General features: G+C 47.7%; 2 protein-coding genes and 1 pseudogene across 2 annotated transcripts; all 3 read left to right on the top strand.

Moving 5' to 3' along the window:
- The first annotated feature begins 16,612 nt into the window (after positions 1–16,612).
- LOC148161993 (uncharacterized) lies at positions 16,613–26,683 on the top strand. The gene is given in 10 exon segments (XM_088020439.1): positions 16,613–16,670; positions 16,991–17,150; positions 17,467–17,714; positions 18,112–18,248; positions 20,822–22,645; positions 22,706–23,111; positions 23,114–24,681; positions 24,943–25,868; positions 25,904–26,408; positions 26,627–26,683. Coding segments are annotated over 10 exon segments (5,889 nt in total).
- Positions 26,684–27,077: 394 nt separating this feature from the next.
- LOC148161992 (uncharacterized) lies at positions 27,078–28,464 on the top strand (annotated as a pseudogene).
- Positions 27,782–42,933, top strand: LOC148161991 (serine protease 53-like). Its single transcript, XM_088020468.1, has 9 exons — positions 27,782–29,429; positions 29,949–30,117; positions 30,995–31,254; positions 31,422–31,555; positions 31,666–31,966; positions 40,604–40,739; positions 41,157–41,404; positions 41,988–42,121; positions 42,664–42,933. The coding sequence occupies exons 1-9, from the start codon at positions 29,015–29,017 to the stop codon at positions 42,931–42,933; spliced, it is 2,067 nt and encodes a 688-aa protein (XP_087876594.1). The 5' UTR covers positions 27,782–29,014.
- Positions 42,934–71,868: the final 28,935 nt, after the last annotated feature.

The raw sequence follows: 71,868 nt of genomic DNA, 5'->3' as shown, positions 1-71,868 counted from the left end.
TGCTTTGTGTAGTATAGTCATTTTAACAATATTTGTTCATCCAGTCCATGAGTATGGAATATTTTCCCATTTCTTTGTGTCTTCCTCAATTTCTTTCATCAGTATTTTATAATTTTCAGAGTACAGATTGTTTATCTCTTTGGTGAGGTTTATCTCTAGGCATTTTCTGGTTTTTGGTCCAATTGTAAATGGAATTGACTGATTTCTCTTTATGCTGCTTCATTTTTGGTGTAGAGCAATGCAGCAGATTTATGTACATTGAATTTGTATCCTGTGACTTTGCTGAATTTGTGTGTCAACTCTAACAATTTTTGGTGGAGTCTTCCAGGTTTTCTTTTTTTTTTTTCTTTCAGGTTTTCTATATTTGGTGTCATGTCATCTGCAAAAGTGAAAGTTTGACTTCTTCCTTGCTGATTTCAATGTGTTTTATTTCTTTTTGTTGTCTGATTGTTGAGGCTAGGACCTCCAGTACTGCGTTGAACAACAGGGGTGAGGGTGGTATCCCTATCATGTTCCTGACCTTAGGGGAAAGGTTTTCAGTCTTCCATGTTGAGGATAATATTCACTCTAGGTTTTTCATAGATGGCCTTTAATATTGAGGTATGTTTCCTCTAAACCTACATTTTTGAGGTTTTTATCATGAATGGATATTGACTTTGTCAAATGCTTTTTCTGTGTCTCTTGAAGTGATATGGTTCTTACCCTTTCTTTTCGATGTATCATGTTGATTGATTTGCAAATATTGAACCACTTTGCAACCCAGGGATAATATTGGACCAAAAGTTATATTCAACCAAATTCAATTACCTTTGGCAAATGATTTTTTTTTTTTTTTTTTAGAAAGAGAGTGTATGAGCATGAGTAGGTGAGGGGTAGATGGAGAGAGAGAATCTTAAGTAGGGTCCATACCCAACACAGAGCCTGATGCAGGTCTTGATCTCACGATGCTGAGATCATGACATGAACCAAAATCAAGAGTTGGATGTTTAACCAGCCGAGCCACCCTAACATCCTGTGAATGATATATATATATATATATATACATATATATATATATGTTGGAGAAAGTTTGATGATATTTTATTGAAGACTTTTGTGCCAGTATTCGTCAGAGATTTTGGCCTATAGTTTTGTTTTGTTTGTTTTATAATGTCTATCTGGCTTGGGTATCAGGATAATGCTGGCCTTATACAATGAATTTGTATGCTTACCTCTCTTTCCTATTTTTTTTTGGAATAGTGTGAGCAGAATAGGTATTATCTCATCCTTAAATGTTTGTAAAATTCACATCTGAAGCCCTCTGGTCCTGAAATTTGTTTTTGGGGAAGTTTTGTGACTACTGCTTACTGCTAGCAATTCGTCTGTTCAGATTTTCTATTTCTTCTTGATTCAGTTTTGGAAGATTTTGTGTTTCTAGGATTTATCCATTTCTTCTTGGTTGATCAATTTTTTGGCATGTAGTTTTTCATAATATTCTCTTATAATGCCTTGAATTTCTCTGCTATCATTTGTCATTTCTTCTTCATTTTTGTTTCCATTTATTTGAGTCCTCTTTCATTTTTTTTTCCTTGATGAGTCTGGCTAAAGGTTTATCAATTTTATCTTTTCAAAGAACCAGCTCCAGTTTCATTAACCTGTGTTTTAGTCTCTGTTTCATTTATTTCTTCTCAAGTCTTTTTAATTCCTTCCTTATAATGGCTTTTGGCTTTGTTCCTTTTCTAGCTCCTCTAGGTATAATGTTTCCTACTTTCTGATATAGTTTTATATTGCTATAGTCTTCCCTGTGAGAACAGATTTTCCTGAGTCCTAAAGATTTGGGGCCATTGTTTGTTCATTTTGATTTTTCTTCATTTTTTTTTTAATTTGCTGTTTGATTTCTTGGTTGACCCATTTAATGTAGTTAAGCCTCCAGGTATTTTGGTTTACACTTTTTCCAAGTTTTTATTTAAATTCCAGTTAGTTCATAGGAGCAATGTCCACAATAGCCAAACTGTGGAAAGAGCCGAGATGTCCTTCAACAGATGAATGGATAAAGAAGATATTGTCCATATATACAATGGAATATTACTCAGCCATCAGAAAAGATGAATATCCAACTTTTGCATCAACATGGATGGAACTGGAGGAGATTAGTCTAAGTGAATAAGTCAAGTAGAGAAAGTCAATTATCATATGGTTTCACTTATTTGTGGAACATAAGGAACAGCATGGAGGACATTAGGAGAAGAAAGGGAAAATGAAGCGGGGGAATTGGAGGGGGAGATGAACCATGAGAGACTATGGACTCTGAGAAACAAACTGAGGGTTTTAGAGGGGAGGTGGGTGGGGAATGGGCTACCCAGTGTTGGGTATTAAGGAGGGCATATATTGCATGGAGCACTGGGTGTTACATGCAAACAATAAATCATGGAACACTACATCAAAAGCTAGTGATGTACTGTATGGTGACTAACATAACATAATAAAAAATAAATTAATAAAAATAAATTCTAGTTAGTTAACAGTGTAATGTCAGTTTCAACTGTACAATTTAGTGATTCAACAATTCCATATACACCACCCCAATGTTCATCACAAGTACACTCCTTAATTCCCATCAACTATTTCACACATCCTCCCACTCACTTCCCCTCTGGTAACCATCAATTTTTCTTTATGTTTAAGAGTCTATTTCTTATTTTCATTTCTTTCTCACCCCAATATTCATTTGTTTTCTTTCTTAAATTTCTCATACAAGTGAAGTCATATAGCATTTGTCTTTCTCTGACTCACTTATTTCACTTAACATAATACAGTCTAGCTCCATCCATGTTGTTGCAAAGGGCAAGATTTCATTCTATTTCTTGACTGAGTATATTCTATTGTATACATATATACCACTTTTTCTTTGTTCCTTCATCAGTTGATGGTCATTTGGGCTCTTTCCATAATTTGGCTCTTGATAATTCTGCTGTAAACATCTGCATGTATTTCTTCAAATTAGTGTTTTTGTATACTGCAGGTAAAAACCTATAGTGCAATGACTGTCTTGTAGGTTAGTTCTGGTTTAACATTTTGAAGAAACTTTGTACTGTTTTCCAGAGTGGCTGTACCAGTTTGCATTCCCAACAACAGTGTAAGAGGGTTGCCCTTTCTCTGCATCCTTGCTAACATCCGCTATTTCTTTCATTGTTGATTTTAGCCACTCTGGCTGGTCTTAAGAGATACCGCCCTGTGTTTTTGATTTGCATTTCCCTGATGATGGTGATAATGAGCATCTTTTCATGTGTCTGTTGATCATCTGTATATCTTCTTTGGAAAAATGTCTATTCATGTATTCTGCACACTTTTAACTGGATTATTTGTTTTTAGGGTACTCAGTTTATAAATTCTTTATATTTTTGGATACCAACACTTTGTCAGATATGTCATTTGCAAATATCTTCCATTCTGTATGTTTTCAGTTTTGTTGATTGCTTCTTTCACTGTCCAGAAGATTTTCATTTTCATGTAATCCTGATAGTTTATTTTTGCTTATGTTTCTTGCCTAAGGAGACATGTCTAGTAAGAAGTTGCTAAAGCCAGTGTCAAAGAGCTTTACTGCCTGTAAACTCCTCTGGCATTTTGAATGATTTCAGGTCTCACATTTACATCTTTAACACATTTTGAATTTATTTGGTTCATAGTGTAACAAAGTGATTCAGTTTCATTCTTTTGCCTGTTACTGTCTATTTTCCCAACATCATTTGTTGAACACACTGTCTTTTTTTCATTGGATATTCTTTCCTACTTTGTCAAATATTAATTAACCATACAGTTGTGGGTTTATTTCTGCATTTTCAATTCTGCTCCACTGATCTGTGTGCAAGTACAGTATTGTCTAATTTTTTTAAGATTTTATTTATTTGACAGAGAGAGACACAGCAAGAGAGGGAACACAAGCAGGGGGAGTGGGAGAGGGAGAAGCAGGCTCCTGGGAGCCTGATGCGGGGCTCCATCCCAGGACCCTGGGATCATGACCTGAGCTGAAGGCAGATGCTTAATGACTGAGCTATCCAGGCACCCCAGTGTTGTCTTGATCAATAGAGATTGCACTATAACTTGAGTCCAGAATTGTGAGTCCTCCAGCTTTGTTTTTCTTTGTCAAGATTGCTTTGGCTATTCAGGGTCTTTTGCGGTTCCATAAAAGGTTACGATCGTTTGTTCTACCTCTGTGAAAAATGCTGGTGGTATTTTGATAGGCATTGCACTAAATATGTACATTGCTTGGGTGATACAGACACTAAAAATTTTGCTTCCAGTGCATGAACATGGAATGTCTTTCCATTTTTTGTGTCATCTTCACTTTCTTTCATCAGTGTATCTTTTACCTCTTTGATTAGGTTTATTCTTAGGTAGCTTATGGTTTGGGTGTGATTCTAAATGGGATTGATTCCTTGATTTTTCTTCCTGCTGCTTCATTGTTCGTATATGGAAATGCAAGATTTCTGTGTTGATTTTGTATCCTATGACTACTGAATTCATGTATCAGGTCTAGCAATGTTTAAGTGCTTTTGAGTTTTCTATAGTATCACATCATCTGTGAGGAGGGAAAGTTTAACTTTTTCCTTGCTGGTTTGGATGCCCTTTATTTTTCTGTCTGATTGTTGTGGGTAGGACTTCCAATACTGTATTAAATAACAGTGGTGACTGTGAACATCCCTGTCTTGATTCTACCCATAGAATAAAAACTGTGAGCTTTTCATATGTGACCTCCTCCATGTTGAAGTATATTCCTTCTAAACCTACACCGTTGATGGCTTTTATCATAACTTTGTCAAACAATGTTATGCATCTATTGAAAGGATCATATTATTCTTATCCATTCTTTTATTAATGTGGTGTATCACGTGGATTGATTTGTAAATATTACCACCCTTGCAAGTGGAATAAATCCCACTTGAACATGATGAATGATTTTTTTTAATGTACTGTTGTCTTTGATTTACTAGTATTCTATTGAGAATTTTTACATCCATCTTCATCATGGCTATTGGACTTGATGAGTCTCTTCTTTAGTGGAGTCTTGGTCTGGTTTTGGTATCAAGGTAATGCTAACCTTATAGAATTAATTTGGAAGTTTTCCCTCCTTTTCTATGTTTTGGATTAGTTTGAGAAGAATAGGTGTGAGCTCTTCTTTAAATGTTTGGTAGAAGCCGTCTAGTTCTGGACTTCTGTTTATTGCTAGAGTTTTGATTACTGACTCATTTCTTTGCTGGCTATCAGTCTGTTCAAGTTTTCAATTTCTTCCTGTTTCAGCTTTGGTAGTTTATACGTTTCTAGAAATGCACCCATTTCTTCCAGGTTGTCCAATTTGTTGGCATATATTTCTCTATGTATTTTTTTATCTTTAATTTCCTGGTTGACCCGTTAATCCTGAAGTAGCATGTTCTTTAACCTTCGTGTATTTGTGGTCCTTCCAGGTTCTTTCTTGTGGTTGACTTCAACTTTCATAGTGTTGTGGTCAGGAAATACACACGGTATGTTCTCAGTCATTTTAAGTTGTTGAGACCTGTTCTGTGAACCAGTATATGAACTGTTCTGGAGAATGTCCCATGTGTACTCAAAAAGAATGTGTATTCTGCTGCTTGAGGATGAAATGTTCTGAATATATCTGTTAAGTCCATCTGGTCCAGTGTGTCATTCAGAGTCCTTGTTTCCTTGGTGATCTTCTGCTTAGGTGGTCTGTCTATTGCTTTAAATGGAATGTTAAAATCCCCTACTACTATTACATTATTATCAGTGAGTTTCTTAATGTTTGTTATTAATTGTTTTATATATTTGGGTGCTCCCATGGTGGTTGCATAAATATTTAAAATTGTTACATCTTCTTGTTGGATAGTCCCCTTTATTATGATATAGTTCACTTCATCTCTTTTTAAAAGTCTTTGGTTTAAAATATAGTTTGTTTGACATAAATATTGCTGTTACAGATTTCTTTTGATATCCATTTGTGTGGTAAATGTTTCTGTATCCCCTTACTTTCAATCTGCAGGTATTTTTAGATCTAAAATGGGTCACTTATAGGCAGCAAATAGATAGGTCTTATTTGTTTATCCATTCTGAATCCTATGTCTTTTGATTAGAGCATTTAGTCCAATTATATTCAGAATAATTATTGGTAGATTCGTATTTAGTGCCATTTTATTACTTGTTTTGTCATTTCTGGAGATTTCTGTGATCGTTTCTTGACTTTGTCACTTTGGGTCTTTCCTTTCCCTCAAACAATCTCCCTTAATATTTCTTTTTTTTTTTTAAGATTTATTTATTTATTTTGAGAGAGTGAGAATGAGAGAGAGAGAGTACATGAGAGGGGGGAGGGTTAGAGGGAGAAGCAGGCTCCTCGTTGAGCAGAGAACCTGATGCAGGACTCAGTCCTGGGACTCCAGCATCATGACCTGAGCTGAAGGCAGTCGCTTAACCAACTGAGCCACCCAGGCACCCTCCCTTAATATTTCTTGAAGGGCTGGTTTAGTGATCACAAACTCAATTAGTTTTTGTCTGGGAAATTCTTTATTCTCTCCTTCTATTCTGAATGATGACCTTCCTGGTTTGAGTATTGTTGGTTGCCAAATTTTCCTACTCAGCACGTTGACTATATTATATCATTCCCTGTGGCTTGCCAAGTTTCTGTGGAGAGATCTTCAGCTAGCATTATGGGCCTTCCCTTTCAGTTAGGGACTTCTTTTGTCTTGCTGTTTTTAGGAATTTTTCCTTATCACTATATTTTGCAAATGTGATTTACAATTGTCTTGGTGTTGTCCCGCTTTTGTTGATTTTGATATAAGTTCTTTGTGTTTCCTAAATCTCGATGTCTATTTCCCACATTAGGGAAGCTATGATTTCCTCAAATAAATTTTCTTCTACCTTTTCTCTCTTCTTATGGCACTCCTTTGACAAAAATATTATTATGTTTGATGGAGTCACTGAGTTTCTTAAGTCTATTCTCCTGTTCCATATCTTCTTTCTCTCTTTTGCTCAGCTTCATTAATTTCCATAACATTGTCTTTTATATAATTTGTTAATTCTTCTGCTTCCTCCATCCTTGTGTTCATTGCATCCTGCCTGTTCCAATCTGTTATTGCATATTTTATTACTGACTGTTTTTTAACTCTTTTATCACTGCTGAAGGGACTCCCTTATGTCTCCCATGCTTTTCTGAAGCCCAGCTTGTATCCTTATGGTTGTTGCTTTAAAGTCTCCATCAGGAAGGTCACTTATGTCTGTTTCAGTTAGATCTCTGGCTGTGACTTTATCTTGCTGTTTCACATGGGATAAATTCCTCTATCTTGGCATTTTGGCTAAGCCTCTATCTTCTTTTCTGTGTTAGAAAAGTCTGTTATGTTTCCTGCTCCTGAAAGTAGTGTCCTTTATAGAAGAGGTCATGTATTGTCCAAGGCCTGTCACTTCAGGGAGTGTCCCTGCTGTGTGCTGCATGCACTCTGCTGTTGTGTCTTGGCTGCTGTATCCTTCAGACTGGTTGACGGCCAAGGCTCTCCTTGCCTTCAGTGGGCAATGTTTGGTCCCTGGCATGAATGTGGTGAGTTGTAACTGTGTGTGTTCTGACCTGCTTGTGAAAATGAGACATGACACCACCTCCATGAGAACTGAAGCCCTAGAGACCTGTGTGGTTGGGAGACATGATGTGGGCAGGGGTTTGTGCTGCGCTTCTGGTGAAGGGGCCCACCACACGGGGAGTGAGAGAAGCTTGACCAAGAAGGGCAGCCCTTCACAATCCTAGGGTTGTGGGACCTGCTGTAAGTTAGGTAGCCTGCCAGTGTCATTGCTGTACTATTTATTGCAGGTGGCTCTGTGTTTATCTTAGGGAAACGGCAGGGAAATGGTAACCAGCCAGCTCTTGTCCTTGGCTTGCTACTCCCAGGGAATCACTCTAAGAACAGTGAATAATCGTCCTCCTGTGTGTCCCAAGTGTTTTTCAAATCACACTTTCCACACTGCTTCTGGGTTGTTTGTCTGCCTTCTCTTCAGGAGCAGGGCACTTTGGGCTCTATCCCAGCCCAGCCTGCTGACATTTAAAACTCCAGGCCTTGGGGATATTCTATGTCAGGGGTTTGCACTGGTCTTCTGGAGGAGGGGCTAGACATCCTGGGACTGAGGGAGGTCTGACCGAGATGAGCAGCTGTGCCAGAGGTCAGGTACATGGACCTGGAGCAAGCATGCTAGCAGCCAATATTAGGGCCGACCTATCCTTGACAGGTGGCTCTGCATTCATGCTGAGGGGCAGAGAGGGAAATGGCACCTGCTATTCCATTTGTTCCCAGAGAGTCTCTGTGAAGAGTACCTTTCACAGACTATTGCTAAGAAGAGCAAAGAATCCACCCTCTGTGTGCATCCAGCTTTCCTCAGTTCACTGTTTCCATGCTATGTGTCCCTGAGTTGTTCAGCTGCCTTCTCTCCAGGAGTAGGGCAGCACCTCAGGACTCTATCCTGGTCAAGCCTGCTGACATTTTAAAGTCCAGTCTTCAAGCCCTGCTGGCTGCAAGAATTTACAAAAATCAGGCCCTCTCCTTTTCCCAGTCAGGGCTTTGGGGGAATGTTCTTCTGCATTCCCCTGTGTGCTCCTCTCTCTCTCATTTTTCTGCCACAGCTCCCTACCCTCCACAGCACAACAGTCTGTTCTTCCCTTAAATCACATCTTTGCACGTCTACCTTCCTTGGTGTGGCCTCTTCTCTCCCTCTAGTGATGCAGTTCTGTCAGTCCTCAGTTTGATTTCTTGGGTTTTCAGAATGATTTGATAGTTCTCTAGTTGCGTTGGAGGGACAAGACAAGCCTAGGGTCCTTTTACTATACCATCATCCTAGCTCCCTCACAAAGACTTGTACCTTTTTTTAAAGATTTTTTTTTTATTTGTTAATGAGAGACAGAGAGAGAGAGGCAGAGGGAGAAGCAGACTCCCAAGGACCAGGGAGCCCGATGCGGGACTCGATCCCACGGCCCCGGGATCACGACCTGAGCCGAAAGCAGACGCTTAACCATCTGAGCCACCCAGGTGCCCAAAGACTTGTATCTTAAACTATTCTTTCCCTTTTACTCCTTGTCATTGATTTCTCATTTCACACTATTTGATCAGAAAAGATGCATATAATTTTATAATTTCAATCTTATTGAAATTATTGAAACTTGTCTTGTGGTTTCACATGTCATGTGTTCTGGGAACTGTTCCATGTGCGCTTGAAAAGAATGTGTATTCTGTTGTTTTGTGATGGATGTTCTGAATATATACATTAGATCTATCTGGTCCAATGTGTCATTCAACGACACTGTTTTATTGGATGATCTATTGATATAAGTGGGCTACTATGTCCTCTAGCTTTATTGTGGTAATATTAATTCTTCCTTTATGTCTGTTAATATTTACTTAAGTATTTAGGTGCACCCATCTTCTTTGTCTCTTCCAAGCTTTGCTTTAAAGTCTGTTTTGTTTGATATAATATTGCTATTCCAGATTTCTTTTTGCTTTCATTTACATTGTGAATGTTTTTCTATCCCTTCACTTTTGATCTGCATGTGTCTTTAGGTCTGAAGTGAGTCTCCTGTAGGCAGCATATAGATGGGTCTTATTTTTTTATCCAGTCAGTCTCTGTATATCTTTTTATTGAAGGGTTTAATCAGTTTACAATCAAAGTAATAATGGATAGGTATGTATATTTTCCCATTTTTTAAACTTGTGTTTGCAGTTCTTCTCTGTTCCTTTCTTCTCCTGGTCTCTTCCATTGTGGTTTGATGGCTTTCTTTGGTGTTATATTTGGATTTCCTCTCTCTTTATTCTTTGCATATCTATCATTGGTTCTTGATTTGTGGTTACCATTAGGTTTGTATACAATGTCTTCTGCATATAGCAGAGAACTTGATTATTTACGTGTGAACCCATTCTAGAAGCACTAAAATTTTACTGCCCACCATGTTTTATATATATATATTTTATATATATAATATATATGTATATGATGTCATACGTTACATCCTTTTATTCTGTGAATCCCCCTGACTGATTTTTATAGATATACTTGATTTTACTGCTTTTGTGTTTTAACCCCCTTGGTGATTTTGTATGTGATTAATCTACTACTTTTACTATGTTTGCCTTTTCTTTCCATTCAAGGAGTTCACTCTAAAATAAGGTTGGTTTAGTGGTGATGAAGTGATTTAACTGTTGTTTGGGACACTCTTTGTCTGTCCTTCTATTCAGCTCTGCTGGATAAACTATTCTTTGTTGCACATTCCCCTCCCCCACCTCAGCACTTTGAATATATCATGCCACTCACTTATGCCCTGCAAATTTTCTGATGAAAAATCAGCTCATAGCCTTATAGAGTTTCATTTTTATGTAACCATTTGCTTTTTCTGCTTTAAAATTCCTTTTTAAAAGAAGACATACAAATGGCTAACAGACCCATGAAAAAATGTTCATCATCATTAGCCATCAGGGAAATTCAAATCAAGACCACATTGAGATACCATCTTACACCAGTTAGAATGGAAAAAGTTGACAAGGCAAGAAACAACAAATGTTGGAGAAGTTGTGGTGAAAGGGAAACCGTCTTACACTGTTGGTGGGAATGCAAGTTGGTACAGCCACTTTGGAAGACAGTGTGGAGGTTCCTCAAAAATTTAAAAATAGAGCTACCCTATGACCCAGCTATTGCACTCCTGGTTATTTACCCCAAAGACATATATGTAGTGAAAAGAATGGCCATATGCACCCCAATGTTCATAGCAGCAATGTCCACAATAGCCAAACTGTGGAAAGAGCCGAGATGCCCTTCAACAGACGAGTGGATAAAGATGTAGTCCGTATATACAATGGAATATTACTCAGTCATCAGAAAGGATGAATACCCAAATTTTACATCAACATGGATGGGAGTGGAAGAGATTATGCTAAGGGAAATAAGTCAGGCAGAGAAAGCCAATTATATGGTTTCACTTACTTGTGGAACATAAGGAATGGCATGGAGGATATTAGGAGGAGGAAGGGAAAATGAAGGGGGGGGGAATTGGAGGAGGAGACGTACCATGAGAGACTATGGACTCTGAGAAACAAACTGAAGGTTTTAGAGGGAAGGGGGCTGGGGGAATGGGATGGCTTAGTTCAGTGATGGGTATTAAGGAGGGCATGTACTGCATGGAGCACTGGATGTTGTATGCAAACAATAAATCATGGAACACTACATCAAAAAACTAATGCTGCATTGTATGATGACTAACATAATGTAAAAAAATAAAATTAAAATTAAAAAAAAATAAATTCTTTTTTTATTTTTAAAGATTTTATTTATTTATTTGACAGAGCACAAGTAGGCAGAGTGGCAGATAGAGGAAGAGGGAGAAGCAGACTCCCTGCTGAGCAGGGAGCCCAATGTTGACTTGATCGCAAACCCTGGGATCATGACCTGATCCGATAGCACATGCTTAACCAATTGAGCCACTCAGGTACTCACTTTTGCTGCTTTTAATATTCTCTCTTGATCACTACTTTTTGCCATTTTAATTACCATGTATCTTGTTGTGGACCCCCTTGGGTTGATTTTGATGGAAGCTGTCTGTGCCTCCTGGATCTGGATGTCAGTTCCTTCCCCAGGTTTAGGAATTTTTCAGCTGTTACTTCTTCAAATAAATTTTCTCCCCTCGGGCGCCTGTGTGGCTCTGTTGGTTAAGCGACTGCTTTCGGCTCAGGTCATGATCCCGGAGTCCTGGGATGGAGTACCACGTCGGGCTTCTGGCTCGGCGGGGAGCCCGCTTCTCCCTCCCTTCTCATGCTGTTTCTCTCTCTCCCTCTCAAATAAATAAATAAAATCTTTAAAAAAAATAAGAAAAATTTTCTGCCCTCTTTCTTCACTTCCTGGGATCCTTATAATATAAATTTATTCTTCTTGATGATGTAACAGAGATCCCTTAAGCTATTCACATTTATATTTTTCTTTTTTCATTTGTGGTGTTCAGCTTGATTACTTTCTGTAATGTCTTCCAGCTCACTGTTCTGATTTATTATTGAGTTCTTCATCTGCAACTGCTTCTTTTTTATATTTTCTATCTTTGTGTTAAGATTTTCACTGAAGTGTCCACTCTTTTCTCAGTCCAGTGAATACATTTATGATCATTACTTTAAATTTTTTATTAGGCATATTGCTTATCTCCATTTCATTTAGCTCTTTTGCTGTGCTTTTTGCATCATTCTTTCATTTGTGATGTTATATCTGTCTCCTCATGTTGTCTAACATTTGTGTTTATTTCTATGTATTAGGGAGGTCAGCTACATATCCTGGTTTTTAAAGTAGTAGTCTTTTTATTTTTTGCTAATTTTTTTATTATATTATGTTAATCACCATGCAAGAAATCATAGTTTTTGATATAGTGATGTAGTTTTTGATATAGTGATCCAACAAACACTGTGTGTTTGTTTATAACACCCAGTGCCCCATTCAGTACGTACCCTCTTTAATACCCATCACCGGGCTAACACATCCCCCTACCCCCCTCCCCTCTAGACCTTCAGTTTGTTTCTCAGAGTCCATAGTCTCTTGTGGTTTGTCTCCCCCTCCAATTTACCCCCCTTCATTTTTCCCTTCCTGCTACTTTCTTTTTTTATTTTTTAACATGTAATGTATTATTTGTTTCAGAGGTATAGGTCTGAGATTCAACAGTTTCACACAATTCACAGCGCTACCAATAGCACATACCCTCCCCAATATCTATCACTCAGCCACCCCATCCCTCCCAGCCCCCACCATTCCAGTAAGAAGAAATCTTGTATTGCCCTATAGTGCAGTGTCCAATGGGTACTCAAGTATCTCCTATTTGTTCCTGCATTTGTGCTATATTTTGGTTGAGGCTTATTTACCTTTACTTCAGTTGGCTGCAGTATTCCTCCCCATGTCTGCTGTGGATGCATTGGGCAGAGTTTGGTCCCTGTGCTGTTAAGGAGTGGTCTGGAGCTGGCGATGACTTGTATTTGGGTCACACAAGATGCCTGACCTCAGCGCATTTGCTGAACTGCATTCAAACAAGATTGTATGTTGTCACACAACTACTAAGTGTGGTTATGTTCCCATTACCATATGGTAGGATTCACTTTGGAGTGGTACCAATCCCTGCTGGTTGGTACTCAGCTCAGGCTCCTTGCAAGAGTGTGTTGGGGCAAGAGCTAATTTAGATGGATGATTGTGGAAAGTCTGATCTGCTAGTCTTTGAGTACTTTTCTAAGTTGGGTGCACTGATGAAGTTGTTATCTTGGTATGTCTATGGGATGAAGTGAGCTTCAAGTCTTCCTACTCCACTATCTTTTCTAGTTAACTTTTAGAATAATTAAAAACACAGCATAAAAACCTCTGATGCCTGTTATGGGTAGAGGGACATTATAGATTTGTTAATATTGGGTAAATATCTTCCTCTGTAGCTTTATGTTGCTTCCACTCTCATTTTTACTTATTTACACTGGATTTTGTTAAATGTCTTGGACACTGCATGTTTTATTTCCTCATTTAGGCATCTAAACAAACAGTAGGCACTCTATTCCTTGTCCTATTTTGTTTGCTTAATTGTATTCATCACGCAGATTTCAACGTAAGCATTAGTTTAATAGCATTTTAAAATCAATTTATCCATTATTCATTATTATAACATTGTGCTCTCATTTTTACTAATTGTTAATATAAAAATTATCTTTAAAACATTTTGAGAGCTATCATAAAGCTTAAATTATTACAGTAGTGCCTTTCACAGAATAGTGAAAGAGGGAAGGAAAAAACAAACAGTGGGGTTGCTGTGGAAATACAGGAAAAGATGACTTATTGAGTTTCATCTGCTGGAAGACATTAGTTTTTTTTAAGTTTTTATTTAAATTCTAGTTATTTAACATACAGTGTAATATTGGTTTCAGGAAGTGATTCATCCCTTACATATAACACCCAGTGTTGATCACAAGTCCCTTCTTAATATTCATCACCCATTTAGCTCATCCTCAGCCCACCTCCCCTCCAACAACCCTAGTTTGTTCTCTATAGTTTAACTACTATGTTTGCCTCCCTCTCTTTTTTCCCTTCCCCTGTGTTCATCTGTTTTGTTTCTTAATTCCACATATGACTGACTTATTTTGCTTAGCATAATACCCTCGAGTTCCATTTATATCATTGCAAACGGCAAGATTCATTATTTTTGATGGCAGATAATATTCCATTGTATGTATACCACATCTTCCTTGTCCATTCATTACTCAGTGGACATTAGGGCTCTTTCCATAGTTAGGCTTTTGAATTTAATGCTGCTATAAACATTGGGGTGGATGTGCCTCTGTTAATTGGTATTTTTATATCTTTCGGATAAGTACCTAGAGGTGCAATTGCTGAGTCATAAGGTAGCTCTATTTTTAACCTTTTAAGGAAACTCCGTACTGTTTTCCAGAGTGGCTGTACCAGTTTGCATTCCCACAAAGAGTGTAAGAGGGTTCCCCTTTCTCTGCATCATCACCAACACCTGTTTCTTGTGTTAGCCATTCTGAGAGGTGTAAGGTGATATCTCAGTGTAGTTTTCATTTGTATTTCCCTGATGATGAGGTTCTTTTCGTGTGTCTGTTGGCCGTCTGGATGTCTTCTTTGGAAAAATATCTGTTCATGTCTTCTGCCCATTTCTTAACTGGATTTCTTATTTTCTGGGTGTTGAGTTTGATCATTTCTTTATAGACTTTGGATACTAACCCTTTATCAGATATGTCATTTGTAAATATCCTCTCCCATTCCATTGGTTACCTTTTTGGCTTGTTGACTGTTTCCTTCATTGTGCAGAAACTTTGTATCTTGATGAAGACCCAAGAGTTCATTTTGGTTTTGTTTCCCTTGCCCCCAGAAATGTGTCTAGTAAGAAGGTGATATGACCAAGGTTCAAGAGGTTGCTGCTTGTGTTCTTCTCTAGAGTACTAAGGAGGGCAGGTATGATGAGCACTTGGTGTTATATGCAACTAAGGAATCATTGAACACTACATCAGAAACTAATGAGCACTATATGTTGGCTAACTGAACATAATAAAAAAGTAAATTTAAAAAAAGAAATTGATCCCATTTACAATTACACCAAAAAACATAAGATACCTACGAATAAACCTAATCAAAGAGGAAAAAGATCTGTACTCTGCAAAAGTTGAACACTTCTGAAAAAAAACTGAAAGGGACACAAATAAATGGAAAAATGTTCCATGCTCATGGATAGGAATAAAAACCATTGTTAAAAGGCCCATAGTTCCCAAAGCAACATACACATTTAATGCAGTCCCTATCAAAATACCACCAGCACTCTTCACAGAGCTAGAACAAACTAACCTAAAATTTGTATGGAACCAGAAAATGCTCCCAAGTAGCCAAAGCGATCTTGAAAAAGAAAAGCAAAGCTGGCGGCATCACAATTCCGGACTTCAAGCTCTATTACAAAGCTGTCACCAAGACAGTATGCTATTGGCACAAAAACAGACACATAGATCAATGGAACAGGACAGAGAGCCCAGAAATGGACCCTCACCTCTGTTGTCAACGAATCTTCGACAAAACAGGAAAGAATATTCAATAGAAAAAAGACAGTCTCTTCACTAAATGGTGTTGGGGAATTGGGCAGCCACATGCAGAAGAATGAAACTGGACCATTTCCTTATACCATACACAAAAACAGACTCAAGATGGAATAAAGACTTAAATGGAAGACATTAGATTTTGCCTTTGCCCTCTTTTCTCTGTTTTTAATTGGTGTTTTGAACAAGGACATGTTAGAGATAAAGCATTTTTTAGGCATTGTCAGAATGGAATTCAAATAATAAAATTGCTGACCAGAAAGATAGAAAGAATTCAGATAAATTCATGAAGCTGACTTCACAGGTATCTTACGACTCCTATCATATGAAATATATATTTATTCTTATATAATTGATTTATATTTTCTGTCCAGTCCAGCAGAAACTAACCTTAACTAATATATTACTCCACTGAATTAAAAAACTTAGGAAGGCCAAGGCTTCTTGTCCTCAGATTTATGTGTTCAACTTATGGCACACTCCATATGAGAGTAGGTAAATATTTTATTGAATTGTTGCTCTTTGCCCAATCTTGTCATCAGAGAGAAGTGTTTGTAGCTCTTGAGTTAATTTTCTACAATTGTAGTTTCTATCATTTTCAAGCTGATTTGTAAGTTATTTTAAACTATCATTGTTTAGTATTTCATCAACTTCTGTGTTAGATCATGTGGAACTAATTCTTTTAATTAGTATGTATATGTGGCAGGTATGTAAAGCTACATGGTAAAGCCAGATAGATTATATTCTTTACAAAGTGTGGGAATGGAGTATTTCATTGTCTCACTCCGAAAATGAAAGTCAATATTGAACTAAATAAAAGTTTGTTTCAATTTTTAAGTTACATTTAACTTGAGTAAATATGGGTAACATTTCTTGTTGGGTGATCATAATAGAAGAAGGCACTTATCTCATAAGTAGGTATTATGATGTCAGACGTTCTATATGCTATAATTTCAATCCCAACCCTGGCAACTACTCGACTAGAACCCTATCTTGCATTCACATCCGCTTGAGCCAACATGAGATCTCCACTTTGCTTCTATCAGTTTTGGGGACTGTTTTTTCACTGCTCTGGTGGTAAGTTACAGATAATTGGGATTTTTTTTCTCCTCTGTTTGTGTTATTACTGGGGAAATATTTTTTATTTTCCTTAACTTTTTAAAATATCTTCTGTTTTTCTCCTTGATGTTTATTTCATTTCCTACTTCTTATCATGTTTGTCTTTCATCTAATCTTACATTTTGCCACTTTTATTTATGTTTCTCATTCTTCTCTATATTCTCTTATTTCACATCTTCAAAAAATGAAAGTTAGGATGACAAATCTCAATAATCATTCAGCAAGATGTTGTTTTTCATGTTATATTTACCTCCTCTTCTCCCTATCTGGCCTTTTAGTACCCAATTCTCAAAAGCAGTGGTTAAGCTCATTGACCCCAACGGTTGCCCCATTGACAGCATCCAGCAACATCCCATGGCTAGTGTCCCTGGCTGAAAACTGCCAGGGCATTATTCTGAGTGAGTGGTGGATCCTCTCACACAGCTGTCTGAATAAACTGTAAGTACATCTAGAATCGCGATAAAGGGATCATAGTTACATATATACTTTATATTTGTTTTGTCAAAATTAATTTTATTTGCATTGGATAGTGACGCATTCGAGGGACTTTGTTTTTGGAAAATAACATATTAAAAATGAAGCTTGGAGTTCTAAAAGTCAAATTCTATTCAGTGTGCAATGTAGAGCATCATTTTACAGGGATGTAAATAGAAATTTGTTGGATTACATTAACATTTCAGGTTAAATGAAGCTAATGAAATGTTTTTCTCAGTCTAATTTCATTATGCTCTTCTGCACTTTTCTATTCCTTTAGGAAACATTTGGACTCTGACATTTCAGCAGTCATTGACCAAGAAGATATCTTACTTGGCCATACAATATGCCTGCACCCCAGTTTTGGTCCACAAGTTGGAATGGATCCAGTCAAAGGAGACATAGGAGTCATCCTGCTACAGTACCCTATCAGGGTGGGGGGAATACCACTTTATCACACTTATAACATCTTCTGGAAGAGCTGTTATAACTGCCAGTACAGACACTGCAGGGTATACCAATATCAGAGTAAGCTCAAGAGTCATGTTCTGTCATATCATAAATGTAGCTCATATAATGATATAGAAAAAACAAAGCAAAACAGTGCAAAAATAAAATAGGATGTTAAAAAATAATTAAATAATTAAGGCCATATTACTCCACTTCACATGGAGTAAAGAAGGAAAAGTGACAATATCATGGGTTATAATATTCGGTGTTCTATTAAGAGGGATTTAGGAACAGCTAAAAATTACAAGAAAGTATGAAATAAGTATGTATGAGATTAGATGGAAGGAAAGGAGAAGTCAGAGTTATCTCAGTAATTTTGTGTGATTAAAAGATTGAAAGTTGTACCAACCTAGTAGTAAATCATAGTAATATAATAACCCATATCTCATAGTCCTTTCTATCTCTATTCCCTCAGACCACAATAACTTTGGAACCAGTATCAAAAAGCTGTCAGTTAAGCTGCTGGACCTCTCATTCTGCCACCATCAATATATCCACCTAACTAAAAGTAACAACTTATGCATCTGGAGTCAGCCACAAGGAGACTGCTGGGTACTTACTGTATAAGGGCAGAGTTACCATTGGGGGGAGATGTAAAAATATATGTCAAATGTAAAATGGATACAAGTTCATTTATGCAAGATGAATAAGTGCTGGAGATCTGCTGAACAACCTAGTGTATATAGTTAACAATCTTACACTCTACACTTAAAAATTTAAGAGCGTTCGATAACATGTTGACTCTTACTCCCTTAATAAAAAAGAAAGTTTCTTTACTTTCACATGCAATCCACAGGTGTAATGTTTATGTGATTATATAATCATACATACATTATGTCAAAAAATATTCAAAGATATATTTATTCTTAAGGTCACAAATAAAGCAGGAATATTTTCATCAATGAAATTTCAGAATTAGAAAATTTGCTAAAATATATTCGAGGCAATGGGAATAACAGGTTATCCTTGGATTGGTTTGTTAGAATACAAATAGAACTCAGTTTTACAAATACAAACTGAGTACTTAAAAGTCTTCAGTTATGAGGTGTAATTATTATCTCACCATCCTGAAGCTACAAAAATATTGTAACTGAATTAGTGATGAGGAGTACCTGCTACCAATATATATTTTTAAAGAGTATCATGACCTTTTTTCCCAAAGCTCAACCTAGAAGATATGTAGTAATATTTGTGTTATATACTACATGTAGTAATACTTAGTTTGTAACAGATAAAATTTAAGAAGTCACAAATGGCTACAAAGAAATTTAAGGCAAAAAAAGTGAGAGGCAAAAATAAAAAAGTTTGAAATTTACAAATAAGGAAGATGTTAAAATTTGTGGTGGAAAAGGGATATGGGTGATATCAAATTCTTCTTAATAAACATATTGCCAAAACTTTGTCAAGCCCAAAAGACCAAAGCGTTGAAACCAATATTTGAGAAATTTGAAATTAAGAAAGACAAGGTAACCACCGCGTGGTAGATTACAAATTGATAGGGTACATAGAGGAAATAGGCCTGGTCCCAGTTCTTAGAAAATCCTGATTTTCTGGGCCCGGTCACCAGAGTTTATGATTTGATAGGAGAGAGTAGTGCAGTAATTTAGTAAAAATATAATTTTGTTAATGTTCTTATAGAAATCTTTATTGTGAACAGTGGAGATAACAATTATATCTACATTTGGATAGATGAAGGGCATACTTAAAATTTTGAGAGGAAAGTAGCTCTTCAAAATAGAAATAAGATGTGCAAAAATGTAATGACCATTTAATGCATAGAAAATATTTGAGTGGTAAAATTTGTAAGGGGCACATGATGGTAAGAAAAATATTTAAAAAAAGAGAAAAGAAAATTGCTTTGGACCAATTATGAAATAATGGTGCCTGGACTCAGTTGTTGAAGTCCTTGGAGTCACAGAAGGATTTTAATGCAAAAAAAATGTATTTTAGAAGAATCAAATATTTCCTGTTCTGGAAGGTGGAATGAAAGATGGCTTTTAAAATTAAATTGAAGTCAGGCTTATTTAGAAATCTAACCAACAAAGTCTATTAAAGTACCTTTGTACTCTTCACATTTATTCCCTCAAAATGGTCTGGCATGAACTGCAAAAACAATAAGGAATCATTCATTCATCAAATATTGATTGCCTAAACATGATTTGGTGCTATGCTAAGATGCAGCAGTTTAAAAACGCATATAATTATCCTTATCCACATGAAGCTTCCTCAAAAGCTAACAATTGTTTCCCAAGAAAATAATGAAGATGTGCTGTTAAAATAGGAGAAGTGCAGAAGATCTTTAAAAATGTTCTATTTGACCAAAAACTTAAAGCCCTTGAGAAATCAACCCAAGTAAATCCCATGAGGGAAGCCAATTCCAGGCAAAGGATACTACTGTGGAAAAATTTCCGTGAAGAATGAAACAAATATGATGGTAGCAAAATGAACAAAGGAAAAATGTTGAGCTGAGATCAGAAACTAATTAATAAAACCTTTGGATTTTACTCTGAATATCATCCTGCCTGACAGGAGGAACAAAGCATGGAATAAGTTTGGGTATGAGAGAATAGCAGAAATGACGATGGTTTGAAAATAAATGAGGACAACTTGAACCAGAGTAATGACGTGGAGTGATAAGGATAAACACAGTCATTACATATGATTGTGTAAGATGTGCCCTGCCTAGAAATACTCAGCAAAGGGAATAAGTGATATCCAGATAAAGAATGTTGAATATGTAATTGCTATTTAGAACGTGGGAGTTTTCTCTAAATATCCTTTATAATTTGGTTTTTCTCCTTTAAATGGAGTTACAATTATGTGTGTGTAAGTTATTCTGGAGCTTTATGAAGTATGTACCAGGTAACATTTATTATTTTTCACCATGTCATATGGATATATGGTAGAAAAATATATAAATCTTATGTATTTCAATGTATTTATAGATAATATGTATATAATATACAAATATTATTTATGACAAATGTGTAGCCATATATTTTATAATTTATATGTTATATATTTACATATAAATTATGTTACATATATTTAATATATTCTTACGATTTATGTTTGTCTGCCCGTTTGTCCCATATAAATACGGCTTATCTTTTTTCCTCATTCAGGTACAGCAGGGTAGTCCTGTTCTCTGCCTCTGTGGCAACCACTGGGAACTGGTAGGCCTGGTCAGTGAATCCTCAATGGCCTGTTATGACCCTGTTCTTGTCATCAAGACAGCCCCATATTTATCTTGGGTGAAATGGCTTATCAAGACATCTCAGAAGCCATTGGATCCTATTTTTTCCCTACCCTGCAATTTTACTCCTGGGATAGAACATTGTCCACAAGACAGGCTTAGCCTGAACAGGGGTACTGCCATTTTGACCTCCCACAGACTCTCTGTACAGTCACAGAAGAGAAGATTAGGCACTTTCCCACTGAACAGACAGCACCGGAATCCTCCTCCAGTATTTTTTCGTTTAAATAATAGAGACTCTTTTCCTGGCAGTAGACGGATACACCTTCAAGCTAGTCAGCTCTCCTCAACTAGCAAATTCCCAATGATACAATCTTGGACATCTCTTGTTACCAAACAGCGGGATCCTTCTGATATTTCTGAGCCCTGGAATACCCCAATAGCTGGTACTTCTGAAACTTTGGTTCTTTCTGGACCCCCAAAGCCTCCAACACCTGATAAATCTATACCCTAGGACCTTCCTCAGAAAGATACAATGAAATATCAGTACCAAACGATGACCAATTCAGTAAACCCCTGGGTTAATCCTTTAGCTGCTATCATTGGGCTTCATACTCTACCATTATTTAGTTCTGCTATATCCTGGGTTTTGTTTTCAAGTGGCATAGATGGATCCCACCTTCTTTCTGGGGTTAATACTGTACAGCTTCAAGTTCAGTCTAGTAAGGTTCCTTTCCATGGTCAACTTCTAGCTAGAACCTGGCTAGAAATTACCCCTGACATTGGACCTTGGACACATCCTGTACCTGATAAAACTGGAACAGTGATGCAGATACAATCAAGTGAAGAGAATATTGGAAGCCAAATACACCATGTAGTTGATAGAGTTCACACTGCTTTTAAACCAGTAACTTATAACTTGAATGCATGGGTTCCTTTAACAGTTAATAAAAATGAATTCTGGACTCATTCCACGCTAAATGCAGATGGATCTCAGTATCCTACAGTAACTCTTAGGTTGGAACCCTGGTTTCAGTCAGTCTTAAATTTAGATGGATCCCAAGAACTTACAGAAAAGACTAATGAATACTGGATTCTCCCTGAATCTAAGTCAGCTCAATTGTGGACTTCTTCAGCACTTAATATGCCTTTTACTTGGATACCATCTGCAAGCAACACTATTAAGTCTTGGGCACAATATAATACCAGTCTGAGCAAAGCCTCAAGTCAAACGGATAGAATAAGTCCATTGAGTAAACATGAATCTTTTATGGTCAAACCCCAGATTCAAACTGCAGATACAACCTGGTTTTTGATACATACTATTACAAATGTAATTAAGCCTTTTTTTCAGTCTAAAGCTGATACAACCAGGCCCTGGAGTAAACCTGAAGCTGCCATAATCCAAACCTGGACCCAGCCAGAAACCCAGGCAAGAAAACCACTGACTCAGCTGAAAGCAGAAATCAGACCATGGTTACAGACTAAAACTGAAAGAATCAGACGCTGGATTCAGCCTAAGTTTCAAATAGTCAGACCTAGAGCCCAGACTGAAAATGGTAAAGACAAACATTGGACCCAGTCAGAAGCACATATAATTAGATCCGTGACACACACTGAAATTGAAACCTTCAGACTTGGGAACAAGCCTAAAGCTGGTACAGCCAGATCCTGGTTTTGGACTCAGTCTAATCAAATGAGAGCAAGGTCTCAGCCAGACTTGCAAACACTCTACCCTTGGACTCAGCCTGAAGTTGACATAGTGAGACCATGGACTCAGTCCGAAGCTAGTAGCATCCAACCATGGATGAAGCCTGAAGCATTGACATTCAGAATCTGGACACAGTCTAAAGTTAATACAATTACACCCTGGACAGGGCCTGAAGCTGATATAGCTAGACTTTGGTTGCAAATACAAACCAATACATTCAGAACATGGAACCAACTTGAATCTCAGACAACCATTTCCTGGTCTGAGCTTGAAGCTGATAGAGTCAGACCTTGGTTGTATTCTCAAATGCATACATTCAAACCTTGGATTGAGACAGAATTTCAAACAGCCCATTCCTGGACCCAACCTGAAGGTGATATACCCAGGCTTTGGACTAAATCTGAGGCTGACAATATCAGACATTTGTTTCAGACTCAAGTGGAGACACCCACAATGTGGACAGAGCCAGTATCACAAGTAGCCCACCACTGGATACAGTCCAAAACAGAAATAGGCCCTGGAACCAACCTGTGGCAGACAAGCTAAGAGCCTGGATACAACATGACATTTACACTGTAAGGCCCTGGGATGAGCTTGAAGGTGATAAGGTTAGATTCTGGACACAATCTGAATCTGACATAAGACGTCGGATTCAGCCAGATGTGGGTATAATCAATCCCAGGGCACAAAATGAAGCTGATACATCAACACCATGGGCATGGGGACAGGCTGAGACTCCAGAAGTTAATCCCTGGGCACAGTCTGAAACCGAAACAGTTATACTCTCAACACAGGGAGAAGCTTCAGCAATTAAGCACTGGACAGATATTTTAGCTGATACTGTCACAAGATGGGCAAAGACTGAATTTCCAGGACAAAGGCTCTTGATGTATCCTTTGTCTCGTATAGTCACACAGTGGACTCAGCCTGAACTGCCAGTGGCAAATCTCTGGACACAGCCTATAGATGATACAGTCACTCATTGGAACCAGGGTGAACCTTCAGAAATAAACTCCTCAACAAAAACTGTAGCTGACACAGCCATCGGGACACAGGCTGAATCTCCAGCAGTGAATCCCTGGTTACAGTCTGAAAATGATACAGTCATATCATGGACCCAGGATGAGTCCCTAGCGGTAAATCCCTGGACAAAGCCTATGGCTGATACAGTCACACAATGGGCCCAAGGTGAACCTTCAGAAGTACTTCCTTGGGTGAAAATTATAGCTGATACGCCATGGATGCAGGCTGAGTCCCCAGCAGTAAATCCCTGGATACAGTCTGAAACTAACACAGTCCTACTGTGGACGCAGCCTGAATCTCCAGCAGTAAATCCCTGGATCGATACTGTAGCTGGGACAGGCACACAATGGACTCAAGCTGAATCTCTAGCAGTAAATTCTTGGACCCAGCCTGTAGCTGATACAGTCACACTATGTACTCAGAATGAGTCTCCATTATTACATTCCTTGAAAAAGTCTGAAACTCATACATTTATAACATGGACTCTGACAGAATCTTTAGCAGGAAATTCCTGGAGACAGTATGAAACTGATAGTGCCTCAATGTGGACCAAAAAAGGAAATCTAGAAGTAAATCCCTGGGCACAATCTGAAACTGATACAGTCACAACTTGGACCCAGGCAGAAACTCCAGGAGTAAATTTATGGCCACAACCTATAGCTGAAATACTTCCACCATGGACCATGACGGAGTCTCCAGCAGTAAATCCCTGGACAGAGACTGAGACTGTATTTGATGGTGTTATACCATGGACCCAGGTTGAATCTCCAGCAGTAAATCCTTGGACACAATCTATAGCTGATGTAGACACACTGTGGACCCTGACTGATTCTATAGCACTAAATTCTTGGACAGAGCCTATATCTGATAATGTTATACAGTGGACCCAGAGTGAACCTCCAGCCATAAATCAGTGGACACAAACTGTGTTAGATACAATCACATCATTTACTGAGGATGAATTTCATGCAGTAGAGACCTGGACAGACGCTTTGGCTGATGCCACACTGGGGACCCAGACTGAAACTCCATTAGTAAATCCCTGGTCAGAGACTGTAGTTTTCACTGTCATACCATGGACCCAGACAAAATCACGAGTAGTAAATCCACTGATAGAGGCTATAGCTGCCACATTATTACCATGGAATCAGGCTGAATCTGCAGCAGTAAATCCATGGATAGATGCTGTAAGTTTCACAGTAACACTATTGACTCAGGATCAGTCTCCATCAGTGAAAACCTGGACAGAGGTTGTGGCTTTCACAACTGCATCCCTGACTCAGGCTGAATCTCTAGTAATAAAGTCTGTGTCACAGGAAGTATCTGATACAATCTTACTGTGGAACCAAGCTGAATCACCTCTAGTCTATCCCTGGACACAGTCTGAAACTGATGCAATCACACAGTGGACTCAGGGTGAATCTCTAAAAGTAAATCCTTGGACACAACCTTTGGCTGACACAATCACACCATGGACTCCTGGTGAGTCCCCAGTAGTAAATCCCTGGACAGATGCTGTAGGTGACACAGTAACACCAATGAACCTAGTTGAATCTCCTTCAGTACATCCATGGACAACATTTGAAATTGATACTGTCACACTCTGGACACAGGCAAATTCTGAAATCATAAATCTCTTGACACAGGCTATTGTTGATATAGTCACACGGTGGACCCAGGCTAAATCTCCTGCAGTGAATCCCTGGACACAGTTTGAAACTGACACAGTCACACCTTGGACCCAGGCTGAATTTGCTACAATAAATTCCTGGACCCAGCCCAAAACTAATCTCGTCACACTGCAGACCCATGGTAGATATCCAGCATTAAGTCCCTGGGCACAGCCAGGACCTGACACATTTACATCACGGTCTCAGGTTGAGTCTCCAGCAGTGAATCCATGGACACAATCTGAAACTGACACAATCACAACATGGACCCAGGCTGAATCTCCTGTAGTAAATCTCTGGACACAACCTGAAAATGTTACAGTCACACCTTGGATCCAGGATGAATCTCTTGCAGTAAATACCTGGACACAGACTGAAAATAACCCAGTCATACCATGGACTCAGAATGAATCCCCAGAAGAAAATACCTGGACAGAGGCTGTTTCTGAAACAGCCATACCATGGACCATGGGATTTTTTCCAACCATGAAGCCCTGGATAGAGACTAAATTTGATAAAGTCACACCAGGCACCAAATCTCAATTTTCAGAAGTAAAACTTTGGACACAGCAGTTGCCCAAAACATTGGACACTGAAACTGGTACAGTCAAAAGGGGACTCAGTCTGAATCTCCACCCTTAATTCCCAGGATAGAAGCTATAGCTTCCATAGTCCCATTATGGACCCAGGCTGAATCTCTAGCTGTAAATCAGTGGACACAACCTATAGCTTATAGAGTCACAGAATGGACACAGACTGAATCTCCATCAGTAAATACTTGGACTCAGGTTCAATTTCTGGCAGTAAATACCTGGACACAGTCTGAATCAGAGTACAAATCTCCAGCCCTAAAACCATCAGTTGAGCCTGAGGCTAGTATAGTCATATTGTGGACTCAGACTGAATCTCCAGAAGTAAATCCTTGGATAGAGCCTGTAGCTTCCTTAGTCATGCCATGGACACAAGCTGAATATCCAGCAGTAAATTCATTGACACAGGCTGTAGCTGATACAATTATCCTGTGGCCTCAGGCCGAATCTCCAGCATTAAATCCCTGGACAAAGTCTGTAGCAGATACAGTCACAGTGTGGGCCCTGGATGAATCTTCAAGAGCAAAACCTTGGACACAGATATTAGCTTCATCAGATATATTTTGGACCCAAGCAAAAACAGTAATTCCTTGGTCTACTTTTGAAATATTCCCACAATTCACCCATATTCAATCTGTAGTGGTTAAAACTTGGACACAATTTGAGAGTGACACAGTCACAGCCCTAACTCAGGGTCAGGCTTTTGCTGTGAATCCCTGGACAGAGATTATCACTTCCAGAGTCACACCATGGACCCAAGCTGCACCTCCAGCAATAAATCCCTGGACAGAAGCTGATGCATCCAAAGTCACTCCATGGACCCAAGCTATCCCTTCAGAAGTAAATCCCTGGACAGAGGCTGGTGCATCCAGAGTCACTCCATGGACCCAAGCTGTACCTCCAGCAGTAAATCCCTGGACAGACACTGATACATCCAGAGTCACATCATGGACTCAAGCTGTACCTCCAGCAGTAAATCCCTGGACAGAGGCTCTTGCTTCCAGAGTCATGTCATGGAACCAAGGTGTGTTTCCAGCAGTAAATCCCTGGACAGTGACACTTGTTTCTACTGTCACAACATGGACCCAGGCCTCCTCTCTTCTAAATCCTTTGACAGACACTAAAGCTTCTACAGTGAAAATATGGACTCATAATGAATATTCATTCATAAAATCCTGGACACATTCTGCAATGTCCACAATTATATCCTGGACTCAGTCTGAATATCAAGCAGTAAATTCTTATATACCGAGTGTAACTGATACGGTCATATTTTGGACTGCACTTATATCTGAGTCTAAGAAATCATGGATACTGCCTGAAGCTGGTATATTCAGTATTTCATTGCATCCTCAAAGTGATTCTACTCAATCCTTGATTCAAGGAGAAAATCAAGCATCTCGTCTGGAATTAATAATGTTAATACATGGCCTTTGCCTGAATTTGAAACACTGGTATCATGGAGAGTGCCTTTGTCACAAGCAGCCACACTCTTACCCCTATCTGAAACTGATATTAGCAGATATTGGTTTAAAACTGAAACAGAAAGAATAAGTACCTCGGCCTGCTCAAAACTTCAAACAGTGAGAACTTTGACCCAGTTTGAAACTGATAGATTTGAGCCCTTGGCCCAACATGAAACTCCTACAGTCATATCATGGATTCCAACAAAAACTGGTATATCCCACCCCTGGAATAAGTCTGAAAAAGACAAAGTAAGAACCTGGACCCTTTCTGGAGGTGATGCCTTGCGACCATGGATTCACACTGAAGCTAGTACATTCAACCTCTGGATCCAGTCTAAAAGCAGTACAGTCACACCCTGGACCAAGCCTGGGTCTCAGTCAGTCAGTACCTGGACTGAAAGAAATACAGGCACATTTTGGTACCTGACTCAAAATGATGCAGTTAGGCCTTGGTCCCAGCTTGAATCTCAAATGACATCTTCTGGGACCCAAAATGGTATAAGTAGCTCTTGGACTCAGTATGAAACTAGTACAGTCAGATCCTGGACCAAGCTTGAAATCAGTACAGTGCAACCCCGGATTCAGGTTGAAACTGCTACAATTAGATCACGGACCCAGTCTGAAAATATAGAAATATACCCCCTGACCCAGTTAGAAGCTGGTACAGTAATAAGACACTGGTTCCAGACTAAACTGGATTCAATAAAACCTTGGAACCAGCCTGAAGCCAATACAATTAGATCATGGACTCAACCTGAAACTGAAACAATCCAAATTTGGACCCAGACAGAGGGCAAAGTAGTAAAACCTCCAACTTCATTGGAACTTGATACAATTACATCTTGGTTACAGACTCAAAGTGATACAGTTCAACCCTGGATTAAATCTGACTCCCAATCTGTCAGTCCCTGGAGTCAGGCTGACGGTAAAAATCACCCCTGGATTCAGCAAAGAGGTACTGTGAATCAACCCTACTCAGAAATCCAAACAGTCAGACCCTGGATGAAGCTAGAAGCTGATGCACTTAGATCTTGGTTCTACATTCAAGTGAATAAAGTCAGACCATCGACCAATTCCGAATCTCAGATCTTCAGCTCCGGGTTGCAGCCTGAAGTTGGTATGTTTCACCCTTGGATCCATCCTGAAACCCAAGCAGTGAGATCCTGGGCCCACCCTGAAACTGGTATGATTGCATCATTTGCTATTCATAAACATGACAAAGTCAGAACATGGATCCATACTGAAGTAGAAATCAGACCTGACAGGCATTATAAAGCTGATAGAATTATATCATTTGTTCCTTCTGAGGTTGAGCCAGATAGAGCAACTCCCTTAACTAGCCATTTCAGTTCCTGGTCTAAACATGTACCTTTTTTAACCAATAGAAATAATTCCTTCCCCACATCAGTATTTTATAGCTTTGTCAACTGAGATAGGTACAACAGAAAGCCAATATCAAATCAATTCTCTCCATTTGAGTGAGCTCACAAACATTCCCTTTCTTCCCCTTGCAAGTACTTGGCTTCCTGAAAGACTTCATTACCGGAAGTTTGTCAAATTACAAATTACAAAAACAAATGGAAGCCCTGGTGTAGCATCTACATCTCTTAGCCCCCTCTCTCCGTCATTTTCCTTTCTTATTCCTTGTTCTCTCCCATCACCATGTGCATTGTCCCATTCCTATTTGGTCATTTCTTCTTGTATATTCCCTTTATTCTATATTTTCCCTTCTTGCTCCATTCTTTCTCCAGCAGCCTTCTCTCCTGTTCTCCTGCCTTAGCCTCCTCTTCTGATAGCTCTGTCAAGGAACTGTCTTCCTTAAAATTTACTGAAGAGAACATTCTTTCTCATACTTTTTCATATCTGCTTGCTGCTCCAGCCACCCTTTTAAGAAAAGAACCTTCTCTGATGCCTGGGTCTCAATCTGGAAACAAGTCTCATCAGCCTGAACAAGATCCTCTCAAGTATTCACAACTCAACGTTTCTTTGGCTGAGTGTCACCTAGGTGTGGCCTGGAAAGGGAGTGTCCAGGCTTTCTGGCTCTTCAAGACAGCTGTTATTTCTCATGAAGCCACAGGCAAGTTCAGTGTAGTCATCTATTTGAGTTATTATCCTTAGCACCAAGGTCTTTGTTAGAGCCTAGTACAAGAGTTTCTCTATAGGTCAGAAGTCATGCCCTCATACTTGGGCAGGATACAATTCAAACCATTATTTAGATCAGAGAATGGGGAATGGATAACAAAATCTTAACAGATATCTACATATTCAGAAAAGACTAATTTTTGCTAGAAACAGTTTTTTTATAAGTATAGTTCCTTTCAGAGCATATTATAAAAATGCTTTTAGTGCTTAGAAATGGTTTACTGTTCTATTTGAGGAGTGAATAGACATATGTTATTTTCAGAGAGGTGTATTCAGACAATCTCTATTCCCATACCCAACTATATAGGGTTAAAATTTATATTTCCAAGCACTTTCCTAAAGTTGAAAATTTACAAGCACTTTGATAAAGTCGAAAAATAGGAAATCAAACTGTTCAGGTAAAGGAGGTAATAATACTACCTTCACCTATTGAAAATATGGATTCCTTCTGCAGAGTGTGGATTACGACCTGGCCTTGTGCCCCACTGTCCCAACTGCTGGGAGGCAGACGTGGGTGAATTTCCTTGGATGGTTTCCGTGCAACTCTCTTTCTCCCATTTCTGTGCTGGCTCTGTACTGAATGAACAGTGGATCCTTACCTCAGCTAGATGTGCAAATTTCATGTAAGTCTGAGTATGTCATTTCAAGATTCTTTAAAGATGGTACATATTCTTTGTTACAGAAATGAAATTCTGTGTATCTTCTTGCAGTAGTCACATCTGTTACATTTTCTTAACTAAAGAGAAAGCATCTCTACTTGTATCTTGTCATATCTCAAGTAACCATAAATGGGTGCTTTACCTGTTTTTCAGAGATAATTTCAGGATCCAAATCAATAGAACTGTAAAAAGATACCCTATTTTTATATAATTTTACCTATAATAAAATGATGGAAAGTTTAAATAGTAAGTTTCACAGTTTTCCACTTTCTGACTTCAACCATTTTATCTCTTAAATATATGGATCTGTAGAAGAATTATAACTCTTTGAAAAATATCCTTTTGAGCATAGTTTTATTTCTTCTTTTAGCATAGTGAAGTAAGTCTTTGGACAAACAAGGAAAACAAAGCCCCCAGAAAGGGAATAACTGTCCAAAGTTATTTATATTATTACTATACAATATTTCAACTCCTAACTTTCAAAATGTATTTCACTAAGCGTTTTTTTTATTATGTTATGTTAGTCACCATACAGTACATCATTAGTGTTTGGTGTATTTCACTATTTGGTGTATTTGGTGTATTTTACTTTCACAATAAATATTAGGATGCCTAATAATTTAAGTTAGGAATTTTCAACAAAGAAATGGTTTCCATTGTAAAACTTACCTCCTCATTTCTGAAGGTGTCTAAACATAGTGTTCCTAATAAGACAGAAGTAGTGAAGGGAATAGTAGTACTTTAATGCTCACCTGGACTTTATTTTATTCATGTTAACTCTAGAATTCTTTTCCACATTGAAATATGTAATAATAAAATGCTTGATAAATTTCCCTCCCAGAAAAAACTCAGAAGCACTAGCCCTGGTCCAAGTTGGGCTTACTGATCTTCAGGAGCCTGCTCAAGCTCAAACTGTAGGCATTCACCGTGCCATGCCCTACTTAGGTCCCAAGGGACCTTTGGGTCCTGGGCTAATCTTCCTGAAACAGCCCCTACATTTTCAACCCTTGGTGCTTCCTATCTGTCTAGAGGAGAACCTGGAGCAAGAGAAAAATATACAGCTGTATGACTGCTGGCTACCCAGTTGGTCCCTCATGAGAGGTGAGTAATGCAGCATATTTACATGAGCATAAGTATGATATATTTGAAAAGAAGGAGTAGTATGCTTTCATGTAATAGAAGGTTTGTGATTATCTTTTCCTTCAGCCATATTTCTCCCTCTAACTAGGGTAAACCTAAAATTCTCTCTGTTCTCCCTTTTCCACTAGGAAGTCCTGGAATTCTGCAGAAAAGGCATCTAAGAATACTGCAAGTCAGCACATGTGCCCAGTTTTGGCCCAAGCTGAATGAATTCACTTTCTGTGTGGAAGCCAAGCAAGCTCTTGGCAAGACTGGCTGTAAGGTGATACAGTTGAGGGGTGTGGAAAGCAAAAGTTACTTCTTCAAAACCAGAAGTTACTTCCTAGCCTCCTTTAATGTGTACATGGACATTTTGCTCTTTGTTTCTTGCAGGGTGACTTAGGGGCACCTCTGGTATGCCATCTACAACAAAAGAACACATGGGTGCAGGTGGGAATTTTGAGTCACTTCGATGAACATTGCACAAAGCCCTACGTCTTCAGCCAAGTGAGCCCTTTCCTTTTTTGGCTTCAGGGAGTTACACGGCCCAGCCATGCACCATGGTCCCAGCAAGGGGCCATGACTACCTCTGCTTCCATCTCCCTTTCAGTCTCTACCTCTACAAACAACTCAGCTTTTACTGCCACTCCTGCTTCTGTTCGGCCACGGTTCATCTCTCTGCCACAGCCTCAGAGTAAGGCCCAAGAAAATGGTAGTCAGGGAGGTATGAAAAAAAAAAATGAAGAGAAAAAGATAATGGAAATAGAAAAGGAGGGGGAGAGTTTTTTCCCAGAGAAATGCATGAGTTTTTAATACCAAATAATAGGAATCATTAACCTTATGACTCCCAAAGGTATTTCATCCTTGGTGTATTATTTAACTGCCATAATATTTCTTTCTGATACAGGTGACGTGATTATAATAATTTTCTTAATTACTGTGATACCCATAGAACTAGAATGGTTTAATCACATTATCAGAATAGAAAGAGGGAACAAGGTTAGCGTAGACACTCAAACTTTTTATTCTTCTAACGTGAACGTCTTTACTACCACAGAATCTTAACAAAAGTTATGTCAGAATTTTAAGTTGAGAATATACATTCTTGGTAGAAATATATATAAAAATTTCTCTAATATGCTCTACTGAAATCTGTTACCTTGTGACCATCTTTCTTTTCCTTACTATTATGAAATCTGTCATACTATGATCAATGACAACCTCACTTTTCTTTCCTTAGAAATTTATTTCTAACAAATCATATTTCTCCATATTATATTTTCACCTAATTAAACCTATTTATCATGTTCATACTGTCATATCCATAGTAATGGGTGCTTTTTTAAAGCTTTTTTAAAAAAAATTTATTTCATTATGTTATGTCAATCACTGTACATCACATCATTAGTTTTTGATGTAGTGTTCCATGATTCATTGTTTGTGTATAACAACCAGTGCTCCTTTCATTATGCTCTCCTTAATACCCACCACCAGGGTATTAATAACCCATCCCCCGACTTCCTACCCTCTAAAGCACTTGTGATGAGCACATGGTGTTGTATGGAAGTGTAGAATCACTATATTGTACACCTGAATGTAATATTACCATGTATGCAAACTGGAATTTAAATAACAACTTTAAAAAATTAAACCTTAGTGTGATGTGCAGTTGTTACTTTAAATATGATTTTCAGGTTTGCAACTTAGGAAAGTGAAGTTTAGAATTTGTCCCAAAAGTTTTGAGTTGAAGTACTAGTAGTTAATACATATATAAATTGAAATAATGGTAGAGATAAGATGTATAAAAAGAGTAAGGGAAGAGAATAGGTGAAGACAGAATCTAGACTATCCAGGGAATTACACTGTTTTAATTGTCAAAGTGATGAGGACTTTGAAATATCTGAGCAAAGAAATTCTTATCTTCTTATCTCTACCATATTTCAATTTATATATGTATTACTTCAACTCAAAACTTTTATGACAAACTCTAAACTTCACTTTCCTAAGTGGCAAACCTGAAAATCATATTTAAAGTAACAACTGCACATCACACTAAGGTTTAATTTTTTAAAGTTGTTATTTAAATTCCAGTTAGCATACATGGTAATATTACTTTCAGGTGTACAATATAGCGATTCTGCACTTCCATACAACACCATGTGCTCATCACAACAAGTGCATTGCTTCATTCCCATCACCTGTTTCACCCATCCTCCACCGAGTTCCCCTTGGTAACCATCAGTTTGTTCTCTAGAATTAACAGTCTGTTTCTTGGTTTGCCTCTCTTTTTTTTCCCCCTCTGCTCATCTCTTTTTTTTTTTAATTTCAAATGTGAGTGAATTATATGGTATTTGTCTTTCTCTGAATGACATATTTTGCTTAGAATAATACCTTCTAGTTCCATCCTTGTCATTGCAAATGGCAAGATTTCATTCCTTTCTGATGGCTGAGTAATATTCCAATGTATATATGTACCACATTTCTTTATCCATTCATCTGTCGATGGGCTGCTTCCATATCTTGGCTATTGTGGACATTGCTACTATAAACATCAGGGAGCATGTACCCCTCTGAATCAGTATTGTTTATTCTGAGGGTAAATACCTGGTACTGCAAATGCTGGGTCATAGGGCAGTTTTACTTTTAATGTCTTGAGGAACCTCCATACTGTTCTCCAGAGTGGCTGCACCAGTTCTCATTCCCACCAACAGTGCAGGAGGGATCCTCTCTGCATCCTTGCCAACATCTGTTGTTTCTTCTTTTTTTTTTTTTAATTTTAGCCATTCTGACTAGTGTGGGGTGATATCTCATGGTGGTTTTGATTTGTAGTTCTTTGATGATGAGTGATGTTGAGCATCTTTTCATGTGTCTTTTGGCCATTTGGATGTCTTCTTTGCAGAAATATCTGTTCATATCTTCTGAAAATTTCCTAACTGGGTTTTGGGCTTTTGGGTGTTAAGTTTAACAAATGCTTTTTATATTTTCGATACTAGCCTTTTATCAGATATATTGTTTACAAATATCTTTCCCCATTCTGCAGGCTGCCTTTTAGTTTTGTTGATTGTTTCCTTTTCTGTACAGAAGCTTTTATCCTGATGAAGTCCCCATAGTTAAATTTTGCTTTTGTTTTCTTTGCCTCAGGAGATGTGTCTAGTAAGAAGTTGCTGTGGCTGATGTCAAGAGAAGTTACTATCGGTGCTCTCTTCTAGGATTTTAGTGGTTTCAGCTTTCACATTTAATCCATTTTGAGTTTATTTTTGTGTATGCTGTAAGAAAGTGGTCCAGTTGCATTCTTCTGCATGTGACTGTCCAGTTTTCCCAACACCATTTGTTGAAGAGACTGTCTTTTTGCCATTGGATATTCTTTTCTGCTTTGTCAAAGATTAGTTGACCACAAAATTGTGTGTTTATTTCTGGATTTTCTATTCTGTTTCATTGATCTATTTTTGTGTGTTGTGTATCTGTATATTCTGTACCAGTACCACACTGTATTGATCACTACAGCTTTGTAATATAACTTGAAGACTAGATGTACTGCTTCCAGCTTAGCTTTTCTTTTTCAACATTGCTTTGACAATTAAAGTTCTTCTGTATATGTTCGCTAACTGAACATAATAATAAAAATATATATGTAAAATAATTTAAAAACAAAGTTCTTCTGTGGTTCCAAACAAATTTTTGGATTGTTCTAGCTCTATGAAAAACCCTGGTGGTATTTTGATAGGATTACATTAAATTTGTAGATTGCTGTGGGTTAGAGACATTTTCAAGTAATTTTTCTTCCAGTGCATGACTGTGGGATGTTCATCATTTTTTGTGTGCTCTACAAATTCTTTCATCCGTGTTTTACAGTTCAGAGTACAGGTCTTTCAACCCTCTGGTTACATTTATTCCTAGATATCTTATTGTTTTTGGTAAAACTGTAAATGGGATTGCTTTCTTAATTTCTCTTTTTGCTGCTCATTAATTGGTGTATAGAAATGTAACAGATTTCTGCACATTTACTTTGTATCCTGAGACTTGACTTTATCAGTTCTACCTGAATTTTTGTTGGAGTCTTGTCGGTTTTCTGTATATAGTGTCACGTCATCTGCAGGTAGTGAAAGTTTTGCTTCTTTCTTGCTGACTGGATGCCTTTTATTCTAGTGCTTATCTGATTGCCGAGGCTAGGACTTCTAATACTATGATTAATAACGGTGGTGAGAGTGGACATCATTTTTTTTTCCTAAATAGGGAAAGAGCTCTGTTTTTTGCCATTGTGGTTGATGGTATCTGGGGTTTTCATATATGGCCTTTATTTTGTTGCAGTATGTTCCTTCTAAATCTACCTTGGTGAGGATTTTTATCATGAATGGATATTGTACTTTGTCAAATGCTTTTTCTGTGTCTCTTGAAATAATCATATGGTTTTATCCTTTTATTGATGGTATATCACATTGATTTGTGATAATTGAACCACCTACAACTCAGGAATAAATCCTATTTGAGTGGGTGAATGATTTATTTAATGTATTTTTCTATTTGATTTGCTAGTATTTTCTCAGGAATTTTTCCATCCATGTTCATCAGATATTGGCCTATTGTCTTTTTTAGTGGAGTGTTTCTCTGGTTTTGATTTTAGAGTAATTCTCTCCTCATAGAATGGATTTGGAAGTGATCCTTCCTTTTCTGTTTTTAGGAATAGTTTGAGAACAGGTATTAACTCTGAATGTTTGGTAGAATTCATCTGGGGAGCCATCTCATCCTGGACTTTTGTTTGTTGGGAGTTTTTTTATCATTATTATTACTGATTCAATTTATATGTTGGTAATCAATCTTTTCAAATTTTCTATTCCTGTTCCTAGGAATTTACCAATTTCTTCCAGGTTGTCCAGTTTGTTGGCGTATAGTTTCTCATATTTTCTTATAATTTTTTGTATATCTGTTTGTATTTTTGTGGTGTTGGTTGTTATTTCTCTCTCATTTTTAATTTTATTTATTTTAGTCCTTCCTCTTTGCTTCTTGATAAATCTGCCTGGAGGCTTATCAATTTTATTAGTATTTTTCAGAGAACCAGCTCTTGGTTTCATTGATCTGTTCTGTTGTTTTTAGTTTCTATATCATTTATTTCTGCTTCCATGTTTATAATTTCCTTCCTTCTCCTGGTTTTAGGCTTTGTTTATTGTTCTTTCTCTAGCTCCTTTAGGTGTAAGGTGAGGTTATTTGAGACTTTTCTTGCTGGTTGAACTAGGTATGTATTGCTATGTACTTCCCTCTTAGGACCACTTTTGATGAAACTCAACAGTTTTGGACTGTTGTGTTTTCATTTTCATTTATTTCCATGTAATTTTTTATTCCTTCTCTGATTTCCTGGTTCACTCCTTCATTACTTATATTTAGTTTAACTTCCATGTATTTGTGGTTTTTCCAGATTTTTTTTTCTTGTGGTTGATTTCTCATTTTATAGCATTGTGGTCAGAAAAGATGCATGATATGACTTCCATCTTGAATTTCTTGAGGCCTGTTTTGTGGGCTTACATGTGACCTATTCTGGAGAATGACTCAAATGCACTTGAAAAGAATGTGTCCTTTGCTCCTTTAGGTTGGAATGTCATGATTATATATGTTAAGTTTATTTGGTCCATTATGTCATTTAAAGCTCTGTTTCCTTGTTGATTTTCTGTTTGGATGATCTGTCCTTTGATATAAGTGTGATGTTAAAGTCCCCTACTATTATTTCATTATTACCAATGAGTTCTTTAATGTTATTAACTGCTTTATGTATTTGGGTGCTCCCATGTTGGGTGTATAAATATTTACAAGTTTTAGATCTCCTTGTTGGATTGTCCCCTTTATGATTATATAGTGCCCTTCTTTGTCTCTTGTTAATAGTCTTTGTTTTAAAGTCCAGTTTGGGGTGCCTGAGTGGCTCAGTTGGTTGGGTGACTGCCTTCGGCTTAGGTCATGATCCTGGGATCCGGGATCCTGGGATGGAGTCCCACATTGGGCTCCCCCTGCTCCGTGGGGAGCCTGCTTCTCCCTCTGCCTCTGCCTGCCACTCCCCCTGCTTGTGCTCTCTCTCTCTCTCTGTCAAATAAAAAATTTTTTTAAAATCTAAAGTCTAGTTTGTACAATAAAAGTATTGCCACTCCAGCTTTCTTTTTATAGCCATTTGCATGATAAATGTTTTTCCATCCCATTTCAATCTGCAGGTGTCTTTAGGTTTCAAATGAGTCTATTATAGACAGCATACAGATGGGTCTTCCCCATCGATGGACACATCCATTGTGCCACTCTTTGTCTTCTGATTGGAATATTCACTCCATTTACATTCAACATAATTATTGATAAATACATATCAATGTATTTGTTTTGTGGTTGTTTATGAAGATTTTCTTTGATACGTTCTTGTCTTTCTTTAATGGTTTGCTGATTTTCTTTAGTGATATACCTGGTTATTTTTTCTTTATTCTTTGCATATTTATTAGTGTCTTTAATTTGCAGTTACCATTAGGTTTGTATATAATATCTTCTACATATAGCAGTCTATATTAAGTTTATGGTCATTTAAGCTTGAAACCATTCTTTACTCCTTTCCGCCTCTCATTTTAATATCTGCTGTTATTTATCTATTTATTTATCTATTTGTTTATTTTTTGAGAAAGCGTGAGCAAGAGGGGAGGGGAGGGATGGGGGAAAGGGAGAGAGAGAATCTTAAACAGACTCTATGCCCAACATGGAGCTGGACTTGGGCTCAAACTCAAAACCCTGAGATCATAAACCAGACCAAAATCAAGGGGCTTAACCAAATGAGCCACCCAGTCCCCGTATGCTGTCATATTTTAAATCCTTTTATTTTCTGAGTTCCTTGCATGACATTTTATAGAAGTGTTAATTTTTACTGCTTTTATGTTTCCTACCTTCATACTGTAACTTTTGGTCTCCTGTTTCCATTCAAAGAGTCCCCTTTTAATATTTCTTGCAGAACTGGTTTACTGGTCACCAACTTCTTTAGTTGTCTTTTGCCTGGAAAACTATCTTTCCTTCTGTTCTGAAGGATAGCCTTGCTAGATAGAGTATTCTTGGCTGCAGATTTTCCGCATTTAGCACTTTGAAAATACCATGCCACTCCTTCCTGCTGAAAATCCACTCTTATCCTTATGCATTTTCCTTGTATGTAACTGTATTTTTTTGTTTTGCTGCTTTCAAAATTTTGTCTTGTCACTGTATTTTGCTAGTTTAATTACAGTATATCTTGGTGTGGGTCTACCTGTTGATTTTGTGGAGGGGTTTCTGTGCTTCTTGGATCTGGATATGTTTCCTTCTCCAGATTAGGGGAGTTTCAGTTACTATCTCTTTAAATAAATTCTGTGCCCCCTTTTCTCTCTACTTCTTGGCTCCTATAAAATGAATGTTATTACATTTGATGGAGTCACTGAGTTTATTCTCATTTTGTGTACTTCTCTCTTCTCTCTTTTGTTCAGCTTGATTACTTTCCATTATTCTGTCTCCTAGATCACTAATTTGTTCCTCTATTTCTTCTATTCTTCATGCCATCAAGAATGTTTCTCATTTCATTTATTAAGCCCTTTATGTCCTATGTTATTTTTTGTGTTAGTAGTCTCACTGATGCCTTCCAGTCTTTTCTCAATCCAGTGAGTATCCTTATGACCATTACTTTGAATCCTCTATCAAGCATGCCACTTATATCAGTTTTGCTTAGACCTCTGGCCTTGGCCTTATCTTGTTCTTTTGTTTAAGACAGATTTCTCCATCTTTTTATTTTGTCTAAGTCTCCATGCCTATTTCTCTGTGTTAGGGAGGTTAGCTACTATTCCTCTTCGGACAGTAATGGCCTTAGGAAGAAGAGGTCCTGTAGTGACCTGCTGTATCGTGTTATTGGTCCCCAAATGCTGCCACTTCCAGGCATGCTTCCAGTGTGTGCTGCCTTTGTTCTTTTGTTTCATTCTGGCCACTTTATCATTTCAGCCAGTCTTTTACAGTGCCTCTCTTCACCTGCTCTGGGTAGTGTTTAAACTCTGGTCTGAATGGGGTTGGTTTTAACTAGGTGTGTTCTGGACTGCTTGTGAAATGAGATGTGTTACCACTGCCTCTGGATGCAAGGCTTCACAAAACTCTCAGGTTGGGAGATGTGACATAGGAAGGAGTTTGTACTAGGCTTATGGGAAGCCCACCATGGTGAAAAATCCACCACACTGAGACTGAGGCAAATTTGACTGAGAAGGGCAGTCTTGCCAGAGCACAAAGGGGTGGAACATGGTGTAAAAAAGTTGTGTAGCAAGCAACCATGCTGCACTGGTTACTGCAGGTGGCCCTGTGTTTATTCTGAGGGGCAGGGGACGTAAATGGTACTTTCTAGATCCTTTGTTCCTGGAGATGGTCTGTCTATGAACACTGCCTCTGGGACATTCTCTGAACTGAAGCCTCTCTGCTGTGTGGCCCAGGTGCTCTTCAGATTGCTGTTTCCACACTGTATGTTCCCAGGCTGTTTACCTGTCTTTTCTCTAGGAGCAGCCTCAAGGCCTCTGGGCTCTCCCAGAGCCAAGCCTACTGACCTTTAAAACTACAAAATTCAGCCCCTTTCACTTTCCAAGCTAATTCCTATGGGGTTTGTTATCCTTGTGCACTGCTATGTGTGCTAGTCTGTCTGTCACCCTTCTTTTACATCATTGCTCCCTACCCACTGCAGTGGCCATGAGCCATTTCTCTCCCAAACAACATCTCCACACTTCCTGCCTTCTTTGATATGGCTGCTTCTGTCTCTTTAGCTGTATAATTTGTTCTCTCAGTCTTCAGATCAAATTATGTTGCATTTCAGATAATTTGATGGTTATATAGTTGTGTTCATTGCATGGGGTGACTATAGTGTCTTCCTGCTATACCACCATCATCCCCTCCTAAGTGTCACTGAATTTTTAAAAAGTAATTAAGCTCAGTTCCTTCTGTTCCACTTAAATTTTTAAATTTATTTCTCCAATAATTGGTCAAATAAAATTTTGCTTCTTTTTTTATTGCTTACTATGTTAATGACTCCTAACTAAGCAAACTAACAGCTGAAAAAGAATTCCCCTTGGGAAGAGACCTATAATAGTTCCCAATAGTTTGACAAATGAAAGGTAATTAAACTGGACCATAAAGAAATGATGGATCTGGAAACATAACAATAAGGCAATTATTCCTTTTAGGGAAATAGCATATATGTAACAATACAGACTGTGTGTTTGCAAGTCAATTTTAGTAACAGTGATAAGTTTAGAAGGGCTAGGAAGGATGAAAAACTTTAAAGATGGGCTACAGATGACGATTCTACTGAATTTACTTTTATTCTCAGCTTTAGCAGATCGAATTTCTCTACGATATGCCATGCCTTGGCAAGCCATGATCATCAGCTGTGGCAGTCAAATTTGCAGTGGTTCCCTTGTTAGCAGCTCTTGGGTTCTCACTGCTGCCCACTGTGTCAGGAACATGTAAGTTTGCATCCTGCTTCATATAATATACTGTGCTACAGTATTTTCAAATTAGTTTGTTGAAGTCTTCTTTGAATTAATTCACTTCATATTATGTCTGAACAGTATCTCTTATCTCTATAGAATCTATGCATCAGGCTAGGCAAGAAATTTGCCTCAGTGTGTTTGATTGATATTTCCCTTAGTTAATACCTCCCTAATTCCACTGTGTATGAATTTTGAGTTTTCATAGTGTTCTGATTTCCCTACAGGTAAAGTAGGAACTTTATACATCATAGCTAATGGAATACATTACAAAGCCTAATACTGATGGCTGTTAAGGGCTCATATATCCTAGTGAATATATTCTTAACCAACTGAGCCACCCAGGCGCCCCTTAGTGAATATATTCTAATTAGTCTCTAACTACACACTTAGGAATCCTGAAGACACTGCTGTAATACTAGGCCTGAAGCACCCTGGAGCACCTCTGAGAGTTATTAAGGTGTCTAACATTCTACTGCATGAGAGATTTTGGTTGGTCAGTGGGGCAGCAAGAAATGATCTAGCACTGCTGCTCCTTCAAGAGGTCCAGACTCCCATTCAGCTCTTAGCACCATTGGGACATCTGAAGAACCTCAGTAGCTCAGAATGCTGGCTTTCTGGGCCAAGAGTTCTCAAACCAGGTCAGTAGGTTCTAAAATATGTGAGATGGGGGATCCATTTGTTGGATGTTAAAATTCAGGTAAGAATTCTAACCAATATTGTCTCCATTATTAATTTTAAATTTTTGATCAAAATCAGAGATATTCTCTGGGATTTGTTTTGGTTTTATAAAATGATAGTTTTGATAATGACTACATAAGATTTCAAATGTGCAAAAGGATACAAGGTAGATCTATCTGTGTACAGTCAAGTTTATTAAATAAAGTAGACATGGACTGCTTCCTAAATGTGCTAACTTTATAATAATGAAAACCATAGGTCATTGTTTTTACTTATACTTAAGAAAATGAAGTTAGATATGACTTGAAATATATTTTACAAATGAAAATAAAATTGCAAATTATTTGGAATGGCATTTAAAAAGTGAGGAAAATTATTAGAATGGATAAATATGTGCAGTAAGAAGGTGATAACAAAATAAATGAAGTTTTTTGGCATTAAAACTTAGAGATAATTTAAAGTGATGATGATATCATCTCATTAGTTAGTGTTACAATGCAGGCTATATCTCTTGGACTTCTTATTTTATACCTGTTTTTCTAGGAGAAACAGATGAGAATCCAGAAATGTTACAGATGCAGGTGATGGGAGCTTCAGGCTGTGCCCACCTCCACCCTGACATTGGCAGTTCTATTATCTGCTTCATTACTCAGGAGAAAGGCTCTGATACGAATGTGGTAAACAGTTCCTGTTCCTTTTTTAATTCTAATTCATAGAAACTATAAATTTTTCTACATATAAAAATGTAGACCATGCAATTAGTAAGTTATAAATATAAGAAATTGGGTTTTTGTTCAGTGGGAAAAAACAAAATTACTTACAGAACAAACTTCCTCAAAAAAAGTATGCTATTAATCTCTGGTTTATCTGACACTTGTTATTCTTAACTATCCACACTGAAAAGCTGTTTTGGTGGTGTCCATAGAAATTAGGAATTTCATATAATTCTGTATATTCTAATACATGGCTTCTAAATTTCATCATATCTGAAACCTTAATTTGCCTTTATAAATGCCATCTTTATGGACTAACGGTCAATGGCATTATCAGTAGTTTCCTATGAGAAGAATCTATTTGGTAATTATATTGACTGGCTGCTAGCTATTTGAGACCTCTTTATTTTCTGAATAGTTTTTCTCTTTTCCAACTAACAAAGTCTAATAATAAGTAAGAATTTAAGACAGTGGCTTTAATCAAAATTCTACCATTGCCTTCACAGGAACCTGTGACTCCTGGCAGTGCTATTATGTGCAGACCAGTGTCTGGAAATGGCAGCTGGAGACAGATAGGCTTTACCAGTCTAAAGGCACTTGCTACCATTGTCAGCCCACACTATTCCTGGATATTTTCCACATCAGCAAAAACAGGTCATCCCCTAAACCAGGCACTCATGCCTTGGGTTGAAAAGCCAAAGTCATCTAGTCTTCATAAACAGGCAACACTAACACTTTCATCATTAATGATTCTTGTAATGCAGAGTCTTTTGTAAACCAGTGGTTATAATGACCAGTACCAATCTGGTCACACTGTGATAAAAAAAAAAAAGAGAGAGATCAGAACTTCCAATTAAAACAAAACAGTTAAATTAAGACCCTAACTTCTCTGCAGTTATTCCTTAGAAAAGCATCAATTCTATCCATTAAAATGACAGTCTTTTAACATTGTAAAAAAAAAGATTTTAACAATTAAAATTTCAAAAATGTAAAACCTTCCACCATGACTTGTGATAATAGTTAATAAGATAATATAAAAAATAAATCACATTGAAAAGTTGACAAATACATAATCACACCTCATAAAACTTCAGAGCGCTCATGTGCTCTATCAAAAAAAAATATATGCCTAAATTCTATTTCAGTTGTTAAAGAGAATAAAGACAATTATAAAGCTTGAAGTAGTTAGTAAAACATAAAAAAATTAATACACAATGTACATAAAACGCTTAATTATATAAAAATAAACATGAAAGAAGGAGTTTTCCTTTGGATTTTCCATATGTAACTAAACAAGTTAACAAAGGGGAAAAAAGCAAACCACAAACAAGAAATAGAATCTTAGTTATTAAAACTCTCTTAACAACATGAGATGGTGGCTTGGATTAAAAAAATTATAGGAATTAAGCATAGAGCAGCTATATAGAGACAAAGTACTTGTTTGAAACTGAAAAATGATTATAAACACAGACAACTAATATGGCATGATATATTAAATTAACTGCAATTGAAATTAAAATTAAAAAAAATAAAGGAGTCACGGTAAATGAAGAAATCATGAATACAGTTAGCTGTAAAGATGGTACATTGCAAAGAAAAAACTTTTTTTTAGAACAAATAAGATCAACTAAGCCAAACCGGATGACAGAAAACATATGCTTTTCCTGGAGGCATACGGCGAAGGGGACCAAGATGCCCCTCCCTGAAGAGGAAGTCTGGGCGAACACTGTGGAGAGGGCGGCAGGTGGATGCAGTCCGCTGGCTCGGTGACCTAAGTGCTCACTCTTTGGAAGGCCAAGGCCAGGCGGCAAGGAGCTGAACATGGCACTCAGGTGACAGGCTGCACGAACGCCTTCACCACCAGAGATGGAGCATCTTGTGTTGCATTCTGCCAACAGCATGAATGCCCCAGGAAGGGGTTCCCGGGTCATCTGGCCTGCAGAGGAGAACGCATCCACTCTCGACTTCCCCGCTCCGGGCCAGCCGGGTGAGACCATGAGCAGAACATCAAGCCGGGCCATCACGTCCCCAGAGCCGGCCCACAAATGTGGTGAGAGAATGCCCAAGAGTGGTTCTGAGCCAGCAAAGTAGGCTTGGGGCCGTTGGTCTGGCACCAATGCAAGCCAGTCTATCCAGGCATCACTGACAAGCAGGGGCTCCTTGTACTCCCCCTCCCCCCATCTCAGTTGGGGGAAGTATGCACATATATCCAGGCCTAGTCCGCGACCGGGTCTCCACACGTTTCCCCCAGAGTGGATTTCATATGCGCCCCCACGGTCTTGGACCGTGTTTTCCATCTGTTCGCCCTTCATGTGGATGCTGTCCAACTCCACTGGCACTCCCGAGTGACATTTGTGCAATGACAGACGCTGGCATTGTCCTTGCCAGGGAGGGAAGGTGAGAAGGGCCAATGACAAGAGGTGGGCGTCCTGGGAAGGAGACGGAAACCCCTAGCTATTTCCCACACCTGGGACCATCCGTGCAAGCAGCACAGATGGGTGGTGTGCCTCACACCCGCCTGCCAACTCTCACTGCATCCTCCTTGCCTTCACCTCTGTGTGTCTATTCATCGAGAGGGGAGACAGACCCCTGAATAATCACCGAATACAAACAAGACCTGTGTGTCTGGAGGGACGTGGCTGCACTTGGCCTCTTGCCTCTTTCTCCATCATCGGCAGAGCTGGAAATCCCTCAGGACCTCTCCTTTCCTGCCCGGGGCCTACACATGCACTCATACACACGTGTGCACATACAAACACTTAGACACACAACACACACACATACGGTCTACACAGGCATGCGCCTGTGCACACACAAACACACACACATGCCTGGAAACACACAGAGACACAACACACACAGGCACACGCAAACACACACACATGACACACACCCACACACCCGGGCTCAGCACATGGGAAAGAAGATGGCCACACACATGCACGCAGACACAAACCCATGCTGACAGGCACCACTCTCTCTCTCTCTCACACAGGCATGCACACACACACACACAATCTGAGGCCCACAGGCATGCATGTGGCTGCACACACCCACTTACACGCACACCGGTGCATGCACACTCAGATCACATAACACACAAACACACGCGTCCTGCACAAACCCATGCGCACTTGCCCATGCAAACACACACAGCTGCACTTGCAAACACACACAGAAACACTCACACAAGTTCTCTGGCATAGCCATAAACGCTTGGCCCGGCACAAACACACACAGACCCCTCTGCCCAAGAACTCCCACAGACACAGGTGCAACAAATACACATGGTCTTAGGCACACATGCATAAACAACTGCCCTCACCCAGACACACACACACACACACCTGCCCTCAGGATACCCACAGGGAACAGAAACACACAGTCTGCGTCACACAGGAATGCACAATGAGCCATACCAACACACACACATGCACGTGCTAACGCAAACATGCACACATGCAGCCCACACAAAGTCTCTGGCACACAGGCATGTGTGCTGAGCTACCCAACACACACACACACTTTTGCACGTGTAATTCCATGCACACAACATACACAAACCTCCAGCACAGAAGAATACACAATTGGCCCCGGAAACACACACACACACACACACACACACACACACACACACACGGCCCGTACAACACACAGAGACTCAAGGAACACACACAGTCTTTAGTACACAGGCATACACTGCTGGTCCCGCAACAACAGACACACACACATACACACACGAGCTCATGCCAACACATATATATGCAACGCACACACAGCCACGCGTGTTTTCGGCACACAGGTCTGCACACATGACCACTCAAATACACACAGGCTAATGCAACACACACACACACCAATCACACACACAATCTCCAACACAGGCATGAACTAGTGGCTACAGAAGTGTGCACACACACACACACAATCAGCCAAAGGCCTGCAAACACACAGACACACAACAGACACCCTGTGCATGAAAGCACACATACACTCAACACTCACACGGAAGGTCCCTGGCACACGTCCATACATACAAAGCCCCGCAGAAAGTCACACACCCAGGTGCACCTGAAAACACATGCACACGCCATACACCCATGGACTAGCACACACAGCCAGGCAGATTTCTGCTAGCATGCACACACACATTCATATGCCCTGGGAAACCCACGGACCACGCAACACACACATGGTCCCCGTACACAGGCATTCAACTTGGCCACAAACACAGGCCACTGTGTGCAGGCAAAGAGCCACTCAGGAAACAAAACCAAACACATATGATCTCCAGTGCACAGGCAAGGCCTTGACAGGAACACATACTAAGGTGCACAAGAAACACACACAAACACACACTCACACAACCCTGGGAAACACACTCTATCACCGGCACACAGGCACGCACGTATGGCCGCACACATACACACATACACACACATGCAAACACACATGAAATAGACACAAACACGGTGCCCGGACACAGGTATGTGCACTTGGCCGCACATGCGCGCACACACATGCCCATCCATGTGCAAACACACTCAGGGAACACACGCCAACTCACAAGGTCTGTGGCACACAAGCATGCACAATTGGCCACACACACCAACACATACGTGGGCATGCAACCACACAACACATAAACACCCAGGGTCCCAACACAAAGCACACACACGTGGCCTCGCAAACACACACCCGTGCACCTGCAAAAACACCCTCCCGATACACACACTAAGACACATGGTCTCCGGTCCACAGGCATGCACTCTTCCCATGCACACATGTGCATATTAAAACTCACACACACCACACAAACATACATGATCCCCGGCATAGAGGCATGCTCAGGTGGCTGCACGTGCAAGTACACACATGCACGCACGTGCACACACAGACAGCCGAACGCAGACCTCCCTCACACAGCCCACTCACAAAGCCACAGTATATTCCAGCACTCACACCTGACTTCCCTCACACGTCCTTGGAACTGTCCCCTGTGGGTGGTTTTGCGTCGCGGGACAGCGTGGGTCCACAGGGACAACGAGAGATGGCCTCCTCCTTCGTCCTCCCAGGACACGGGGGTTTTACAGTGCTCCTGACGGGATGCATGCATGGGAACGCATCACAGCCGTGCGGGGCATGCTTCCAGGAGCAAGGGTACTGGGCCAAGCTCCCTAAGCGGTGTCAATGGGGCGGGACCAGGAGCCACCAAGCCACGAGGGTCCTGCTCTCCAGGACAATTCCCCACCTGTGTGCCCTGCCCTGAAGTATCAGACACTAATGAACAGAGGTCTGCTTTTCCGCCCTCCTCTTGAGCCTGCCTCGGATGTCCTCATGCCATGCCCTGGCCTGCCCTGTGCCCATGCTGAACATCACCGCCACATAGGCAATTCCACACGTCGGGGGTTAGAGGGTCTCACGAGGCAGATAGCCTCCTCGCCATGTCCTGGCTCCAAGGACAAATGCACACACAGATGCAAAGCCCTTCTTAACTTATGTCTCTTGCCATCTGTTCGGATACGTGCTGGATACTCTCCAGAGCTGCCACACGTGATCCTTCCCCCATTTCTGTCCTGTGCAGGCAAAGCACCACCTAACTCATCCACCCATCGTTCACAGGGGTGAATATCTCCTTGACATCTTCTGGTTGGTCAGACTCTGATCTCTGTGTGGTCCACGTCCACACAGCTACCGTGACCTGGGCGCACACGCGCGCGCGTGCGCGCTCACACACACACACACACACACACACACATTAGGGATTCGTGAAATTGCATAAAGCCAAGGATAGCCAAGGCGGGATGAGGGTGTCCTCTGTCCTCGTGAGATCCTGTTCCTCCTCACCTAGAGACTCAGGAGCCTCCAGCCCATGGCCCAGTGCAATTCCCAAGAATGGCCATGAGGCCGTGGGAAGCCACGGGGTGGTCCGGAACATGAGGAAAGTGGGGGAATTTCGGCAAGGAGCGGGCTGGGAAAAGGAGCTCCAATCCAAAAGACTGGCAGGCCATCCCCAAATGAATGAGAGGCCGGGGTCCTGAGAAAGGGGCTGATGCACACAGGTGTCAGTTCAGAATAATGAGGTGGAGAAACCTTGCTTCTCCCGAGTGACCTGGGACGTTCCGGCTGCCAGCCTGGGGGGCCTGAACTTGCCCGCATGGACGCACCCAACTGGATGTGTGCTGAGTTCCCCTAGGTTCACTTCTCACCCTGCTACCCGCTCCCTGGGTGAGCTGGGGCCCAGTCTCCTCTGAGCATCAGTTTCCCCACCGATAATCTGCCTGTCCCATGGAACTTCCACACACACAAGTCAGGACCCACCGCCCCTGGCTTCTCACCAACAGGCACTGCTCTCAGTTCATTCCCTTCGGCTGCCTTCCTACCTCGGGTAGCACAGCAGAGGATTGGGCCACAGGTCCTCGGTGACGACCTGGTAGGCGAAACAGGCCAGCTGAGCACGGGGCCTGGACACCGTTCCAAGCAGCTGGGGCTCGGGCATCACCCTGGCCGACGAAGGCCGCCAGGGGCCCCACCTCGACGATCCTGTTAGACCCTGGGGCGCTGGGGTCACACAACAGTTGAAAAAGTTAAGGCTGGCGGTGTCGCGCCTAAAGCAGGCAGCTCCACATTCATAGTCCCAAAAACACTGGACTGGTGTGGAACGACACACCCTATATCATGTAGGAAGGGAAAATTTAGAAGAGGCTCTCCACGGCCTAGGACCCACGCCCTCTCGCCTTCTCTCCCTCTCAAACTCCCAGGCCGTCTCCCTCCTGGGCCGATCCTGCCCCACGCTGGGGACCCCGCGCACCTCCCCTCCCGCTCCCAAGTACCCGACCCCACCCGCTCCCAGCATCCTTGAGCCTCAAGCCCACTGCCACCAGCAATGCTAAGGGGATACACCTTAACGATCACTTTGTTCTGGAAGTAGGGGTTCCTCCCAAAGGAAAACATCAACCTGAAGCAGTATTTGGGATGGCCCAGTACCTCCACCTGCCCCGCCAAAGAAAGAGGACGGGAAGGGGGAACGTGTCTTCTAGGTGGCCCGAGCTGTTTGCATGGCTGCGGCACTGAACCACTTTGCCCGGCCCCCTCCTGCTCAAACCCCACGCCCACCGGGCCTCCGCCAGCCTCCGTCTACCAGGACGGACCTCCAAATGGGTCATGTAGCTGAGCACGTGTCTGTCCTGGTCACCCGTCACGGCCGATATCTTGGGGTGTTTCAGGATCTGCCTTGGGTCAAGGAGCCTCGCCGGCACGAGCTACGGAAAGAGAGGCAGGAGCCACCCGGACCTTGCCGGCCGAGAGCAAGCGACCGAAGTTGCAAAAGTGCGGAAACGCCAAGCACTGCCGCCCTCCCAACCTGGTCAGCTCCTGCCCTTTCTTCCCACCTGCTCCACCCTGGGGAGTCCCTTGGCTTCCAGCACATCTGAGGCTGCCTGCCCCCGACAGGGCAAGGCCGAGGGCCTGACTGCGCTCTGTTCCCACGTCCCCCTGGCCTGTGCGTGTGGCCTGCAGGCAGTCACTGGTTTGGACGGCTGGATGTGCTCCGTCCCACTGTCACGGCCGGGATTGCTTGTGTGTTTGCCTGAAGCCCCGTGACTTTGAGGGGCCTCCTGTGCCCAGGAGGGGGCCGCTCGGGTCACCTGGAGCACGGCTGCGCACCCACGGCCCAAAGCGTGGTCCTGGCAGAGTCAGCGAGTAAGGGAGGGAAAGCGGTAGGTGGGGGCAGGGGGAAAGCAAAAGAGAGAGAGGGACAGAGAGACCCCACACCGGGAGGAAGGGACACAGAGGGAGGGCAGAGAGGACAGGGGGAGAGGGCGGGCGAGGACACAGAGGGGGAGAGACAGGCAGGGAGGAAAGGTGCGGGTAGGCGCCCGGGCCTGGGGCCCCGGCCTGGCTGTGTGGGGCCTGTGGAGACAGAGCTTGCAGCACCCCGGCAGCGCCGTGTCTGGGTTCCCGCGGTCGGCCGAAGCGAGGCGGCCCGCTGACTGGCTTGGCAACCCGAGAGCGGACGACATTGTGGGTCTGCCCTGAACTTTGGAAATTTGGAAAACCACGCAGGCTCTGAAGGACAGGGAACGGGGGAGGGCAGCCTCTCCGTGTGCCCCATGTACCCAGCAAACGTTGCCTTCCAATATCTGCTCTGAGCCAAGCGGGCTTTGGGCTACACTCCTTGTCGAAGCGTGTTGACCCGTGTTCCCTGAACCGCGCAAGGCTGTTGGGAGTGTGCTGCAGCCCCAAAGCTTCCGCCCGCAGCTTCTGCACAGACAGAGTCTGGACAGGTCGCAGCCCCAGCGTTCTCACCCCCGCCGCGCCCCGCCTTCCTCGGCTGTGCATTGTAGGGATCGTGGGCCCACTCCCACCCGGCAACGGGGCGGAGAGCCCTTCCCCCCAGCGCTCATGGCCGTGGCCGTGGCTCTGCTGCTGCCCTCCTCGCGGTGATCCTCCACAGCAGCCAAGCCCCACAGGCCCGAGGAAGGATACGGCCTGGGATGCCCTGGATAGGACGGCCCTCCGGCGAGCCAGGTGAGAACTCCGCTTCTGATTCATCCTGCGCTTGGGCCGCAAGTAGGGCCTGGTAGCTTGGGCGTCCACAGAGCTGAGCGCGAACTGAACAACCTCCAGCGCGGCCAGTGGGGCCCCCGGCTGGATCGGGACCCAGCCCTGGCCCTTCCTGCCGCAGCTCCTGCAGCTTCTCGTCCTGCTCTGCTTGTGCCACCTCCTCGTCTTCCGCCGCCACGACCTCCACCAGCGCCATGATATCCTCCCCCACGACCACCAAATCCTCCCCGGCGCCGGCCTCGCCTCTGCGCTGCGGGGTCGCAGCCTCCTGCGCAGCCTCTGCCGCCATGCCCCCCGCACCTAGGGCCTGCGGCACCCCCGCCTCGCCCCAGGCGCCTGCCGACCCACCGGGCCCCCTCCTCCTCACGACCCCGTCAGCGGACTAAGGTGGTCCAGGATTCCGGGGCAGCCCCGGCTTCGCCGGACCCCGCCTGGCTCTCCATGGGGCCGTGGACCCGAACCACCGGCAAGCCACGGAGCGAAGGAGCTGGAGGGGCGAGCACGCGGCTCCCACAAGCGGCCGGCAGGTGGCGCTCTGGCGCCCACGGCTGGAGGCCGGTGCCCAGCGGAGGCGGCGGGCCTGGGGGACGCATGCCCACAAAGCCTTGGGGCCCTGTGGCGTCTGGGTGGCGTCTGGGTGGCGGGGCGGGGGGGCGCCTGTGGCCTTGGCGGGATGGAAGCCCGGCCTCACGCCCAGGACGCTGACCGGCCCCGGGACCCCACCAGTGGCACGGCGGTGGGCGTGGCCGCACCCGGCCCCGCCCCTCGCCCCCGCGGGAGCCGGTCCGCACGCGCCTCTCCTCAGGGGTGGCGGGTGGCGTCCGTGCCCGGACCCCGGCCATCTTCTTCGCTGACACCTCCCAGGCCATTCCCGGGAGGTCCCTGCTATCACAAACCTCGTGTTCACCTTCTCGTCAGTTCCCCTGGGAACACGCTACGGGCACCGGGGAATTCAAACCCAGCGGCTCAATAGCGTGACCGCCCGCCGCCCGGAAACCTCACCCGGCCCCTTCTTAGTCACGCCGGGGCGAAGCCCTGAAGTCATCAGCTGGTGCTCCAACCACTGCCACATGGCTGTCCACATGGCTTTCCCCCCTTTCCCCGCCCGGTGCGGGAAGGGAGTCGGGAGGCCGCCCAGCAGGATCCGGGATGCGGGGACCTCCCCGCCCCAACGACCCGCCTCTCCTACAAAGAGAGGAACCGCACACAGGTATTGGGCCTGAAATTTACAAGGAGCCACGGTCCGAGGCCACCTCCGTGCTTACACAACCACTGGCACAGCCCCGGTGAGGTCCGCGATTGGGACTCGGGGGCATGCTAATGGGCCGCCCCCGTAGCCTAAAGGGTAATAACTCTGGGTGTGTTCTTTCGTTAAAGCCACTGCTAGGACTCGCTCCCACCATACTTTCCTCTGCCGGGCCCTTCATCTTTGCTTTCTCCCTCCTTGTCTGACTGCCGCGCTCCCTTTCCCTGTGTCTGCCTTCCCGCCTCACCATAACTGCCAGGGATGTCCGAGCTCCAGCCTAATGGTCCCCGGAGCCTGCTTTTGTCCGCCTTCCTGAGGAGCTGTGGCTGTCTCGGCTGCCCCAGCTCTGCTGCAAGTTCTTCCTTGGTCTGTCTCTCCCTGAGTGGAGTGCCCGCCAGGGAGGGGATGGCAAAGTGAGCACTGGCAGCACACCCTGCCCTTTCTCCGGTACTCACCAGGTCCTTCGCGACAGTCCCACACCTCATGCCGGTCCGCTGCGCGGAGCCATTCCGGAATGTGTACGATGCACGCTGCATGAGGTTGGAGGAAGGCCCAGTGGGTGATGGCAAGGCCGAGGGCGTTGGTGTTGCATCGCCCTGGGAGGGCCTCCCGTCCCTAAGAGGAAGGGGTCGGGCCGCCCGTGGCACGAGGGGGGGATTTGAGCGGAAAGAGGCCGGAGGAGCCCCCTTGGGGTGAAGTGCAGGGTTCTGGGCCGTAGCGCGTCAGCGTTTCAAACTCTACTTGTCGACGCAAACGGGGGACCCTGCACGGATAACAACGCCCGGCCGTCTGCCGGGGAGAAGCACAATTTTCGGAGCGTGTCCCTGGCACAGCCCAGACTGTGGGTTTACTGCCACAGGCCAAACCGAATTAGCTCTTGTAAACTTGCCCAAGACACTAAAGGAGGGTTCCGAGGAAATAGTGCACCCAAAACAGCGCATCCCGGGAGTCGGAGAAAACTGGGAGGGGGGGGAGGGGGGCTGGACAGAGAGCGGGGGAAGAGCGGGAGCGGCGCGGAGAAGGAGAGGAGGAGAGAGGGTGGGCCCAGGGAGAGGAACAGGGAGCGAGAGGAGGGGGTGCGACGGAGAGAGGAGGGCAGAGGAGGAGGGAGGCCTGGGGACAGGGAGGGAGGGGGAGGGAGAGAGGGAGGGAGCGAGGACGGGCGGAGGCAGGGAGGGAGGCTGAATTCTGTACATTGCACAGCCTACAGCCTGAAAGGAAACATTCCTCCCTGGACGTCAAGAGGAGATCTGAAAGCACCCGTGGACCTGCAGACAGATCCCACGAGGTCATGCGGGGTGAGATGGAGAGGCAAAGCCCCAAAGAGATGAAGTGAAGGCTTCTCAGAGGTCTGCGGGAAACCCTCATGCCCACCGCGGACAGGCACGAGTCGGGAACGCCAGAGAGAGGTGGGAGGGAGTTAGTCACGCAGCAGTTGCACGAAGACCTAAGGTGACAGGGCTTTGCGCATTGGCCCACAATGCTCACTCTGCACATCCAAGGAGCCCGATGCGCTCCTAGCGGAAGGCACGCTCCAAAGACATGCCCAGGCCAGTGGACGAGCGAGGCAGAGACGCGTCTCTCGGCAGCCTACAGAGTTGGGACTGACCCATCACACAGCGGGGAGCCTCGGGGACAGGAAGAGCCAGCTTCCCCTTCGGATGCGCGGAGGCCAGAAGGCGGTGCGTGATACGTTCGACAGGTGCAGAGAAAAAGTACCGTAACGTGCAGGCGACGTTCGGCACCAATGACCCAGAAAATGTTCACAAGACGTAAGGAGAAGGAGTGCGAGGAGGAGGCCGTGGGTCGGGAGGGGTGGGGCTGGGATGGAGGTGGGAGGCGGGGCTCTATGCTAAGGAGAGTCCGGCCTGCCGAAATGAAGCGGGTCCCTGAGTCCGTTAAGTCAGGCTGCTAGCCTGAAATAAGGCATCCCCGTAGAGTACATGCCAAACAAACACCAGAGCAGGATTTGACTATGGAAGTACTCTGGGTTGCCTATCTGGCCCCAAAGACAAATGCGTCCAGGGCAGGCATCCGTTTGCATTCCTCGGCTGAGCACGCACCCAGCTGTCTCTTGTATGCTGTAGGATGCCCTTCCGTGGACTCATGACAGACAGCCGGGAGCAGGCCCCTCGCACCCACGCCCTCTCGCCTTCTCTCCCTCTCAACCTCCCAGCCCGTCTCCCTCCTGGGCCGGTCCCGCCCCACGCTGGGGACCCCGCGCACCTCCCCTCCCGCTCCCAAGTGGCCCCCCCCCCGTCTGCCCGCCCCCAGCATCCTCGAAGCTCAAGCCCACTCCCACCGGCAATGTTAAGGCGATACACCTTAAGGATCACTTTGTTCTGGAAGTAGGGGTTGCTCCCAAAGGAAAACATCAACCTGAAGCGGTATTTGGGATGGCCCAGTACCTCCACCTGCCCCGCCGAAGAAAGAGGACGGGAAGGGGGAACGTGTCTTCTAGGTGCCCCGAGCTGTTTGCCTGGCTGCGGCACTGAACCACGTTGCCCGGCCCCCTCCTGCTCAAACCCCACGCCCACCGGGCCTCCCCCAGCCTCCGTCTCCCAGGACTGACCTCCAAATGGGTCATGGAGCTGAGCACGTGTCTGTCCTGGTCACCCGTCACGGCCGATATCTTGGGGTGTTTCAGGATCTGCCTTGGGTCAAGGAGTCTCGCCGGCACGTGCTACGGAAAGAGAGGCAGGAGCCCCCCGGACCTTGCCGGCCGAGAGCAAGCGACCGAAGTTGCAAAAGTGCGGAAACGCCAAGCACTGCCGCCCTCCCAACCTGGTCAGCTCCTGCCCTTCCTTCCCACCTGCTCCACCCTGGGGAGTCCCTTGGCTTCCAGCACCTCTGAGGCTGCCTGCCCCCGACAGGGCAAGGCCGAGGGCCTGACCGCGCTCTGCTCCCACGTCCCCCTGGCCTGTGCGTGTGGCCTGCAGGCAGTCACTGCTTTGGACGGCTGGATGTGCTCCGTCCCACTGTCACGGCCGGGATTGCTTGTGTGTTTGCCTGAAGCCCCGTGACTTTGAGGGGCCTCCTGTGCCCAGGAGGGGGCCGCTCGGGTCACCTGGAGCACGGCTGCGCACCCACGGCCCAAAGCGTGGTCCTGGCAGAGTCAGCGAGCGAGGGAGGGAAAGCGGTAGGTGCGGGCAGGGGGAAAGCCAAAGAGAGAGAGGGACAGAGAGACCCCACACCGGGAGGAAGGGACACAGAGGGAGGGCAGAGAGGACAGGGGGAGAGGGCGGGGGAGGACACAGAGGGGGAGAGACAGGCAGGGAGGAAAGGTGCGGGTAGGCGCCCGGGCCTGGGGCCCCGGCCTGGCTGTGTGGGGCCTGTGGAGACAGAGTTTGCAGCACCCCGGCAGCGCCGTGTCTGGGTTCCCGCGGTCGGCCGAAGCGAGACGGCCCGCTGACCGGCTTGGCAACCCGAGAGCGGACGACATTGTGGGTCTGCCCTGAACTTTGGAAATTTGGAAAACCACGCAGGCTCTGAAGGACAGGGAACGGGGGAGGGCAGCCTCTCCGTGTGCCCCATGTACCCAGCAAACGTTTCCTTCCAATGTCTGCTCTGAGCCAAGCGGGCTTTGTGCTACCCTACTTGTCGAAGCGTGTTGACCCGTGTTCCCTGAACCCCGCAAGGCTGTTGGGAGTGTGCTGCAGCCCCAAAGCTTCCGCCCGCAGCTTCTGCACAGACAGGGTCTGGACAGGTCGCAGCCCCAGCGTTCTCACCCCCGCCGCGCCCCGCCTTCCTCTGCTGTGCATTGTAGGGATCGTGGGCCCACTCCCACCCGGCAAGGGGGCGGAGAGCCCTTCCCCCCAGCGCTCATGGCCGTGGCCGTGGCTCTGCTGCTGCCCTCCTCGCGGTGATCCTCCACAGCAGCCAAGCCCCACCAGCCGGAGGAAGGATACGGCCTGGGATGCCCTGGATATGACACCTTCCGGCGAGCCAGGTGAGAACTCCGCTTCTGATTCATCCTGCGCTTGGGCCGCAAGGAGGGCCTGGTAGCTTGGGCGTCCACAGAGCTGAGCGCCAACTGAACAACCTCCAGCGCGGCCAGTGGGGCCCCCGGCTGGATCGGGACCCAGCCCTGGCCCTTCCTGCCGCAGCTCCTGCAGCTTCTCGTCCTGCTCTGCTTGTGCCACCTCCTCGGCTTCCGCCGCCACGACCTCCACCAGCGCCATGATATCCTCCCCCACGACCACCAAATCCTCCCCGGCGCCGGCCTCGCCTCTGCGCTGCGGGGTCGCAGCCTCCTGCGCAGCCTCTGCCGCCATGCCCCCCGCACCTAGGGCCTGCGGCACCCCCGCCTCGCCCCAGGCGCCTGCCTCCCCACCGGGCCCCCTCCTCCTCACGACCCCCTCAGCGGACTAAGGTGGTCCAGGATTCCGGGGCAGCCCCGGCTTCGCCGGACCCCGCCTGGCTCTCCATGGGGCCGTGGACCCGAACCACCGGCAAGCCACGGAGCGAAGGAGCTGGAGGGGCGAGCACGCGGCTCCCACAAGCGGCCGGCAGGTGGCGCGCTGGCGCCCACGGCTGGAGGCCGGTGCCCAGCGGAGGCGGCGGGCCTGGGGGACGCATGCGCACAAAGCCTTGGGGCCCTGTGGCGTCTGGGTGGCGTCTGGGTGGCGGGGCGGGGGGGCGCCTGTGGCCTTGGCGGGATGGAAGCCCGGCCTCACGCCCAGGACGCTGACCGGCCCCGGGACCCCACCAGTGGCACGGCGGTGGGCGTGGCCGCACCCGGCCCCGCCCCTCGCCCCCGCGGGAGCCGGTCCGCACGCGCCTCTCCTCAGGGGTGGCGGGTGGCGTCCGTGCCCGGACCCCGGCCATCTTCTTCGCTGACACCTCCCAGGCCATTCCCGGGAGGTCCCTGCTATCACAAACCTCGTGTTCACCTTCTCGTCAGTTCCCCTGGGAACACGCTACGGGCACCGGGGAATTCAAACCCAGCGGCTCAATAGCGTGACCGCCCGCCGCCCGGAAACCTCACCCGGCCCCTTCTTAGTCACGCCGGGGCGAAGCCCTGAAGTCATCAGCTGGTGCTCCAACCACTGCCACATGGCTGTCCACATGGCTTTCCCCCCTTTCCCCGCCCGGTGCGGGAAGGGAGTCGGGAGGCCGCCCAGCAGGATCCGGGATGCGGGGACCTCCCCGCCCCAACGACCCGCCTCTCCTACAAAGAGAGGAACCGCACACAGGTATTGGGCCTGAAATTTACAAGGAGCCACGGTCCGAGGCCACCTCCGTGCTTACACAACCACTGGCACAGCCCCGGTGAGGTCCGCGATTGGGACTCGGGGGCATGCTAATGGGCCGCCCCCGTAGCCTAAAGGGTAATAACTCTGGGTGTGTTCTTTCGTTAAAGCCACTGCTAGGACTCGCTCCCACCATACTTTCCTCTGCCGGGCCCTTCATCTTTGCTTTCTCCCTCCTTGTCTGACTGCCGCGCTCCCTTTCCCTGTGTCTGCCTTCCCGCCTCACCATAACTGCCAGGGATGTCCGAGCTCCAGCCTAATGGTCCCCGGAGCCTGCTTTTGTCCGCCTTCCTGAGGAGCTGTGGCTGTCTCGGCTGCCCCAGCTCTGCTGCAAGTTCTTCCTTGGTCTGTCTCTCCCTGAGTGGAGTGCCCGCCAGGGAGGGGATGGCAAAGTGAGCACTGGCAGCACACCCTGCCCTTTCTCCGGTACTCACCAGGTCCTTCGCGACAGTCCCACACCTCATGCCGGTCCGCTGCGCGGAGCCATTCCGGAATGTGTACGATGCACGCTGCATGAGGTTGGAGGAAGGCCCAGTGGGTGATGGCAAGGCCGAGGGCGTTGGTGTTGCATCGCCCTGGGAGGGCCTCCCGTCCCTAAGAGGAAGGGGTCGGGCCGCCCATGGCACGAGGGGGGGATTTGAGCGGAAAGAGGCCGGAGGAGCCCCCTTGGGGTGAAGTGCAGGGTTCTGGGCCGTAGCGCGTCAGCGTTTCAAACTCTACTTGTCGACGCAAACGGGGGACCCTGCACGGATAACAACGCCCGGCCGTCTGCCGGGGAGAAGCACAATTTTCGGAGCGTGTCCCTGGCACAGCCCAGACTGTGGGTTTACTGCCACAGGCCAAACCGAATTAGCTCTTGTAAACTTGCCCAAGACACTAAAGGAGGGTTCCGAGGAAATAGTGCACCCAAAACAGCGCATCCCGGGAGTCGGAGAAAACTGGGAGGGGGGGGAGGGGGGCTGGACAGAGAGCGGGGGAAGAGCGGGAGCGGCGCGGAGAAGGAGAGGAGGAGAGAGGGTGGGCCCAGGGAGAGGAACAGGGAGCGAGAGGAGGGGGTGCGACGGAGAGAGGAGGGCAGAGGAGGAGGGAGGCCTGGGGACAGGGAGGGAGGGGGAGGGAGAGAGGGAGGGAGCGAGGACGGGCGGAGGCAGGGAGGGAGGCTGAATTCTGTACATTGCACAGCCTACAGCCTGAAAGGAAACATTCCTCCCTGGACGTCAAGAGGAGATCTGAAAGCACCCGTGGACCTGCAGACAGATCCCACGAGGTCATGCGGGGTGAGATGGAGAGGCAAAGCCCCAAAGAGATGAAGTGAAGGCTTCTCAGAGGTCTGCGGGAAACCCTCATGCCCACCGCGGACAGGCACGAGTCGGGAACGCCAGAGAGAGGTGGGAGGGAGTTAGTCACGCAGCAGTTGCACGAAGACCTAAGGTGACAGGGCTTTGCGCATTGGCCCACAATGCTCACTCTGCACATCCAAGGAGCCCGATGCGCTCCTAGCGGAAGGCACGCTCCAAAGACATGCCCAGGCCAGTGGACGAGCGAGGCAGAGACGCGTCTCTCGGCAGCCTACAGAGTTGGGACTGACCCATCACACAGCGGGGAGCCTCGGGGAGAGGAAGAGCCAGCTTCCCCTTCGGATGCGCGGAGGCCAGAAGGCGGTGCGTGATACGTTCGACAGGTGCAGAGAAAAAGTACCGTAACGTGCAGGCGACGTTCGGCACCAATGACCCAGAAAATGTTCACAAGACGTAAGGAGAAGGAGTGCGAGGAGGAGGCCGTGGGTCGGGAGGGGTGGGGCTGGGATGGAGGTGGGAGGCGGGGCTCTATGCTAAGGAGAGTCCGGCCTGCCGAAATGAAGCGGGTCCCTGAGTCCGTTAAGTCAGGCTGCTAGCCTGAAATAAGGCATCCCCGTAGAGTACATGCCAAACAAACACCAGAGCAGGATTTGACTATGGAAGTACTCTGGGTTGCCTATCTGGCCCCAAAGACAAATGCGTCCAGGGCAGGCATCCGTTTGCATTCCTCGGCTGAGCACGCACCCAGCTGTCTCTTGTATGCTGTAGGATGCCCTTCCGTGGACTCATGACAGACAGCCGGGAGCAGGCCCCTCGCACCCACGCCCTCTCGCCTTCTCTCCCTCTCAACCTCCCAGCCCGTCTCCCTCCTGGGCCGGTCCCGCCCCACGCTGGGGACCCCGCGCACCTCCCCTCCCGCTCCCAAGTGGCCCCCCCCCCGTCTGCCCGCCCCCAGCATCCTCGAAGCTCAAGCCCACTCCCACCGGCAATGTTAAGGCGATACACCTTAAGGATCACTTTGTTCTGGAAGTAGGGGTTGCTCCCAAAGGAAAACATCAACCTGAAGCGGTATTTGGGATGGCCCAGTACCTCCACCTGCCCCGCCCAAGAAAGAGGACGGGAAGGGGGAACGTGTCTTCTAGGTGCCCCGAGCTGTTTGCCTGGCTGCGGCACTGAACCACGTGCCCGGCCCCCTCCTGCTCAAACCCCACGCCCACCGGGCCTCCCCCAGCCTCCGTCTCCCAGGACTGACCTCCAAATGGGTCATGGAGCTGAGCACGTGTCTGTCCTGGTCACCCGTCACGGCCGATATCTTGGGGTGTTTCAGGATCTGCCTTGGGTCAAGGAGCCTCGCAGGCACGTGCTACGGAAAGAGAGGCAGGAGCCCCCCGGACCTTGCCGGCCGAGAACAAGCGACCGAAGTTGCAAAAGTGCGGACACGCCAAGCCCTGCCGCCCTCCCAACCTGGTCAGCTCCGCCCTTCCTTCCCACCTGCTCCACCCTGGGGAGTCCCTTGGCTTCCAGCACCTCTGAGGCTGCCTGCCCCCGACAGGGCAAGGCCGAGGGCCTGACTGCGCTCTGCTCCCACGTCCCCCTGGCCTGTGCGTGTGGCCTGCAGGCAGTCACTGCTTTGGACGGCTGGATGTGCTCCGTCCCACTGTCACGGCCGGGATTGCTTGTGTGTTTGCCTGAAGCCCCGTGACTTTGAGGGGCCTCCTGTGCCCAGGAGGGGGCCGCTCGGGTCACCTGGAGCACGGCTGCGCACCCACGGCCCAAAGCGTGGTCCTGGCAGAGTCAGCGAGCGAGGGAGGGAAAGCGGTAGGTGCGGGCAGGGGGAAAGCCAAAGAGAGAGAGGGACAGAGAGACCCCACACCGGGAGGAAGGGACACAGAGGGAGGGCAGAGAGGACAGGGGGAGAGGGCGGGCGAGGACACAGAGGGGGAGAGACAGGCAGGGAGGAAAGGTGCGGGTAGGCGCCCGGGCCTGGGGCCCCGGCCTGGCTGTGTGGGGCCTGTGGAGACAGAGTTTGCAGCACCCCGGCAGCGCCGTGTCTGGGTTCCCGCGGTCGGCCGAAGCGAGGCGGCCCGCTGACCGGCTTGGCAACCCGAGAGCGGACGACATTGTGGGTCTGCCCTGAACTTTGGAAATTTGGAAAACCACGCAGGCTCTGAAGGACAGGGAACGGGGGAGGGCAGCCTCTCCGTGTGCCCCATGTACCCAGCAAACGTTTCCTTCCAATGTCTGCTCTGAGCCAAGCGGGCTTTGTGCTACCCTACTTATCGAAGCGTGTTGACCCGTGTTCCCTGAACCCCGCAAGGCTGTTGGGAGTGTGCTGCAGCCCCAAAGCTTCCGCCCGCAGCTTCTGCACAGACAGGGTCTGGACAGGTCGCAGCCCCAGCGTTCTCACCCCCGCCGCGCCCCGCCTTCCTCTGCTGTGCATTGTAGGGATCGTGGGCCCACTCCCACCCGGCAAGGGGGCGGAGAGCCCTTCCCCCCAGAGCTCATGGCCGTGGCCGTGGCTCTGCTGCTGCCCTCCTCGCGCTGATCCTCCACAGCAGCCAAGCCCCACCAGCCGGAGGAAGGATACGGCCTGGGATGCCCTGGATAGGACGGCCCTCCGGCGAGCCAGGTGAGAACTCCGCTTCTGATTCATCCTGCGCTTGGGCCGCAAGGAGGGCCTGGTAGCTTGGGCGTCCACAGAGCTGAGCGCCAACTGAACAACCTCCAGCGCGGCCAGTGGGGCCCCCGGCTGGATCGGGACCCAGCCCTGGCCCTTCCTGCCGCAGCTCCTGCAGCTTCTCGTCCTGCTCTGCTTGTGCCACCTCCTCGTCTTCCGCCGCCACGACCTCCACCAGCGCCACGATATCCTCCCCCACGACCACCAAATCCTCCCCCGCGCCGGCCTCGCCTCTGCGCTGCGGGGCCTCAGCCTCCTGCGCAGCCTCTGCCGCCATGCCCCCCCGCACCTAGGGCCTGCGGCACCCCGCCTCGCCCCAGGCGCCTGCCTCCCCACCGGGCCCCCTCCTCCTCACGACCCCCTCAGCGGACTAAGGTGGTCCAGGATTCCGGGGCAGCCCCGGCTTCGCCGGACCCCGCCTGGCTCTCCATGGGGCCGTGGACCCGAACGACCGGCAGGCCACGGAGCGAAGGAGCTGGAGGGGCGAGCACGCGGCTCCCACAAGCGGCCGGCAGGTGGCGCTCTGGCGCCCACGGCTGGAGGCCGGTACCCAGCGGAGGCGGCGGGCCTGGGGGACGCATGCGCACAAAGCCTTGGGGCCCGGTGGCGTCTGGGTGGCGTCTGGGTGGCGGGGCGGGGGGGCGCCTGTGGCCTTGGCGGGATGGAAGCCCGGCCTCACGCCCAGGACGCTGACCGGCCCCGGGACCCCACCAGTGGCACGGCGGTGGGCGTGGCCGCACCCGGCCCCGCCCCTCGCCCCCGCGGGAGCCGGTCCGCACGCGCGTCTCCTCAAGGGTGGCGTCCGTGCCCGGACCCTGGCCATCTTCTTCGCTGACACCTCCCAGGCCATTCCCGGGAGGTCCCTGCTATCACAAACCTCGTGTTCACCTTCTCGTCAGTTCCCCTGGGAACACGCTACTGGCACCGGGGAATTCAAACCCAGCGGCTCAATAGCGTGACCGCCCGCCGCCCGGAAACCTCACCCGGCCCCTTCTTAGTCACGCCGGGGCGAAGCCCTGAAGTCATCCGCTGGTGCTCCAACCACTGCCCCATGGCTGTCCACATGGCTTTCCCCCCTTTCCCCGCCCGGTGCGGGAGGGAGTCGGGAGGCCGCCCAGCAGGATCCGGGATGCGGGGACCTCCCCGCCCCAACGACCCGCCTCTCCTACAAAGAGAGGAACCGCACACAGGTATTGGGCCTGAAATTTACAAGGAGCCACGGTCCGAGGCCACCTCCGTGCTTACACAACCACTGGCACAGCCCCGGTGAGGTCCGCGATTGGGACTCGGGGGCATGCTAATGGGCCGCCCACGTAGCCTAAAGGGTAATAACAATGGGTGTGTTCTTTCGTTAAAGCCACTGCTAGGACTCGCTCCCACCATACTTTCCTCTGCCGGGCCCTTCATCTTTGCTTTCTCCCTCCTTGTCTGACTGCCGCGCTCCCTTTCCCTGTGTCTGCCTTCCCGCCTCACCATAACTGCCAGGGATGTCCGAGCTCCAGCCTAATGGTCCCCGGAGCCTGCTTTTGTCCGCCTTCCTGAGGAGCTGTGGCTGTCTCGGCTGCCCCAGCTCTGCTGCAAGTTCTTCCTTGGTCTGTCTCTCCCTGAGTGGAGTGCCAGCCAGGGAGGGGATGGCAAAGTGAGCACTGGCAGCACACCCTGCCCTTTCTCCGGTACTCACCAGGTCCTTCGCGACAGTCCCACACCGCATGCCGGTCCGCTGCGCGGAGGCATTGCGGAATGTGTACGATGCACGCTGCATGAGGTTGGAGGAAGGCCCAGTGGGTGATGGCAAGGCCGAGGGCGTTGGTGTTGCATCGCCCTGGGAGGGCCTCCCGTCCCTAAGAGGAACGGGTCGGGCCGCCCGTGGCACGAGGGGGGGATTTGAGCGGAAAGAGGCCGGAGGAGCCCCCTTGGGGTGAAGTGCAGGGTTCTGGGCCGTAGCGCGTCACCGTTTCAAACTCTACTTGTCGACGCAAACGGGGGACCCTGCACGGATAACAGCGCCCGGCCGTCTGCGGGGGAGAAGCACAATTTTCGGAGCCTGTCCCTGGCACAGCCCAGACTGTGGGTTTACTGCCACAGGCCAAACCGAATTAGCTCTTGTAAACTTGCCCAAGACACTAAAGGAGGGTTCCGAGGAAATAGTGCACCCAAAACAGCGCATCCCCGGAGTCGGAGAAAACTGGGAGGGGGGGGAGGGGGGGCTGGACAGAGAGCGGGGGGAAGAGCGGGAGCGGCGCGGAGAAGGAGAGGAGGAGAGAGGGTGGGCCCAGGGAGAGGAACAGGGAGCGAGAGGAGGGGGTGCGACGGAGAGAGGAGGGCAGAGGAGGAGGGAGGCCTGGGGACAGGGAGGGAGGGAGGGGGAGGGAGAGAGGGAGGGAGCGAGGACGGGCGGAGGCAGGGAGGGAGGCTGAATTCTGTACATTGCACAGCCTACAGCCTGAAAGGAAACATTCCTCCCTGGACGTCAAGAGGAGATCTGAAAGCACCCGTGGACCTGCAGACAGATCCCACGAGGTCATGCGGGGTGAGATGGAGAGGCAAAGCCCCAAAGAGATGAAGTGAAGGCTTCTCAGAGGTCTGCGGGAAACCCTCATGCCCACCGCGGACAGGCACGAGTCGGGAACGCCAGAGAGAGGTGGGAGGGAGTTAGTCACGCAGCAGTTGCACGAAGACCTAAGGTGACAGGGCTTTGCGCATTGGCCCACAATGCTCACTCTGCACATCCAAGGAGCCCGATGCGCTCCTAGCGGAAGGCACGCTCCAAAGACATGCCCAGGCCAGTGGACGAGCGAGGCAGAGACGCGTCTCTCGGCAGCCTACAGAGTTGGGACTGACCCATCACACACCGGGGAGCCTCGGGGAGAGGAAGAGCCAGCTTCCCCTTCGGATGCGCGGAGGCCAGAAGGCGGTGCGTGATACGTTCGACAGGTGCAGAGAAAAACTACCGCAACGTGCAGGCGACGTTCGGCACCAATGACCCAGAAAATGTTCACAAGACGTAAGGAGAAGGAGTGCGAGGAGGAGCCCGTGGGTCGGGAGGGGTGGGGCTGGGATGGAGGTGGGAGGCGGGGCTCTATGCTAAGGAGAGTCCGGCCTGCCGAAATGAAGCGGGTCCCTGAGTCCGTTAAGTCAAGCTGCTAGCCTGAAATAAGGCATCCCCGTAGAGTACATGCCAAACAAACACCAGAGCAGGATTTGACTATGGAAGTACTCTGGGTTGCCTATCCGGCCCCAAAGACAAATGCGTCCAGGGCAGGCATCCGTTTGCATTCCTCGGCTGAGCACGCACCCAGCTGTCTCTTGTATGCTGTATGATGCCCTTCCGTGGACTCATGACAGACAGCCGGGAGCAGGCCCCTCGCACCCACGCCCTCTCGCCTTCTCTCCCTCTCAACCTCCCAGCCCGTCTCCCTCCTGGGCCGGTCCCGCCCCACGCTGGGGACCCCGCGCACCTCCCCTCCCGCTCCCAAGTGCCCACCCCCCCCCGCCCGCCCCCAGCATCCTCGAAGCTCAAGCCCACTCCCACCGGCAATGTTAAGGCGATGCACCTTAACGATCACTTTGTTCTGGAAGTAGGGGTTGCTCCCAAAGGAAAACATCAACCTGAAGCGGTATTTGGGATGGCCCAGTACCTCCACCTGCCCCGCCGAAGAAAGAGGACGGGAAGGGGGAACGTGTCTTCTAGGTGCCCCGAGTTGTTTGCCTGGCTGCGGCACTGAACCACGTTGCCCGGCCCCCTCCTGCTCAAACCCCACGCCCACCGGGCCTCCCCCAGCCTCCGTCTCCCAGGACTGACCTCCAAATGGGTCATGGAGCTGAGCACGTGTCTGTCCTGGTCACCCGTCACGGCCGATATCTTGGGGTGTTTCAGGATCTGCCTTGGGTCAAGGAGCCTCGCCGGCACGTGCTACGGAAAGAGAGGCAGGAGCCCCCCGGACCTTGCCGGCTGAGAGCAAGCGACCGAAGTTGCAAAAGTGCGGACACGCCAAGCACTGCCGCCCTCCCAACCTGGTCAGCTCCTGCCCTTCCTTCCCACCTGCTCCACCCTGGGGAGTCCCTTGGCTTCCAGCACCTCTGAGGCTGCCTGCCCCCGACAGGGCAAGGCCGAGGGCCTGACTGCGCTCTGCTCCCACGTCCCCCTGGCCTGTGCGTGTGGCCTGCAGGCAGTCACTGCTTTGGACGGCTGGATGTGCTCCGTCCCACTGTCACGGCCGGGATTGCTTGTGTGTTTGCCTGAAGCCCCGTGACTTTGAGGGGCCTCCTGTGCCCAGGAGGGGGCCGCTCGGGTCACCTGGAGCACGGCTGCGCACCCACGGCCCAAAGCGTGGTCCTGGCAGAGTCAGCGAGCGAGGGAGGGAAAGCGGTAGGTGCGGGCAGGGGGAAAGCCAAAGAGAGAGAGGGACAGAGAGACCCCACACCGGGAGGAAGGGACACAGAGGGAGGGCAGAGAGGACAGGGGGAGAGGGCGGGCGAGGACACAGAGGGGGAGAGACAGGCAGGGAGGAAAGGTGCGGGTAGGCGCCCGGGCCTGGGGCCCCGGCCTGGCTGTGTGGGGCCTGTGGAGACAGAGTTTGCAGCACCCCGGCAGCGCCGTGTCTGGGTTCCCGCGGTCGGCCGAAGCGAGGCGGCCCGCTGACCGGCTTGGCAACCCGAGAGCGGACGACATTGTGGGTCTGCCCTGAACTTTGGAAATTTGGAAAACCACGCAGGCTCTGAAGGACAGGGAACGGGGGAGGGCAGCCTCTCCGTGTGCCCCATGTACCCAGCAAACGTTTCCTTCCAATGTCTGCTCTGAGCCAAGCGGGCTTTGTGCTACCCTACTTGTCGAAGCGTGTTGACCCGTGTTCCCTGAACCCCGCAAGGCTGTTGGGAGTGTGCTGCAGCCCCAAAGCTTCCGCCCGCAGCTTCTGCACAGACAGGGTCTGGACAGGTCGCAGCCCCAGCGTTCTCACCCCCGCCGCGCCCCGCCTTCCTCTGCTGTGCATTGTAGGGATCGTGGGCCCACTCCCACCCGGCAAGGGGGCGGAGAGCCCTTCCCCCCAGCGCTCATGGCCGTGGCCGTGGCTCTGCTGCTGCCCTCCTCGCGGTGATCCTCCACAGCAGCCAAGCCCCACCAGCCGGAGGAAGGATACGGCCTGGGATGCCCTGGATAGGACGGCCCTCCGGCGAGCCAGGTGAGAACTCCGCTTCTGATTCATCCTGCGCTTGGGCCGCAAGGAGGGCCTGGTAGCTTGGGCGTCCACAGAGCTGAGCGCCAACTGAACAACCTCCAGCGCGGCCAGTGGGGCCCCCGGCTGGATCGGGACCCAGCCCTGGCCCTTCCTGCCGCAGCTCCTGCAGCTTCTCGTCCTGCTCTGCTTGTGCCACCTCCTCGTCTTCCGCCGCCACGACCTCCACCAGCGCCACGATATCCTCCCCCACGACCACCAAATCCTCCCCCGCGCCGGCCTCGCCTCTGCGCTGCGGGGCCTCAGCCTCCTGCGCAGCCTCTGCCGCCATGCCCCCCCGCACCTAGGGCCTGCGGCACCCCCGCCTCGCCCCAGGCGCCTGCCTCCCCACCGGGCCCCCTCCTCCTCACGACCCCCTCAGCGGACTAAGGTGGTCCAGGATTCCGGGGCAGCCCCGGCTTCGCCGGACCCCGCCTGGCTCTCCATGGGGCCGTGGACCCGAACGACCGGCAGGCCACGGAGCGAAGGAGCTGGAGGGGCGAGCACGCGGCTCCCACAAGCGGCCGGCAGGTGGCGCTCTGGCGCCCACGGCTGGAGGCCGGTACCCAGCGGAGGCGGCGGGCCTGGGGGACGCATGCGCAGAAAGCCTTGGGGCCCGGTGGCGTCTGGGTGGCGTCTGGGTGGCGGGGCGGGGGGGCGCCTGTGGCCTTGGCGGGATGGAAGCCCGGCCTCACGCCCAGGACGCTGACCGGCCCCGGGACCCCACCAGTGGCACGGCGGTGGGCGTGGCCGCACCCGGCCCCGCCCCTCGCCCCCGCGGGAGCCGGTCCGCACGCGCGTCTCCTCACGGGTGGCGTCCGTGCCCGGACCCTGGCCATCTTCTTCGCTGACACCTCCCAGGCCATTCCCGGGAGGTCCCTGCTATCACAAACCTCGTGTTCACCTTCTCGTCAGTTCCCCTGGGAACACGCTACTGGCACCGGGGAATTCAAACCCAGCGGCTCAATAGCGTGACCGCCCGCCGCCCGGAAACCTCACCCGGCCCCTTCTTAGTCACGCCGGGGCGAAGCCCTGAAGTCATCCGCTGGTGCTCCAACCACTGCCCCATGGCTGTCCACATGGCTTTCCCCCCTTTCCCCGCCCGGTGCGGGAGGGAGTCGGGAGGCCGCCCAGCAGGATCCGGGATGCGGGGACCTCCCCGCCCCAACGACCCGCCTCTCCTACAAAGAGAGGAACCGCACACAGGTATTGGGCCTGAAATTTACAAGGAGCCACGGTCCGAGGCCACCTCCGTGCTTACACAACCACTGGCACAGCCCCGGTGAGGTCCGCGATTGGGACTCGGGGGCATGCTAATGGGCCGCCCACGTAGCCTAAAGGGTAATAACAATGGGTGTGTTCTTTCGTTAAAGCCACTGCTAGGACTCGCTCCCACCATACTTTCCTCTGCCGGGCCCTTCATCTTTGCTTTCTCCCTCCTTGTCTGACTGCCGCGCTCCCTTTCCCTGTGTCTGCCTTCCCGCCTCACCATAACTGCCAGGGATGTCCGAGCTCCAGCCTAATGGTCCCCGGAGCCTGCTTTTGTCCGCCTTCCTGAGGAGCTGTGGCTGTCTCGGCTGCCCCAGCTCTGCTGCAAGTTCTTCCTTGGTCTGTCTCTCCCTGAGTGGAGTGCCAGCCAGGGAGGGGATGGCAAAGTGAGCACTGGCAGCACACCCTGCCCTTTCTCCGGTACTCACCAGGTCCTTCGCGACAGTCCCACACCGCATGCCGGTCCGCTGCGCGGAGGCATTGCGGAATGTGTACGATGCACGCTGCATGAGGTTGGAGGAAGGCCCAGTGGGTGATGGCAAGGCCGAGGGCGTTGGTGTTGCATCGCCCTGGGAGGGCCTCCCGTCCCTAAGAGGAACGGGTCGGGCCGCCCGTGGCACGAGGGGGGGATTTGAGCGGAAAGAGGCCGGAGGAGCCCCCTTGGGGTGAAGTGCAGGGTTCTGGGCCGTAGCGCGTCACCGTTTCAAACTCTACTTGTCGACGCAAACGGGGGACCCTGCACGGATAACAGCGCCCGGCCGTCTGCGGGGGAGAAGCACAATTTTCGGAGCCTGTCCCTGGCACAGCCCAGACTGTGGGTTTACTGCCACAGGCCAAACCGAATTAGCTCTTGTAAACTTGCCCAAGACACTAAAGGAGGGTTCCGAGGAAATAGTGCACCCAAAACAGCGCATCCCCGGAGTCGGAGAAAACTGGGAGGGGGGGGAGGGGGGGCTGGACAGAGAGCGGGGGGAAGAGCGGGAGCGGCGCGGAGAAGGAGAGGAGGAGAGAGGGTGGGCCCAGGGAGAGGAACAGGGAGCGAGAGGAGGGGGTGCGACGGAGAGAGGAGGGCAGAGGAGGAGGGAGGCCTGGGGACAGGGAGGGAGGGAGGGGGAGGGAGAGAGGGAGGGAGCGAGGACGGGCGGAGGCAGGGAGGGAGGCTGAATTCTGTACATTGCCCAGCCTACAGCCTGAAAGGAAACATTCCTCCCTGGACGTCAAGAGGAGATCTGAAAGCACCCGTGGACCTGCAGACAGATCCCACGAGGTCATGCGGGGTGAGATGGAGAGGCAAAGCCCCAAAGAGATGAAGTGAAGGCTTCTCAGAGGTCTGCGGGAAACCCTCATGCCCACCGCGGACAGGCACGAGTCGGGAACGCCAGAGAGAGGTGGGAGGGAGTTAGTCACGCAGCAGTTGCACGAAGACCTAAGGTGACAGGGCTTTGCGCATTGGCCCACAATGCTCACTCTGCACATCCAAGGAGCCCGATGCGCTCCTAGCGGAAGGCACGCTCCAAAGACATGCCCAGGCCAGTGGACGAGCGAGGCAGAGACGCGTCTCTCGGCAGCCTACAGAGTTGGGACTGACCCATCACACACCGGGGAGCCTCGGGGACAGGAAGAGCCAGCTTCCCCTTCGGATGCGCGGAGGCCAGAAGGCGGTGCGTGATACGTTCGACAGGTGCAGAGAAAAACTACCGCAACGTGCAGGCGACGTTCGGCACCAATGACCCAGAAAATGTTCACAAGACGTAAGGAGAAGGAGTGCGAGGAGGAGCCCGTGGGTCGGGAGGGGTGGGGCTGGGATGGAGGTGGGAGGCGGGGCTCTATGCTAAGGAGAGTCCGGCCTGCCGAAATGAAGCGGGTCCCTGAGTCCGTTAAGTCAAGCTGCTAGCCTGAAATAAGGCATCCCCGTAGAGTACATGCCAAAAAAACACCAGAGCAGGATTTGACTATGGAAGTACTCCGGGTTGCCTATCCGGCCCCAAAGACAAATGCGTCCAGGGCAGGCATCCGTTTGCATTCCTCGGCTGAGCACGCACCCAGCTGTCTCTTGTATGCTGTATGATGCCCTTCCGTGGACTCATGACAGACAGCCGGGAGCAGGCCCCTCGCACCCACGCCCTCTCGCCTTCTCTCCCTCTCAACCTCCCAGCCCGTCTCCCTCCTGGGCCGGTCCCGCCCCACGCTGGGGACCCCGCGCACCTCCCCTCCCGCTCCCAAGTGCCCACCCCCCCCCCGCCCGCCCCCAGCATCCTCGAAGCTCAAGCCCACTCCCACCGGCAATGTTAAGGCGATGCACCTTAACGATCACTTTGTTCTGGAAGTAGGGGTTGCTCCCAAAGGAAAACATCAACCTGAAGCGGTATTTGGGATGGCCCAGTACCTCCACCTGCCCCGCCGAAGAAAGAGGACGGGAAGGGGGAAGGTGTCTTCTAGGTGCCCCGAGCTGTTTGCCTGGCTGCGGCACTGAACCACGTTGCCCGGCCCCCTCCTGCTCAAACCCCACGCCCACCGGGCCTCCCCCAGCCTCCGTCTCCCAGGACTGACCTCCAAATGGGTCATGGAGCTGAGCACGTGTCTGTCCTGGTCACCCGTCACGGCCGATATCTTGGGGTGTTTCAGGATCTGCCTTGGGTCAAGGAGCCTCGCCGGCACGTGCTACGGAAAGAGAGGCAGGAGCCCCCCGCACCTTGCCGGCCGAGAGCAAGCGACCGAAGTTGCAAAAGTGCGGACACGCCAAGCACTGCCGCCCTCCCAACCTGGTCAGCACCTGCCCTTCCTTCCCACCTGCTCGACCCTGGGGGTCCCTTGGCTTCCAGCACCTCTGAGGCTGCCTGCCCCCGACAGGGCAAGGCCGAGGGCCTGACTGCGCTCTGCTCCCACGTCCCCCTGGCCTGTGCGTGTGGCCTGCAGGCAGTCACTGCTTTGGACGGCTGGATGTGCTCCGTCCCACTGTCACGGCCGGGATTGCTTGTGTGTTTGCCTGAAGCCCCGTGACTTTGAGGGGCCTCCTGTGCCCAGGAGGGGGCCGCTCGGGTCACCTGGAGCACGGCTGCGCACCCAAGGCCCAAAGCGTGGTCCTGGCAGAGTCAGCGAGCGAGGGAGGGAAAGCGGTAGGTGCGGGCAGGGGGAAAGCCAAAGAGAGAGAGGGACAGAGAGACCCCACACCGGGAGGAAGGGACACAGAGGGAGGGCAGAGAGGACAGGGGGAGAGGGCGGGGGAGGACACAGAGGGGGAGAGACAGGCAGGGAGGAAAGGTGCGGGTAGGCGCCCGGGCCTGGGGCCCCGGCCTGGCTGTGTGGGGCCTGTGGAGACAGAGTTTGCAGCACCCCGGCAGCGCCGTGTCTGGGTTCCCGCGGTCGGCCGAAGCGAGGCGGCCCGCTGACCGGCTTGGCAACCCGAGAGCGGACGACATTGTGGGTCTGCCCTGAACTTTGGAAATTTGGAAAACCACGCAGGCTCTGAAGGACAGGGAACGGGGGAGGGCAGCCTCTCCGTGTGCCCCATGTACCCAGCAAACGTTTCCTTCCAATGTCTGCTCTGAGCCAAGCGGGCTTTGTGCTACCCTACTTGTCCAAGCGTGTTGACCCGTGTTCCCTGAACCCCGCAAGGCTGTTGGGAGTGTGCTGCAGCCCCAAAGCTTCCGCCCGCAGCTTCTGCACAGACAGGGTCTGGACAGGTCGCAGCCCCAGCGTTCTCATCCCCGCCGCGCCCCGCCTTCCTCTGCTGTGCATTGTAGGGATCGTGGGCCCACTCCCACCCGGCAAGGGGGCGGAGAGCCCTTCCCCCCAGCGCTCATGGCCGTGGCCGTGGCTCTGCTGCTGCCCTCCTCGCGGTGATCCTCCACAGCAGCCAAGCCCCACCAGCCGGAGGAAGGATACGGCCTGGGATGCCCTGGATAGGACGGCCTTCCGGCGAGCCAGGTGAGAACTCCGCTTCTGATTCATCCTGCGCTTGGGCCGCAGGAGGGCCTGGTAGCTTGGGCGTCCACAGAGCTGAGCGCCAACTGAACAACCTCCAGCGCGGCCAGTGGGGCCCCCGGCTGGATCGGGACCCAGCCCTGGCCCTTCCTGCCGCAGCTCCTGCAGCTTCTCGTCCTGCTCTGCTTGTGCCACCTCCTCGTCTTCCGCCGCCACGACCTCCACCAGCGCCACGATATCCTCCCCCACGACCACCAAATCCTCCCC

Source organism: Eumetopias jubatus, unplaced genomic scaffold (genome assembly GCF_037043125.1).
Source record: "Eumetopias jubatus isolate StellerSeaLion01/CBP00866 unplaced genomic scaffold, mEumJub1_p1.0 scaffold_27, whole genome shotgun sequence".
NCBI classification, from domain to species: Eukaryota; Metazoa; Chordata; class Mammalia; order Carnivora; family Otariidae; genus Eumetopias; species Eumetopias jubatus.
Note: the sequence above shows the minus strand (reverse complement) of the source record. Positions and strands in the feature narration are given on the sequence as shown.

Bases quoted from the DNA above. Each gene is read 5' to 3' on its own strand.
- LOC148161991 (XM_088020468.1), top strand. From the start codon at position 29,015: ATGTGCATTGTCCCATTCCTATTTGGTCATTTCTTCTTGTATATTCCC. The intron at 31,255-31,421 runs GTGAGTAATGCA...CTTTTCCACTAG, and splicing joins CAGTTGGTCCCTCATGAGAG to GAAGTCCTGGAATTCTGCAG. The intron at 31,556-31,665 runs GTGATACAGTTG...TGTTTCTTGCAG, and splicing joins TTGGCAAGACTGGCTGTAAG to GGTGACTTAGGGGCACCTCT.